At 56.5% G+C, this 70,541-nt stretch overlaps 2 protein-coding genes across 2 annotated transcripts; one reads left to right on the top strand and one right to left on the bottom strand.

Annotated features, from left to right (window-relative positions):
* Positions 1-4,367: 4,367 nt before the first annotated feature.
* Positions 4,368-10,253, top strand: ATP4B (ATPase H+/K+ transporting subunit beta). The gene is made up of 7 exons (XM_047720502.1): positions 4,368-4,479; positions 5,198-5,326; positions 7,123-7,236; positions 7,386-7,585; positions 8,512-8,568; positions 9,135-9,233; positions 9,710-10,253. The coding sequence occupies exons 1-7, from the start codon at positions 4,368-4,370 to the stop codon at positions 9,869-9,871; spliced, it is 873 nt and encodes a 290-aa protein (XP_047576458.1). The 3' UTR covers positions 9,872-10,253.
* A 942-nt stretch (positions 10,254-11,195) lies between these two features.
* Positions 11,196-55,447, bottom strand: TFDP1 (transcription factor Dp-1). Its single transcript, XM_047720500.1, is given in 13 exon segments — positions 11,196-12,436; positions 15,675-15,753; positions 16,447-16,613; positions 17,088-17,239; positions 18,874-18,942; positions 19,410-19,553; positions 19,830-19,919; positions 19,921-20,001; positions 21,001-21,036; positions 23,977-24,083; positions 37,115-37,181; positions 54,593-54,666; positions 55,334-55,447. Coding segments are annotated over 12 exon segments (1,152 nt in total). The 5' UTR covers positions 54,605-54,666; positions 55,334-55,447; the 3' UTR covers positions 11,196-12,288.
* Positions 55,448-70,541: the final 15,094 nt, after the last annotated feature.

The following is a 70,541-nucleotide window of genomic DNA, read 5'->3' as shown; positions in this document are numbered from 1 at the left end:
GCTTCCGGTGAAGTTAGGGCTGAAGCAGGAGACGCTCAGCTACACTCAGGGCTGAGGCCTCGAATGAGAGGAACAGGAGGGAGAGCGGAGTGAAGAGGCCAGGGACACACCTGGGGGGACACAGCTGGGGGGACACACATGGGGCACACACATGGGAGACACATATGTGGGACAGGGCCCCTGGGGGACACACCTGGGGAATATCTGTGAGAACAGGCCTGGGGGGACACACCTGGGGGGACACATTTGGGGGACAAACCTAGGGGACTTCCTGGGGACACACATGGGGAGATACAGGGGGACATACCTGGGGGGGACACTCCTGGGCCACACACATGGGGGGACACACCTGGGGGTTATCTGGGGATGCCAGGACCAACAGAAATGTCACCTTCACACGGACATGGTCTTGTATGTCTAGTACACAGCAGCTGCTCAGTAACTGCGGGGAAGAAAAGGAAGTGACGGAGGTCAGTTATGGTTTCGGGAGCGGAGGAAGGGAGAGCTTACAGAAGCAAGAATGCTGCCGGCCCACCTCATGTTCCTCCTGGCAGAAGAGGGTGTCTGGGAGGCAGGGAGGTTCTGCAAGTGGGTGTGGGCAGAGGCAGGGGAGGCCAAGGGAGAACTTGCTGAGCAGCCACAGTCCCATCCTTGAGCCCTTCCTGCCCTCCCATCAGGGTTCACAGGGTAGTGGTTGGGGTTTCCTGCAGTGAATTCTCTAGTGAAACCATCAGGGCCTGGAGGGTTTTTGTTGGAAGATTTAATTTTTTTTTTTAAGATTTTACTTATTTATTTGACAGAGAGATCACAAGCAGGTAGAGAGGCAGGCAGAGAGAGAGGGGGAACCAGGCCCCCCGCTGAGCAGAGAGCCCCACATGGGGCTCGATCCCAGGACCCTGAGATCATGACCTGAGCCGAAGGCAGAGGCTTAACCCACTGAGCCACCCAGGCGCCCCTGTTGGAAGATTTTAAATTACAAATTCAATTTCCTGCAGTTATAGGTCTGGTCAGAGTATGTATTTCAAATTGGACAAGGTGTGTTTTTCGAGGTGGCCGATTTCATGGAAGTTGTTGAGCTTATGTATATAGAACCGTGTGTGGCACTTCCTTGTGTAGGAAGGGTCTGTAGTGATGCTTCGTTTCTGATGGGATCACCTGTTTTACCTCTTGCCATAGATTCGTCAGTTTTATGGACTTTTCGAAGAACCAGCTCTTTCACCGACTTTCCCTTTTCTTTTGTTCTTATTTCACTGATTTCTGTTGTAATTTCTTGTTTCTTCCTTCTACTTGCTACCCTGCTCTTTTCCTAAGTTTTCCAAGTGGGAACTTAGATCACGAACTTGAGAGTCTCTTAGAGCACTTAGAGCAGGCACTGTCCTGTTGCTATGCCGCGGCCGCGGCCCATGAATTCTGACGTCACCCGTTTGTCATCAGTCCTACGCATTTCTTTTAATTTCCCCCAAGACTTCCTTTTGAATCACGAATTATTTTGAGGGTAGTGTTCATTTCTCACATGTTTGGAGATCTTCCTGTTGTTTTTGTTATTGATTTCGATTTTGACTGTATCGTGGTTGGAGAACACATGGCCTGATCTCGACGCTCAGATTTGTTGGGCTTTATTCTCCGGTCCAGGACACAGTCTACCCTGGTATATGGTCCAAGGTCACTTACAAAGAAACTGTATTCTGTTACGGGGTGAGTGTTCGAGAAACGTCAACGGCATCCTGTTGGTCGACAATACTGTTGAGTTCTTCTCTGGCCACGCTGGCTCTCTGTGGAGCTGCTCCGCAGCTGCTGGGAGAGACGCTGAAGCCCGTGACTGAAGTCGCGGATCCACTTCTACGCACAGATCTGTCCGTCTGCCGCCCCATCTTGCCGCCCTGTCGTTCACTGCACACGCATGTAGGGTTGCGGTGTCTTCTTGGTATACTGACCCTTCATCATTACACATTAACACATAACACCTGTGTTAACCTGTGTGGTTATGTTAACGTGGAGACTTCGCAGCAGAGAAAATCACGGGAGACGAACATTGTAGAATGATGACTGCCGGCGTGACACGTCTTCGCCGTTCTTCCCCGCTCAGCCTCTCTCTCTCCATCTGAGTCTCTTGTGGCATCCAGTGAGCTCCTGTTTTCAAATCTCCTATCAGGTTTCAGTGTATTTATAGCATTTATATTTAATGTTACTGTTGCTCAGGTCTGCCACTTTTGTTTTTCACTTGTTTCTCTTTCCATTTTTCCTTTGGGTTACTTGAACATTTCTTAGAATCCAATTTTGATTCATCTATGATATTTAGTGTCTATTATTTTTCATTCCGTGTCACGGTTCTTTCTCTGTCCCCTTCCTTATACAGTTAAATCCATTTGCTGATTTCTTGCTTTCACTCTTTTTTTGAATCTACAGTTTCCATTGGTTCTTCTCTGTATCTTCTATTTCTTTCCTTAAACTTTTTTTAAAGCATGTTTAGTTTTTTCCAAGCGTGTTTATATTTTTCAAGCATGTTTATCATTGCTCACTCTAGCACTTTTATCATAACTGCCTTAAAATCTCTGATCCCAATACCCTGTCCCTGTGGTAGCAGCATATGCTGACTGTCGTAGCTCACTCTGCAATCTTGCTGGACCTTGGTCTGCTGCACGACCACCAGCTGGACCCTGGACACTCTGCTACTCCATCAACCTTCATTTTAGCGGGCCTTCACGGGCCCTATCCGGCAGCAGAAGGGGGGCCCCCTTGTTACTGCCACGTGGGGGAGGTCTGGGCACCCCACACTTCCTGCAGCCCGCTCTCACCCCACGGCCTATCCAGGCCATGCTCTCAGCACGCACGGTGCAGACGGCTGCCCTCACCCCTCTCCTCCCCGCCGGCACGCACCCTGAGGTCGTTGTGCTAACCTGTGTGCAGCTGAGCGTTCCACGTAATGTGGAAGGTTTCACTCAGTGACTTCTAGAAAGAATTCCTGCCTCACTCACTTCAAAGCAGCGTTTATTCTGGGGGCAACACAGACGGCACGGTGCCTTCGGGCCCTGGCAATTGGGGTTCGGGGCCCAGACTGCAGCCCAACGCCCCCGAGTCTCACTGACCTAAAATACCAAAGTTGTGAAGGAGAACAGTGCCATGGAAAATACACAGAATTGGTTCATCAAAAAGTTACGAGTCTGAGCTAAAATGGCCCTATTCCCTCTGAATCTTCGGTTACTTGTTTTGCTAAAAAACTCTAAATCATTCTAAAGAAAATAAGGCAGGACAACTGCAAGAGCATTTTCCATTCTTCTTCTTCTTCCCAAAGAAACCTCAAATTTGGCTACACTTTCCCTCCTTCAGAGGGAAAACCCAGATGGGACAACCCGTGAATTCTAGGTCTCTGTGTACAAAACCCACTATTTTCATCAGGCTGTGACTTCGCTGTTTGGGAGAAGACTTCTGTGGCATGTCACCATCACCTAACTGCAGAGAGGGGGCCCTGGGGAGCAGGTGTCACGGGCCGCTGCACAGACTGCCAAGGCCTCCTGGTCTGGCCCATGCGTCAGGCTGGCCGGGAGGGCTTGCCGCTGCCTGGGCGCTCAGGCCCCCTGGCGAGTCAGCCCTCAGAAGCTGGTGGTGGCACAGGTGACCCAGCAGGCACGGGTGTGCTGCCAGGCCAAGTGTCCCCCACCCGGACACTGCCGTGGTCCTAAAGCCAGCAGCACAGTTGGTCAGAAGCCCCTGGGCCCAGTGGTGAGCAGGGCTGGCATGCTTTCCCTTCCAGAAAGTACCTCTAGACTATATGCCTGTCAGTTCCTCATAGACACAAAGTAGTCCTGAAGGGCCCCAGCCTGACCCCAACAACAGATCTCGGACAGCAGCCTCCTCACCTCCACAAAACATCGGGGACCCTCGGAACCCTCACGTCTAGAACAGAGCTCCTGGCCCCTTTCGCACGGGGCATCTTCAGGGTAGATGTGCTCCCCAGCAAGTGATAACCCGTAGGAGCGATGGTGGTGGGAGCCCCCGGGTCGCCGCCCCCATCGGCTCAGACCAGGACCATCTCGGGCACAGAGCCGGGGTCGGACCGCCCTGCACTCCTCACATCTCTGCCCCCGGAGAAAGTGAAAGGAGCAGAGAACTGCTTCTCCTGCAGGGAAGCCCTTGACCTTGGTCGGTATCAGGACGGACAAGGACACGGCCAAGGGTATGCGAGACAAGGGGCGGCGAGATGTCTGATAGCCGCTGTGTTTGGACAGCAAGGTGTGACCAGCAACGCCTGCTGCGTTCCCTGGAGCCTGTCTCCACAGCACCTTGACCTCTAGGGGAGGAGACTATAAAACCCAGACGCGGCCCCTCTCCTCCCGGGCTGGGTGAGGGCAGCACCCCCGTTCTACAGGATGGCAGCTCTGCAGGAGAAAAAGTCATGCAGCCAGCGGATGGAAGAGTTCCAGCGCTACTGCTGGAACCCAGACACAGGGCAGATGCTGGGCCGGACACTGTCCCGGTGGGGTACGTGCCGGCCGAGGGGTGCGGGATGGTGGGGGACACCGCAAGACAGTGGGGATGGCAGAGACGGGAGGGGGGTGGCAGGGATGGCAGGGAACAGTGGGGATGGTGGGGGATGGCGGGGGGTGGCAGGGTACAGAGGGGGACAGCGGGGACAGTGGGGAGGGCAGGGGCAAGCGGGGACAGCAGGAACGGTGGGATGATGGGGGATGGCAGGGTGCAGCGGGGAAACAACGGGGAGGGCATGGGACGGCGGGGGACAGTGGGGATGGCAGGGAGGGTGGGGGACGGTGGGGCGATGCTCTGAGGACATGCATAGGACCGTCCACCAGCAGTCCAGGCACCCAGGACCCAGGCCCTGCCAGGGCTTCTGGCCAGGCTGCACCTCCCTCACCAGATGACCCCAAAAGGCCATTTTAGCTCTAATCCCCACTGACAGCAGACATCTACAAAGTGGGAACATCTGAGGGGCAGCCCCAAAGGTTCAGCCTTAGATTTGAGAAAAGCAATTTTAAAGCTATGTTCCTAAAGCTTATGATTTTTAAGGACCTTTAAGTTAAGGGGTACGGAGCATCTCCTGGGTGAGAACGTTCTGGAACTTGACGGAAGTGACGGCGGACAACACTGTGTGTGAAGGCGCTACAAACACCACTGATTTCTTCACTCCGATGGAGAAGCAGTGTCACCCTGGGTCCCACAGACCTCCTCCCTCTCCCCATAGTGTGGATCAGCCTCTATTACGTGGGTTTCTACGTGGTGATGACTGGAATCTTCGCCCTGTGCATTTACACGCTGATGTGCACGCTTGACCCATACACGCCCGACTACCAAGACCAGCTAAAGTCACCAGGTAACGGGGCCTGTGCGGCGGCTGGGGCACCAGGACCCCACACGTCAGGGCAATGCTGGGTCCCTCCAGAATGAACCCGGGGGGCAGCCTGGAGGGGCCTTTCCTGTTGGTGGCCCCAGGGTTCAGGAGGGGCACACCTGGGTGCAGACAGCCCCTCAGCTTCTTTTGAAGATGGTGACCCCACACTATAGTCTGACTTGGTTTAGTTTTAATTATTAAAACAGATTTGGTACAGAGACGGTCTTTACCTCACTTACTTGCTATGCGGATGACACACACAGGACACGTCTGGGAGGACGGATGAGACAGCAGGGAGGGGGGACGGAGAGTCTGTGGGGAGGAAAGGACACCCCTCAACACGGACGCTTCCGCTCTGGGAGGACAATTCCAGGACCACAGGCTCTTCAGAACACGCATTTCCCGAAGAGCAGCCCGTTCGAGGGCAGAGGCCCGGCACGAAGGCTGAGCAGGCGCTCCCCCGAGTCGGGCCCGAGAGGAGAGGAGGTCACCGGTGACAACAGGACTCCAAGGCCTGGGACAGCGAGGCAGCACTCCAGGTCTGGAGAAGGCGGCTTAGCCCAGCAGTCTGCACAACCAATATGAGAACCGGCAGGCGCGAGCTGGGTGGGGGGCGCCCGCGAAATCTGGGAAGAAACGCGCTATGCAGCACGGTTTCAAGGCGCTCGCCACCCGCACGTCCTGGATGCGTCCTGAGGGAGCGAGAAGCGAAGAGCCCACCGCAGCCCCGCACTTCCCCAGGAGAGGCCAGGAGAACGCACGTCTCTAGAAGGTGGCGGGTGCGGGCCCTGGGGCCGGGGTGGGCGTGTCTCCCTCAGCCGGTCCAGCTCTTCCGCTGAGGTCTCCCGTGAACCCCTTGATCAGCGATCACAAACCCAAGTGCCTCGTTGGCGGTCATTTCTAGAGACAACCAACGGACAGCCATGAGGGTTTCACCTGGCTTCAGAGCAGAACACGCTACGTTACAAACCTCAGGATACAACTGTAACGTGACCTGTCCAGAGCCCAGTGGGTGGGAGGGCCCCGGGAGGCAGAGAGGGCGACAGCCGCCCCAACGCAGTGAGCGAGCCGTGAGCCCACGGGGAGCGGCTGTGGTGCACGCGTGGGGCGGGTGCTCGTGAGCGGTGCCCGCTCTCTCCTTGGTCAGATCCCCTCCAGCCACGCGCAGCTGTCACTCCCACAGCATCCATGGAACAAGAGAGCGCTGGCTGGCTGTCTAGAAAGTCCCGTCAACGGGACTGGCTTCCCGAGCCGCGGAACGTGCACACGGCCAAACACGACGGTCCCTGTGGACAGGAGGAGCTGAGCCTGACGACGAGGGCGCTGGGAAATGGAAGTCAAGTAGGACCCGAGCGCGAGGACCCCGTCTATCGAATCTGGGACGCCGGTTTACACGTCTTCATGTGAACACAAGCGAGGCTGCCCAGCAGCTGTGCAATGGTCCCGATGCCACACGTGCGCTCCTTTTCTCGTACAGTTTACACGGCGTCTGGGGGCTTTCAGACGTGACCGAAACCAGTGAAGCTTCAAATGTGCATTCCAACACAACTTCATCTGGCGACGCGGTTCAGTTCCCGGGCGGGCGGGTCCCTGTTGAGCTCCTGCTGCAGGACACTCGGCCACAGCCTCCTTGCCCAGGGGTCCGAGGACCCAGGACTGGCCAGGACCACAGCAGCCCACGCTTGGCCACCGGGCCAGGCCATTTCTGCAGTAAGTGGCTGGGATGTGACCAGCACTTTGTGGGGAACGGAGTAAGATGTGTCGTGCTCTCCCTCCAGGGGTGACCTTGAGGCCAGATGTCTACGGGGAGAAAGGCCTGGACATTTCCTACAACGTCTCTGACAACAGGACCTGGGTGGACCTCGTGCACATGCTCCACAACTTCCTGGCAGGTGACGTTTAAAACGCTTCCCACCTCTGCTCTTCCCTCTTCTAAGACCATCTCAGGGAGGGTACGGGCTTCCCCACCCTCCCACCAGCCCCACCACACCAGGTGGCTGTGGCCGGAGGTCGGCGCCCACAGGCATGTCTGTCCTGGCAGGCTACTCGCCAGCTTCCCAGGAGCACAGCATCAACTGCACCTCCGAGAAGTACTTCTTCCAGGAAAGCTTCCAGGCCCCAAACCACACCAAGTTCTCCTGCAAGTTCACAGCAGACATGCTGCAAAACTGCTCAGGTCTGACAGACCCCAACTTCGGCTTTGCGGAAGGAAAGCCGTGCTTCATCATTAAGATGAACAGGGTGAGCACAGGGTGGGGCTACAGACCCCAGACCCAGCCGTGGCCTGGAGGGGCCTGGATGCCTGGCCCTCATGTGACCCCATGCACCCCAGCACAGGGTCCAGGCTGGTAAGGCTGGGACACGCGCCGCAGCCCGTCCCACCCTGCTCCTCTGCTATGCATGCTAGGCCCATCGTGCTGGCTTGGGAGCTGACCAAGATCCAACCTGAACAGCTCAGACACTGCCCTGGCTCCAGGCTCTGCACTGGACGCTGAGCTCAGAGTTGGGGCTGCTCAGGGCAGCTGCGTGCACACACAGCTTGCCAGCAGCCGGGCCACGTCAGGTACCACGAGGATGGCTGGGAATCATGTCGAGCAGTAGTTCCCCATCTGGGCCAGGGACCCTCTGCCGGGCACGAGGGAAGCTGAACGGGCTGGTGCCAGCAAGCCACAGGGCGGATGGTCCCTCCAGCCTTGGGGTGCAGGGGAGGGGACATGCCACTGGAAGCCAACAGGACAAGAGGGCCAGGGGGTGTCTGCTCCGTGTTGGCCAACAGGTGTGCAGCACGATTAAACTTCCTTCCTGAGACACCTGGGGAAGCCATGCATCTGAACGGCACACTCCAGGGTCCCTGCGGGGTCACGACGCTGCCTGGTGGAGGGAGCCATGCACACCAGGGCAGAACTGTGGGGAGGGCGCAGGCACACACACGGCTGGGACCCGGGAGGCCAGAGAGTATGCTTGGGCACAGGCAGGCACCCAGGGGACCCCATCACAGGCACCGCAGAGCGCCAGAGAGTGCCAGCCATGGCTCGGGACCCTCCCGTCCAGCCTGCCATGTGCCGGCAGCCAAGACCACCGCGTGGGGCAGGGTTCTGGCCGCTCGGACAGGCCGCTCGCTAGCACGCAGCCGGTGGGAGAGTGACACGGACGCCCTTTCCTTCCAGATCGTGAACTTCCTGCCCAGCAACAGCACAGCGCCCAGGGCGGACTGCGCCCTCCTGGTGAGTGTGTGGTCTCGCCAGAGCCACTCGCCCCCAGCTCCCCGCGGCCCTCAGCTCCCTGCGGCTGCCCCCCCGGGCCCACCCCCCGCCCCCCAGCAGCACTGCAGGGCACTAAAACCAGTAAGGAAAGCGATCTCCGTCACCGCCGGGCCCAGGAAGCATCTGGGACAGTGTTAGCACTCCCACCGTTCTGAGTGTTTGGTGGCAGTTTGGAAAAACCCGCTAAGAGTCAGCAGTAATTTCTTCCAGTTTTTCTCAAAACCGGTTTTAAAGCACAAGCCCCAAAAAACAAACATGTCTCCACGGAGTCTCTTCTGAGGCTGGTCTTCCCCACTGGGGGCTCCACAGCACCTACCCCCCCGCGCCCGCCTCGCTGTGGGGTGAGGCTGTGTCTCCTGGGACCACCCACATGTGCTGACCTGAGCTATGAACAGACACAAGGTGTCCTCCGTCCGTGTTCTGCCGAGCTCCAGCCCGCCGGGCCACTCACACACACGCAGACACACGCAGACACACGCAGACGCCTGGAGCCTGCCTCGCTCAGGCGCCGGCCTCTCCGCCCCCAGGACCCGCACGAGGACGCCCGGCCCCTCCAGGTGGAGTACTACCCGCCCAACGGCACCTTCAGCCTCCACTACTTCCCCTACTACGGCAAGAAGGCGCAGGTAGGCCGCGTCTCGGTTCTCTGACAACCGCCGCACACGTGTCCCAAACCGAGCGGCGAAGGAAAGCCTGCGACATTCCTATTACACCAGTGGAACCAGGGGGACCGTGCGGCCCTCTGGGTGTCCCCCTACCTGAAAACACAGCTCCCATGCGAAACACTAATACCAAACCTAATGGTTTCAGTTTCCCAAATCCTTTCAGACAACCATATATCCACGTTAAAGCACAGCCTTCAAATCCCTCAGTTTTTCCTATCTTCATGGTAATTTTCATCAAATATAATCTACACTTGAACTCGTCCCTGGTATTATCCCCCGAGCCCAGACGAGCTCCCGTCGTCCCTCAGTGGGGACAGTGCGTCTCCGCACGTGCCCCGTGCAGGCAGAGCAGCAGGCGCCACTTCTCTGCCACCCGACCGGCCCCCGTCAAGCCGCTCCTCATGCTGTCCTCCTCCGTCTTCCCGCACGGGGTCCAGCCCCACTACAGCAACCCTCTGGTCGCCGCAAAGCTGCTCAATGTCCCCAGAAACACGGAGGTCCTCGTCGTGTGCAAGATCCTGGCCGACCACGTGACGTTCGACAACCCCCACGACCCCTATGAAGGGAGAGTGGAGTTCAAGCTCAACATTCGGCAGTAGGGGGAGGCCGGCCTGCCCCGCGAGCCCCTGCTGCCCCCCACCAGGCCTCCAGTGCTCCGCGGCCCGCCCAGGGAATGGCCGGCAGGCACCTGTGCCCCAAGCACCTCGGGGAGAGTCAGCGGCCTCTCGCGCCCTCTTTTCTCCCTTCGACCCCGAATCCGGAGCTGTGTTAACAACCTGGGCCAACGTGGTAACTGCGAGGCAGCAGCTGCCCGACCACCAGGCCCTGAGGACGGCTCAGGCAGACGGCACGTTCCTCACCGCGGTCCCGGCACCGCGTCGCGCGGAGACGGCTCACGCTCCCAGAGAACAGGACTTACGAGAATGGGCGTCCTGAAGGTTTGCTCTTACAGAATTCCTAAACTGTAAAAATAAAACATTAAAGTCACTCTTACTCTGCGTAAAACAATCATGTCTTTTCTGATAAGGGCAAAACGTAACAACAAAATCACTTTCTCTTTGGAAACCTTCAAGTTTCCTCCCCGCACCCCCGTCAGGGAAATTCGGACGCGGCCGCAGCAGGGCTGCCCCGGGAGCCTGCGCACCTGCAGGAGGTGAGCAGGGGGCGAAAGGGCGTCGCGCGGGCTGAGCCCCACAGGAAGCCACGGACACGAGCCCACCCTCCACCACCCAGGGACGTGCGGGCGGCTCACTCCAGGCCCTGCACCAAAGCCCGGAACAAAAGCGTCTCATCAAACCGACCTGCTCTCCCGGAGGGCCCCCGCCCCCAGCCACCACGCAACCTGGTGTCCTGACCCCACGCAAGCACCAGGTGCAACGTCGCCTCCCAGAGAGCGACACAGTCCCACACAGCTGAGGGTGGAAGCCTGTCGGACCCCGAGGATAGGCGCCCTCTGCGAGTGGCCCCCGTCCACGCCAGCTCCACGGGTCCCACAGGGAGGCCACCTGGGGCCCGTGGCACCCGGTGAGCACGGAGCCGCCGGGCCACCACCCTCCAGCGCCTGCCGCCCTCGACAGCAAAGGGAGGTCACGACCGGCAAGACCGCGCCGGCTGCCCGTTGCTCCCCAGCACCGCAGACACCCCCGCACAGGCGACAGTCCTCCACCGTCCACACCACTTTGCGGTCCATCCTCACCGTACAACCTCGCGCCTGAATGCCAAACCCCCGACCCTGTCTCAACTGCAAGGACCCGGGAGGGACGCGGGGCCGTGCCCACGGAGCGCCCAGTGGAGGGCAGGCTTCGGTGTGTGCCCCGGGCCCCTGTCCGGCCTGGCCGCCTGCCCTCGCCCAGCGAGAAGCAAGACCGACACGGGAGACAGAGTGACACGTGGAGAAGAATCTGGAAGTAGAGGAGCAGAGAACTTCTTTAAAATGCCCATGCGCGTTTTATTAATAAAAACTAACAGTGCCAAGTTAACCAGTCAAACAATTAAAGTCTCTTTATATTCCATAAAATATTACAGAAAAGTTTATTTGTGTTTCAATAAAAGACTACTGTTTAGAACAGGCAGCTGACGGCAACTGTGCGGTTAATGGGTCTTTGTGAATAAATTTTAAAAGGGACTACTGCCTGTCCTGAAATTCCTTTTTCTTCTTATAAAAAAAGAACTATTAAAAATGATTGACAAATTCTGAGTTAAAAAACTGTTAGAATGTTCTCTCTATTTAATGTCGACTTCATCACAGATTACAGGAGGCGGCCACAAAACAAAGACGTTTGTTTCAGTTCGTGTCCTCAGATGACAGACGTGCTGGCCTGTGAACAACGACCCCAGAGTCACGCCCGCCGGGGAGAAATCAGGCGGCCTCCCCCAGCGGCACGCGCGCCCAAGCCTCCCGCCGCGGTCGCCGCCGCAGCAGCACGGCAGGAGACTCTGACTGAACGAACAAAAACAGAAACAGAACTTCGCAATTTGCTGCAACGTAGAGAAAAGTATAAACTGGACGGAATCACAGTCAATATAATTTAAGGGAAAATAGTCACGATACAGCTGATGGCGCCGAACGAGGAAAAGCAGAGCCGCCGTGCACCAGGCCCCCCGACGCCCCGGGATGGGCCGGTATCAGCAGGGGCCGCACACCCCGGCAGACACGCGCAGCCCCACGGTGCACCGGCACAGCCCGCCCTGGCGTCCCGGCTGGCACACCAGTGCTCCGGTGCGCTCGGCAAGGGCGGGGAGCAAAGGGAAGGCTGGATGAGGACAGACAATGGAGACACAACCCTAGACAGTGAGGAAGGGGCCCGAGCGACCACTGGCGTGGAGACACCCCACCGCTCACCCCGAGACCCCGCAGGACACAGCCCTCGCCTGCTCGCCGGAGCCGCGTGGCCGGTCAGCAGCTCGCCACCGGGTCCCGGGGAGGAGGCAAGAAAGAAACACGCCCACAGCAGAAGCAGCCGCTCCCAAACCAGTGCTCCCGACGCAGACCGCGAGGGTGGGCCGCAGGCAGGCGTCAGTCCTCCTCCTCGTTCTCATTGAAGTCGTCGTCCTCCTCCTCGTCCTCCCCGACGTAGGACACGGGGGTCTCCACCCGGGAGCCACTGTACTGGGAACCGCTGGAGCTTGTGGCCAGCATGCCGTCCGCACCATTGGTCAGGTCACTGCGAGGACGAGGCGAGACAAGGCGGTCAGGCAGAGCGGGGAGCCCCACGTCCGCACCAGCGCACCCGGCACCCCCGAGCCCAGCCTCCGCGGTACAGAACCGAAGCAGCACCGGCTGCCACGGGCTTGGTGATCACGTCACACACAAAACCCCACACGCTGAAGCTGGAGATCACAGCTCCTTCTTCCAGGCTGTGTACTTGTGACACCCTGGATCTTGGGGGAGGGGCACAGCTTAGGAAAAAGGGGCCCCAGGAAAGGACAGGAATCCTCCAAAGCAAGGCTCCCAGCCAGCAGCGTGTGGGAAGCACCCAGCTAGGTGTGTAGACATGTACGCAAGGGCATGTGTGCGTGCGTGTGGTCTGCGTGTGCATGTGCCTGTGCACGGGTGCACATGTATGTGTGTGGTGCACGTGCTGGGTCTACGTGTGTGCACGTGTTGTTTAAGTGTGCCCGTGTGCATGACTGTGCATGTGTTGTGTGCGCGCGTGTGTGCAGGTGTGGGGTCTGTGCGTGTGGCTGTGTGATGCGGGGTGCACACACGTGCCAACGACACCCTCCACTCCCCCGGAGCCAGCGCCAAGCCCAGGAGGCTGAGCTGTGACAGGTGAGTCTCATCCAGACACTCTGCGACAAGCCCACAGCTGTCCGCCAGCCCAGGAAATGGCTCTCGCTGAAAGGCAGCGAGGTTGGCAGGGCAGAGCCCAGGGGTGCGGGGGGCAGGGCTGCAGGGCCGGCGCCTCTGGGAAGCAGGGCTGCTCGGCCCTACACCCTGGTCCTCGGATGGGCGTCTGGAACCGGTCAATATTGCCACTGTGCCCCTGGGAATCTCAACAGGGGACACCTAACCATCTCTGCTATCATGACTGGGGGGGCCTACTGCCATCTAAGCCCCAGGGTGCCACGTGCATGACAGGCACCTGGTCCCAGTGTCAACAGCGCCTCAGGCAAGGCCCTGGCCTACAACAGAGAGATTCTCGGCTGGGATCCTGAGGAAAGACCTCTGGGTTCAGGTACCTCCCAGCACCTGGCAGAGTGGCCCAGACACTGACCGTCAGACAGCATCCTGGGGCCCCGGTGCCGACAGCCCTCACCCCCAAAGTGCACGTGTCACCGTGTGTGACCCGCTCACAGAGTTATCATCAGAAGTCACGGGGATTTCTCAGTATTTGAGCAGCAAAAAAACGTATTCTAAGAAACATCACATGTTAAAGGGATGTGAGTCTAGAACTTAAAGCTCAACAGAGACCCTCCAGACTCCAGGCAGGCACCTCCCACAAGCACATAGGGGCTCGGGGTCACCCAGGAGAAGCCTCAGGCTCTGCTACTCCACTGGAAGGGCCCTGCCGCTGCCTCACCAGGACAGACCCAGAAGGGCAGAACCGCCTGGGAGACGCGGCTACTCTACACGAGAGAGAGAGGGAGTCTGGGGCGTGGGCTACCGGGCACGGCTCTCACCGGGCAACACAGAGGGGAGCCCCAGGTGGACGGCACCCACACCTGCCACAGGCCAGAGCTCGGGCACCAAGAAACACTTTTCCTTAACATGCAACCATATGTATATATCCTAATGCCTTCTAGCATTTAGGAACGTCATACAATAAACACTGTTCAACGTTCCACTCGTGGACAAAGGAACTGCACATCCGTGGGATCCAGCCTAGCGAGAAAGTCACAAAGGGTAAAAAACTCAGCCATAAAGCTGCTTCAAACTGCATCCTTTCTCGTGAGCAGGAAACACCAAACTGCCCAAGAAATTACTGTCTTCACAAAATAACGCCAGTCCCTGCACTGATTTTTCTTCTGAAACGGTGGTGAATTTACTCGCCTGTTACAAAGCTGGAGTGACTCAAAACCTGAGTCAACACCTGAGTTGCGCCTCAGGGAACGCCCAATGGGCAGCACAGCAGACCGACGCCGCACACACAGCTGGCGGGCTACCGGGAAAAACGGAGCTGGTCTCGGGCCAGACACCTCCCAAAGGACTTCAGGGACGACCCCACGGCCAGACCATCCAGCAACACAGGCCCGGAGCCTCGCCCACGTCCCAGAACCCTGGAGCGCGAGCCGGCCACGGCACACCGCGCCACCCGCTGGCATATCCGTCCATTTTGTTGAACCTACAACTGCTCATCCATCTCGTATGTTAAGGAGTTAAACATCTATTAACATCTAGAGTTGATACAAGGTAACATATAATATGACATGACATGAAAGCTAATAAAACCACTGTTTCGTGAATACTTAATACAGAAATTATCTTATACTCGTCTTTAAAAAACCTAAGATAAATACCCAGAAACAATACAATTCTGCTTTGTGGGACAGCCAGGTCGAAGGCTCGCACACACTGACTTAAGTAGTACAACTCCTTTAGTAACACAGAAAACATACATCCGATAAACAGTAAAGAGGAAAAAAAGCAGCTCCTGGTGGCCCAGTCGGCGAGGTGTCTGCCTTTGGCTCAGGTCACAGTCCCAGGGTCCCCAGGTCCCAAGATGGAGTCCTGCTCAAGCTCCCTGCTCGGTGGGGAGTCTGCTTCTCCCTCTGCTGCTCTCCCTCCCCAGCTCATGCTCTCTCTCTCTCGCTCAAATAAATCAAATCTTTAAAAAAAAAAAAAAGCAGAGAACACAGCTGTATGCACAGCGTGACCTCAAGTGTGTTAAGCAGGAACGGGAAACACAGATGAAGAAAACCCCGGCCCTCGGGCTGCCTACAGGGGGCTCGGGCAGTTTGGGCCCCGTCACTGCATGCTACTTTTTTTTTTTTTAAGATTTTATTTATTTATTTGACAGAGAGAGAGAGATCACAAACAGGCAGAGAGAAGGCAGAGAGAGAGAAGGAAGCAGCCTCCCTGCTGAGCAGAGAGTCCAGTGCGGGGCTCGATCCCAGGACCCTGGGATCATGACCTGAGCTGAAGGCAGAGGCTTTAACCCGCTGAGCCACCCAGGTGTCCCTGCATCCTACTTTTTAAAAAGTCAATCATGTGTCACTTGAAGTTTCAGGGGGAAGACACCATGAAAAAGAGGCTCTTGGTCACCCAGGGTACAGGCTACGGTGGGCCTTCGGGGCACACAGCCTGAGAGGAGCCCTGCCGGGAGCGGCCAACACCGACAGCATGGCCAGTGGGGAAGTCCCACCCTCGTGCCAGGAGCCAGCGGGAGCCATGGAGGAGGACGGACTGTCTGCAGGAGAGCAGGGGCTCTGCCCACCCGCTCGGCCCAGAGCTGCAGTCACCTGGCAGAAAGCCGCGTGCCATTCGAGGTCGACACCGATGATGTGACGAACACCCCTCCAATGGATCCCTGAGCCATCTCTGAAGAGAAGAAAACAAAGCAAAGGTCACAAGAGAAGCTCACGCTGCCACAAGGCAGGTCCAGGCCAGACAGCTGACCCGCTGGTGGTTTCTCTATGGGGACACTGGCCATCCTCTCAAGAAGGCACGCAGACCTTCATGTACATGATCACCAATGACCACGCAGCTGTGCCACGGAACGGACACTGTCAGAAAGTGGAAAGTGGGGCTGAGGGCGGGAGGACCCGACGTCCTGGGAGACGGCATGCACCAGGAGCACGGCCAGTGTCCACGGCCTCTGTGGTGCACCGGCTGGGAGCTGGTGCGGTCCGATCCAGCCCAGAGGCTCTGGGGGTGGGGGAACCCACACCACAAAGTGGGGCAGGGCCAGCAGCTTCCTCACCACAAAGTGCCTCCCCTCTGCCCCGACCGCACCGCTCAGCACAGGAGTCCCCCACACGGCTCCCGAGCAAACTCCTCCTCCCCCCGTCAGGAGGAGGCAGAGCACCTCACTCCTCAGAGGCTTGTCTGGGTTCCCTGGCTGCAGGGGCCAACCACCCCCAAAACCCCATGGTCCCCATGGGCGTCCCACCCCCCAATCTAGCTGTCCCCACTCCTGGTGCCAAGTGCGAATTCGGCCTCAGCAAAGGCGGGCTGCACGTCCAGACCTGAGGTCCGGCCCCACAGCCACCAAGAGAACCGGAGGCGACGGACCTGTCACGTAAGGTTCCAGCGCTTTCGGCACCAAGCTTCTCGCCACCTTCAGGTCCTCAGCAGAGCAGCTCCCGGACTCCAGCCCGCAGGCCATCCCCATCCGCTTCAGGACCTCTATGTCGTCATGGATCTCAAACGTGTTGTCAAAGTTGAAGAGATACTCGAACCTGGGGGCAAAGTCACCGTCAGAAAAGGTGTCACTGGCCGTGTTCATCGCGGCACAGGGCCCCAAGCAGAGACACCCCACTCAGCCAATCTCCCTCAGACCCCCCTTTACCCACGTCCTCCAAAACCCATGCACTCAGAAGCGCTAGAGCGTCACAGAGGCGCCACGTGTGGGACGGCCTGCCCGCACCCCCGGCCGGCACGCAACGCCAGCCACTGTCCACACCAGGGTTCGACGGCTATGCCAGTAACAACCCTGACGGGCCCCAGGTCTTCCTTTCACAAGACAAACACGAAACCAGGGGCGTGAGGAAGAAGACTGTAACTTTGTTGCGCCAGATGACGAGGAACGACAAGTCAGATGCTTCTCTGGCAAAACGAACAGGCGTGCCGCGGACCGTGACGGTGGCGCTCTCCACCGACCTGAGGCTCAGCCGGGCCCCGGGGCAGGGGTGGGCACCTGTCACGGGACCTACTTGTCATTGGAAATGCTACAGTCGATGACGGTCTTCTTGCTGGTGTTGACGATGATGAAGGGCAGGTGGATGACGGAGTTGGGCGGGGGCGGCCGGCTGGCCTGCTGCTCCGCCTGCCGGTTCCTCTGCACCAGATTCTTGAAGGCAATTTGCTAAAAGAGATGAGCCACCAGCAGGCCACTCACACCAGCTGCCAGCAACCTAAAGCCTTGTCCGTGGGCGTCCCTGACAACCCTGCCCAACCCCACAGGGCAGCAACAGGGGTCAGGCCCCTCGAGAGCTCAGAGCGATCCGCTGAGGGAGGGAGTGAGTGCACCCGAACACCAAACACCCCGAGGGGAGTGGAGGCGGGAGGCAGGTGCTCACGCCGATAGGACAGAAACCCCTCCCAGGCGGGTCACGGAAAGAGCATCCATGCTGGAGGCTACCGTACTCCTGCCCATTCTGCACCCAAGAAGGTGGACATTCAGCAGAGCCCCCGGTGCCTCCCGGAGCACCTGCTGGCACGGCGCTCTCCCTGGGGAAAGCCCTCACACTTCACACCTGCACGTGAACTCCCCTGCGGTAAAGCCAGAAGGTGCCCCTCCCACCACAGCTGGCCCCCAGGGCACCGTGCCCTGCGGGGAACCATGAGGCTTGGTTTCAAGTAGCTCTATGTGCTGCAGATGCCGCAGAGAACGAGCAAAGAAAGAGGGACCACTGCCTGGTGATGTGTGCCCGCTCCTCTCCTGCGACCCTCGACCCCGAGGCCGCTTCCACCCGCTGGAGCGCTCCCCGCCCCGAAGCCTCCGCTAGGGCACAGGGGCTGGCTGCAGTGCCCCGGGCTGAGCGCACCTAGCGAGGCAAGACACACACCCTCCACCGTGGCCTGGGGGTACTGAGCCAGCACATGTCCCAAGCCCCTCGCTGACCACCCCCTCACCTTCATCTTCTGACACCAGCCACTAGGCCTGTCCTCAGACCCTGCTACACGTCCCTCCAGGGTCCCAGGGCTCCCCCCTGCTCCCCTCCTTGGCCAGCCACTTCCACGGCAGCTGAACCCCACCTGAGGCCCCGGCCAGAAGGCCCCAGCGCTGCACGGCCTCAGGCCAGGAACAGGCCATGCCCTCCAGCTAGCTCCTGGTACAATCTGTGTTTTTGCTTCCAGCCCTGAATGGGCATCTCCAGATCCCCGCAGGGAAGACGCCCATACTGCGGACGTCCTCTGCAGGTACAGGGGACAGAGACACAGGCCTACTGGCCACGCACACTGACCTTTGCCCCACAGCTGCCACCTCACACCCTGGTCTGGGCTCCGGTCCTCAGAGTGCATTCCTGCCCCAGGGAAGCTCCGGGCGCTGCCTTCCGAGCAGAGTCCCTCCCACCGTTTAGACTTTGACGAGCAGCACACACGCGGCCCGTGGGCTTACCGCGCACGCGCGCTCCCTGTAAGCGTCTATAGTGCCCGCGTGTGAAACCGCATTCGAGCTCTCAGTGCAGAGGCCGTCCGCGCAGGACACGCGCCCAGGCCACAGACAGTGCTGAGCCCCACGCCTGGGCTCCAGGACAGCTCGTCGCGAGGGCCCGTAGGAGGTGAACAACGGTAACACCTAACAGCTAGGACAACACGCGGGGAAGGGCCGAGTGGACGCGCCCTCCCGCCCTCCGTCCCCACACGAGGCAGCGTGGAACGTGGCGCCAGCACGCTGCTCGGGACCTTCTGAGGCGTCCGGGCAGCAGACCCAGGGGCACAGGGGACACCGTGGCGGCAGAATGGGGCCAGACCGGCGGGGAGCAGCGCCCGTACCTGCAAGATGAGCTCCTGGAGCTGAGACTGCTTCTGCTTGATCCGTTCAAGCCGCCTCTGCCTCTCCACCTTCAGAACAAGACGGAGGAGTCACGACACAGCCACCAGCACCCCCTAGGGACAAGCTTGCGGAACCCTTTGCCCCAATCTAACGAGGGGAAACAGGCAACCTAGAGCCAACCAGGCACGGGGACGGGACCCACAGGGGTTTCTTCCGTCTCTCGCTGCACCCTCCCTCTCCACCTTCTCTCATCTTCTGGACACGACGCTGTAAAACTCGAACCCCACCAGCCAGGATTCAGAACTTCCTGCGCTGGGGTCCGCTGCCCACGGTGGGCCAGACGCCTCCTCATCGGTGCCCACAGAGCGCAGGCAGGCTGCACAGGCGGCACACCAACGTCCGGTGGGCAAGCGGCGGAGCCCTGGACCGGGCCAGGCACACACGCACCAGACCCTGAGCAGGCACCCTCGGGACACACACCGGCTCTGGGACAAACGTACAGGGGCACGATGGGAAACGAGCTGAGCCGCGTCACCTCTAGATTCCGGCACTCCTGAGCCGAGTTGGTGGGCAGGCCGATCCACTTGATCTCTTTCTTCTCCTTCGAGATGATGTTCATGGCCATCAGCACGTTCAAGGCATCGTAGACGCGCCGTCGTATGTTCTTCTGGTCGTAAGCCTGCTGGGCACGGAGCATGAGCTTTCCACACTGTCCGGGACGCTCCCAGCACATCCCCATTGAGCCCGGGGAAGAGGGAGCTGCGCCGGGGAGCCAGCCCGCTGGGAGCCAGGCCCCACGCACGACCACATCCGGGAGGATAAGCTGTCGTGCCGCAAACAGGTCTGCAGAAGTCTTTCAGATTGTTCTCTGAACTCTGTCTCCAGTGGCTTCAGAGAAACCCAGGGCGGGCCGTACGGCACCGGGGTGTGTACCCGCCGCACGGCACATACTCACGGACTCGTTTGGTAGGATGTGGTTGTCGGCGGTACTGAACTCTGCGACCAGCAGCTCGTCGCCACCTCATTTGTAGGACGTGGTCCCCTTTCCTCTGCACCTTCTCACACACCTCATGGAGAAGTGCCGCAGGGCCCTTTCCGTTCTTCTCCCCTTGTCCTGTGGCCGCTTCCTTTAGAAAACACAAAAGGAACAGCAGTGCCTCAGCACCCCCGCGCCGGCCCCGGGGACACACGTTCACCCACAAGGCTAGCAAGCTGGGCACAGGCCGAGACCCCACACACAGCCCCGGGGACCCAGCTCATCTGTAGAGCCGCATGGGCACAGCCCGGGGCCAAGACACACAACGTTTAAGTGGCCAGGCCTCCTATCTGCATCCGCTCCCAGAAAACACGGGGCCTCGCCCGGAAGGGCAGGGGCCGCCGGTGCGTATCTACTGCGTCCTGACACGCCAACGCTACTTCTTAAAAAGATGTCCACAGACATAGGAACTATGGAAATTTTACCGCAAATTTAAGAACTTTACGGAAAATTTGGCTGCGAGCCAAAGGCGTGTGTGAGACCATGACGGCCACGTGGCTGCTGGCACCCGACCCTGAAGACGCAGTGAGCCTCAGAGCACGGGAAACCCAATGGCTCAACTTTTTAAGGCACCACGTCAAGGAAAGGGTGGCTCTGAGTTTCTCACGATGAACTCGGGAAATTACAATTTTTGCTTTGTTTAGAACAATAAGATGTAAATCAAAAAACTTTGTTTTTGTTTTAAAGGAAAGTCACAGAGCTGACTTCCGAGTAAAATCATTTTCTCACGAGGTTGCTTTACAGGGAAGACAGGGTCCAGGTTCACCATGTGGTGAAACCCTCCCCGTGGTGTCGCCAAGGAACGGCAGCCCGAGCTGCCCACGTGCACGCTGTCCCCTAGACCGCTACTTTCCAGTGCAGACAACGGAAAAAGCGCCCATTCACCGCAGTGCTGAGAAGCCAGCTTCCTCCTTTCCTCCACCACAAGCTGCCCCCCTCACAGTGCCGCCACCCCCGGACCGCGGGGAGCGGCTCCCTGCAGCAGACTTCTCCTCCGCGAGAAGTGCGCCCTGACACCGTCTACCACGGGCGTGACGGCCGGCCGCGTGGCCCGGAGAGCCGGGGTTACGATTCTAGGCGATGTGCTCACCCGGCAGACCAAGGTGAGGGGTCTGAAAGGCTGGTTCTGTGAGACAAAGTGAGTGTTAGGGGTGTGTGGGCTTCCTACCACCAGAGTGTTGGGCGCTGCAGGTCTCTGAGCGTACCAATTACCTACAGTCAAAAGAGACCAATTCAAACACAATGAGACATCTCCCGCGTGCGCCCCTGCCGTTTTACCGCTTCCCATCCTCCACGGGCACTGCCGAGCTCCACCAGCCACGGGGACCGCAAGAACACGGTCGCGCGAGCACCACGGCCCACACCGAGAGCCAGACGCCGGCAAACAGCACTTCTGTGTGGCACGAGCCGTTTCCCTCGCCGACTCCCGGGGTCTTCCCGGGTCCAACAAAAGCACCAGGAACCGTCCCCATCCCGACAAGCCCGCAGGACAGCGACCCCTGGGGACGGTGTGGTTCGAGGAGGGGCCCGCAAAGCCAGCCTCAGGGCACGTTCCCACTGTTCCCTGGCCCAAGTTTACTTTCCCTTCCATTCAGTGATGCAGGACGAGGATGAAAATCCTCTCTCCCAGGGGTGCTAAACGCCAAAACACATTCAGGAAAAAGTCCCCACACTCGTGGCGCCCATCGGCCCACCTGCATGTGCGGCCCTCGTCCCAATGGAGGCTTCGTGGGGACCCAGCACCTCGAACAGGGCAGCATGGGGGCGCGGGGGCGATGAGCACTGGAGCAACAGACCCACACGCCAGGGCAAGGCAGCTCTGGGGACGGCAGCATGACCCGCACCGCAGGGGACCGAGTCTGAGCACTCCGCACCATCTCTTCACCCAAGGAAGGGAGCCTCGTTTGTTTTCAACAAGGACTCAAAATTTGGTGCCATCAATATGCAAATTTTCCCGCAAGGGACACACAGACGCTGCTGTGTACCGTCAAGTCACACCTCAGCGTCCTCAGGTCTCGTACGTGACTCCACCCCACCAAAGAGCTGATCCAGGAATCAGTACAGAAACAGGACTTCCCAGGTTCTGCACAGCCAAGTGCCCCAGCAAGCACCACCGGGTACCAGGTGCTGGGACAGCCCTTCACAGGGACGGGACACAGCTTCAGGGACTGGCCTGCCCAGGGCCCTCCTCAGCAGGATGAATGTGCTGCCTCCTGTGGCCAGGGGACAGCTGACCAGGCACTTGGTCCTAGATAAGGCCACCGGTCAGGGCCAGTGACCACAAACCACAGAAAGAAAACTCTCAATTTCATTCTTTCAGTTCACATTTCCAACGATTCAAGTTTCATCACAGTGTTTTCCAAACTGTGCGTCACCCTCATTCATTCAAAAGTCATGAAGTTCAGACAGTAAGCTTTCCGGAAAAAGGACAGAAAAGCGAACAGGTCTCCAGGCAGGAGACGCACTGCCTGAACCTTCCGTTTCTGCTCAACAGGGACGTGCGTTCCGGGGCCTGGGCTCACCGTGGAAAAGGCGCGTTAGCTGAGGCTCAGGGCCGAGGGTTCGGGACACGCGGAAACCGGTCAGTCTGGCACTTACTGAACACGTTTCACAGGGACTGGGTTGGTGACGCTCCCGGGAGAGTGGATTTAGGACACCAGCACCCACACAGACAAGGAGGAGAGTCACCAGAGGGCTGCCTGACGTGAGGCCTGGGCCCCCACAGCCAGCACCCACGCTCTCGTCCTCTCCCCAAGCTGGACCCGTCTGCGCAACTGGCCCACAAGAAGCAGCAAGGCCAGGGCCAGGCACACAGCAGGCGCTCCGGAACTGCTCCCTGGGTGACAGGGAGCTGTTCTCTCTCCGCTCCTCCCCCGTCCTAACCGCGCTCCTGGGCACCGTGCTCGTGGGCACCGACTCCCTGGACAGGGGCTGAAGCCCCTCGCGAGCGCGAGCCGAGCTCACCCACCCCTCAAGGTCACAACGCGTCAGTCCTTCCATCCTCAACCCTCTGGCGGGCGACGCGTGAGACACAGCGACGTGTGAGCCGCACTCACAGTGCTGGGGCCTGTGCGGGAGGCACTGCCGGCACCAGCTGCCCCAAAACAGGCGGACTCAGCCCAGGGACGTGACTTTCAGGCTGACAGAGTTTAAGGCGCCAACAGACAAACCTGCGTGTTGACTGTCCTCCCTACACTTAAAACCACCCGACAGAACGGCTCCTGCGACTGGGGAGGTGCACCCAAGCTAAAGCTGCTAGGACACGCAGCAGCTAAAAATAACACGAGTTGCAGAATAAAACATGGAACGAAATATTTAACTTTATCAAAAAGATGTTTACTAAAAAGCTGTGATGAGCCAAATATGGTGTAACTGACACAGCGCTGCTCTGAAAAACATCACGGCAACTCTGCTGGGAAAAGCAGTCACACCCCGCGACGGGGGCGAAGTGGCAGGCACACGCACAGTTGCCCCGGGTGCTCCCCCAGAAGTGGGAGCTCAGGGCTGGACAAGCACAGCTGGGCAGCCAACATCCTCCTCGCAGGGCCACCCGAGGCCCAGCAGGAGGAGAGGCTTCAATCTGACCAGAGTTCTGCCAGGAAGAGCCAAGGAGCCCCACAGGTGATCAGGGAGTGGGGCACCTAGCACGGTCCAGGAGCACAGACCCACCTCGGCCCCCTCCTAGAGGGTGGGCCACAGCAGGGGCATTCCGGTCCCAGCGCCCTGACGGCCTACAGAGCCCTACGCCCACCATGTGCCCTGCAAGGACACCACCCTTGTTTCCCAGGCAGTAATGCCCACGCTGAGGAGGGTCAAGGCCAGGCACTGCCACCCTCACACCACTCTACGCTCTGGGGCAGACTTGGGGTCAGCGGGACACACGTAGCAGGAGGGACGGTGCCTGGCCTGTGTCTGCAGCAGGCCTGAGCCAGGGGAGTGCACACGCATCCCAGCAGTGCAAACATCGAGAGGGCACTGCGGAGGGCAGACCACGCACCCCAACCTCTGCACCAGAGCTATGGGCCACCGTCCAGAACCGGCAAGCCCGCCTGCCCGGGCCCCTTACCACTTGCTGTGCAATGTTGACATTGGACTGTCCGAATGTTTTTGGCAACAGCTGCTTCCCCAGCGTGCTCACTGTGGAGGGGTGGACAGCTACCAAGGACACCACGCCTGCAACGCAAGGAGGCAACAGGTTAGTTCCCTTCTGCAGTAAGGCTAAATGGGTAGTTGTAGGACGATGATGCCTCTAACTGGACGTTCATCGTTCACCCACCTTAGGGCTGTGGGTCAGCTGCAAACACGTCTAAGCCGGAAGGTGTCCGCATGGCCACTATCGCCGACTCATCCACCCACCAGCCCCTCCGGCTGTGTCCGTGTCCAGGGGGCAGGGGTGCAGGGGCCCAGGTGTATCACCAACCTGCCCCGAGCCCCTGGGGGCTGCCTGCCTGCCTACGGAATGTTCTGGTGGGACTGCAGAGTCTGGGGAGAGCAGTTCCTGAAATACCACAGTACTGTGGCAATTAGAGTCTCCTAAGTGCTCCGGCATTTCTGTATTGCAAAACGAGTTCAGAAATCCAACACTCCCCGGGGCTCAGTCTGCTGAGCATGTGACTCCTGGTTTCGACTCAGGCCTCTGTGTCGTGGGACTGAGCCCCAGTGCGGAGTCGCCTTGAGATTCTCTCTCCCCCTCTGCCCCTCCCCAAACCCACCCCTGTGCACACCCACACTGTCTCCAGAAAAAAGAAATCTAAAGCAATATAACACTCCTCTTCCTTGAGGAGGAGAACCGCATCTCCGTTTCTAGGAAGAGAAATGCCTGGGGAGGACACTGCCCCCTCTCTGAACTCACAGGTGACCTTATCACAAAGCAAAGAGGAAGGACACCCAGGGAACAGAAATACTCATTCCTGCAAGTGTCTGCTAAGAGTTCTACGTGCCTGCTCTGTCCTTGGTGCTGAGCATACAACAGTGAACAAAAATGGTAAAATTAGTTTATTTTACATATTAAATAATAAAATCGAATGAAGTAGGAATGATAAAAATTCAAAATACAGAAAGAAAGGCCTTGCCTTGATGGCCTCAAAAGGCAGTGAGAAAAAAGGGAGTGTGCACGGGCCATGGTGCCCGGAGCCCGGGGAGGGCAAGCCGCGTGCACCCCGCCCGTGCCTTTCCAAGAAGGGCCTGAGCACCCCGGGGAGAAGCAGACCCACTCCCAGGCTCGCGGTCACTGCCGCACTGCCGGCGTGGAGAAAGCCTGCCCGAGTCACCACGCCTCGCGCTCCCGGCTCCTGGAGCGGACCCGCCTCCTGGGGCCGGGCATGGGACCCTGCGGGGGGGGGGGGGGGGTCAAGCTCCACAGACACCAGTGGCATTTCCTCCACTTCACAGGCTCTGCCTCGTGATAGCCTCCAAATGCGCAAACACCGCCCTCGTCCGCCCGGCCTGGAGGTTCGTTTCTGAGCCCTTCAGAGTCCACACGTTCCAAAGAGCACGCCGCAGGCCTCAGGCCACACCGAGTCTCACCGCTGCGCAGGCACATGGCAGGACTCCACAGCACGAGCCCACCAAGCCGGCCGGCCAACAGCATTAGCATCTTTACCAACGACACCAAAAGATATTTATTTCCGTAAATATTGCTTTGAGGGTTTTTACTTTCCTCTAAACACAGAGACCTATACCTGGAGCAAAAGCAAATTTTCACAACTGCTTAGATATGTAAAAGATGTTTCAGAGGACTTCTGCTCTATTTGCACAGAGACTTAAAACATATCACTTTTCAGATTCATTGACAGATTAGTAATTAGGTTTCTAGGAATACTGAACTGATACACTAAAAAACATTATTTTTTTAAATTTGCAAACGACGCCGTGTCAACACCAGCAACAGGAGGTTCTTATGACACTGTGTCTTAAAGCTCATTTTTTAAGAGATTTTATTTATTATTTGACAGAGATCACAAGTAGACAGAGGCAGGCGGGGGCAGGGGGAAGCAGGCTCCCCGCCGAGCAGAGAGCCCGATGCGGGGCTCGATCCCAGGACCCTGAGATCATGACCTGAGCCGAAGGCAGAGGCTGAGCCCCCTGAGCTCATTTTGCACATCAAGTAAATGACGTCAGAGCACAGGGGCTGACAAGACGAGGCACTCGGGACAGGGCACTCGGGACGGGGCTAACCTGCAGGCCCACCACAAGGCCTCCCCACACAAAACACCCGGAAGCCCAGCAACGTCCTTCTGTAAGATGTGCTTAGAGCCCCCCAGCTGGGGGAATGAGGAGGAGGACAGTTTGGGCAATGGCACGGCTGGGACGTAGAGGCAGACTGGGGCGGAGCCCCTTTCCTGGACACCCCTCCCAGCAGGGGCTCTTCCTTGTTCGCTGCGTGAGGAACTCTTCAATCTGAGGGATCCGTTGGCAGACAAACCTGCTCTGGGACGACCTCAGACGACTACCACCGTTTTCGGCTTGAGGAGCGGAGCTCACTGGCTATCGCTAGACCCACCCCATCCCGCCCGCGGCCACCAGGGCTTGCAGGTCGCGCTCCAACCGGTTGCGTACCTCTCCACACACACTCCTGAATCGGAGAGGGACAAGCACCGCTCGTGCGGGCCTTGCAGTTTAGACCGTGACAGCCCGCAGCTGTGCTCGCGCTGTGCGGGGACGCATGCACAGGAAGGCCTGGTGGCCCCTCTACCGCCGAGCCGCTCCTCCTGGACAGCCGGCTGCTGAGCAAACACAGAGGCTCCTGCTCAGACCCTCCTCTGCAGTCAGGAGAGCCTCCTCCTCCTGAGGGCCCTGGAGTCCACACGTCCAGTCCGTCCCCGAGTCCAGGGGGCCACCTGCATTATGGGCTCCAGCCCAGCACATTCCGAGGGCCATGCTGCAGATGCATGCACACGTGTGGGCACACACCTGCACGCACGCACATGCCCTGGCAGACACACATGCACATGCACAAACACCAGCAGATGCACACACGCCCATCACACACGCACACAGTTACACCCCAGCACATACACAGGCACACACACATACACACACTTCCCAGCAGACACACCACGCAGGCACATGCCCCAGCAGCCAGTGTCCCTCTCCCACATTCCTGCCACCTGCTAACTCAGGAAGGCGTACCACTTTTGGTCAATCTCAAGGGTGGGATTTCACATCTGGTTTAATCTGGCCACAGATGTTTACACCCTCCTCTGACAAAGACTGCCACACACAGCCCACTTCCAGGACTCAGGAGATAACACTGCGGTTATGAGACAGGCGAGACTGTCACAGCCTAGAGAGCTACTAGAGAGCTATTCACTATAGGAATGGGATCATTTGGGGGCGCTTGGGTGGCTCAGTGGGTTAAGCCTCTGCCTTCGGCTCAGGTCATGATCTCAGGGTCCTGGGATCGAGCCCGGCGTCGGGCTCTCTGCTCAGCGGGGAGCCTGCTTCCTCCTCTCTCTCTGCCTGTGTCTCTGCCTACTTGTGATCTTGCTCTCTCTGTGTCAAATAAATAAATAAAATTAAAAAAAAAAAAAGGAATGGGACCATTTGAACCGTAAGATGTATTTAAAGCCTCTTGTTGAGGGAACTGTAACACGGTATTTTCCAATACATCATGAAACGGAGAATTCCTCTCCTGGCAACAAAATGCGTTAGGGACATATGTGGTCTGAATTGCTGTAACCACTAACAGAAAAGGGACCCTAAGAACATTATGTAAGCAAACTCTAATTAGTAATCACAACCCATTAACAGCTATAGGTTTTACGATATTTTAAATTACAAAATCAAAAGGTTTAATATTTTCTTAACAATTTCAACCACTTTTAAGTTCTGAGAACCTAAAATCTCTTTTTTTTTAATTATTTTTATTAACATATAATGTATTATTTGCCCTGGGGTACAGGTCTGTGAATCATCAGGCTTAGACATTTCACAGCACTCACCATAGCACACACCCTGCCCAATGTCCACCACCCACCACCCTCTCCCTACCTCCCGACCCCCAGCAGCCCTCAGTTTGTTTTGTGAGATTGTTTTGTAAGAGTCTCTTGTGGTTTGTCTCCCTCCTAATCCCATCTTGCTTCATTTTTTCCTTCCCTACCCCCCCAAACTCCCCACCCTGCCTCTCAAATTCCTCATATCAGAGAGATCATATGATACTTGTCTTTCTCTGATGGACTTATTTCGCTCAGCATAATACCCTCTAGTTCCATCCACATCACTGCAAATGGCAAGATTTCATTCCTTTTGATGGCTGCATAGTATTCCATTGTATATATGAACCACATCATCTTTATCCACTCATCTGTTGATGGACATCTAGGTTCTCTCCATAGTTTGGCTGTTGTGGACATTGCTGCTATAAACATTCGGGTGCACGTGCCCCTTTGGATCACTATGTTTGTATCTTTAGGGTAAATACCAGTAGTGCGATTGCTGGGCCATAGGGTAGCTCTATTTTCAACTTTTTGAGGAACCTCCAGAGTGGCTGTACCAGCTTGCATTCCCCAACAGTGTAGGAGGGTTCCTCTTTCTCTGCATTCTCCCCAGCATCTGTTGTCTCCTGACTTGTAATTTTAGCCATTCGGACTGGTGTGAGGTGGGATCTCATGTGGTTTTGATTTGTATTTCCCTGATGCCGAGTGATGTGGAGCACTTTCTCATGGGTCTGTTGGCCATCTGGATGTCTTCTCTGCAGAAATGTCGTTCATGTCCTCTGCCTATTTCTTGACTGGGTTATTTGATCTTTGGGTGTTGAGTTTGATAAGTTCTTTATAGATGTTGGATACTAGCCCTTTATCTGATATGTCGTTTGCAAATATCCTCCCATTCTGTCGTTGTCTTTTAGTCTTGTTAACTGTTTCCTTTGCTGTGCAGAAGCTTTTGATCTTGATGAAGTCCCAACAGTTCATTTTTGCCCTTGCTTCCCTTGCCTTTGGCGATGTTCCTAGGAAGAAGTGGCTCCTGCTGAGGTCGAAGAGGTCGCTGCCTGTGTTCTCCTCAAGGATGATTCCTGTCTCACGTTGAGGTCCTTCATCCATTTTCAGTCTATCTTTGTGTGTGGTGTAAGGAAATGGTCCAGTTTCATTCCTCTGCAGTGGCTGTCCAATTTTCCCAACACCATTTATTGAAGAGGCTGTCTTTTTTCCATTGGACATTCTTTCCTGCTTTGTCGAAGATGAGTTGACCATAGAGTTGAGGGTCCATTTCTGGGCTCCTGTTCTGTTCCATTGATCTATGTGTCTGTTTTTGTGCCAGTACCGTACTGTCTTGAGGATGACACTTTGTAATAGAGCTTGAAGTCTGGAATTGTGATGCTGCCAACTCTGGCTTTCTTTTTCAACATTCCTTTGGCTATTCAGGGTCTTTTCTGGTTCCATATAAATTTTAGGATTATTTGTTCCATTTCTTTGAAAAAAATTGATAGTATTTTGATAGGGATTGCATGAAATGTACAGATTGCTTTAGACAGCACAGACATTTTCACAATATCTGCCCTTCCAATCCATGAGCATGGAATGTTTTTCCATTTCTTTGTGTCTTCCTCAATTTCGTCCATGAGTACTTTATAGTTTTCGAGTACAGATTCTCTGCCTCTTGGTTTAGGTTTATTCCTAGGTATCTTATGGTTTGGGGTGCAATTATACATGGGATGGACTCCTTAATTTCTCTTTCTTCTGTCTTGCTGTTGGTGTCAAAAATGCAAATGTTGGTGTAGGAAATGCAACTGATTTCTGTGCATGGATTTTATATCCTGACACTTTACTGAATTCCTGTACAAGTTCTAGCAGTTTTGCAGTGGAGTCTTTTGGGTTTTCCACACAAAGTATCGTATCATCTGCGAAGAGTGAGAGTTTGACTTTTCTTTGCTGATTCAGATGCCTTTTATTTCTTTTTGTTGTCTGATTGCTGAAGTTAAGACTTCTAGTACTATGTTGAATAGTAGTGGTGATAGTGGGCACCCCTGCCATGTTCCTGACCTTAGGGAAAAGTTCTGTTTTTCCCCATTGAGAATGATATTTGCAGTGGGTTTTTCATAGATGGCTTTGATGATATTGAGGTATGTGCCCTCTATCCCTACACTATGAAGAGTTTTGATCAAGAAAGGATGCTGTACTTTGTCAAATGCTTTTTCAGCGTCCATTGAGAGTATCATGTGGTTCTTGTTCTTTCTTTTATTAATGTGTTGTATCACATGGATTGATTTGTGGATGTTGAACCAACCTTGGAGCCCAGGAATAAATCCCACTTGGTCATGGTGAATAATCCCTTTAATGTACTGTTGGATCCTACTGGCTACTATTTTGGTGAGAATTTTCACATCTGTGTTCATCAAGGATATTGGTCTGTAATTCTCCTTTTTGGTGGGGTATTTGTCTCATTTGGGGATCAAGGTAATGCGGGCCTCATCAAGTGAGTTAGGAAGTTTTCCTTCCATTTCTATTTTTTGGAACAGTTTCAGGAGAATAGTTATTAATTCTTCTTTAAATGTTTGGTAGAATTCCCCTGGGAAGCCGTCTAACCCTGGGCTCTTCTTTGTTGGGGAGATTTTTGATGACGCTTCAGTCTCCTTACTGGTTATGGGCCTGTTCATGTTTTTATTTCTTCCTGGTTCGGTTGTGGTAGTTTATAGGTCTCTAGGAATGCATCCATTTCTTCCAGATTGTCAAATTTGCTGGCATATAGTTGCTCATAATATGTTCTTATAAATGTCTATATTTCTTCGGTGTTGGTTGTGATCTCTCCTCTTTCATTCATGATTTTATTAATTTAAGTCCTTTCTCTTTTCGTTTTGGTAAGTCTGGCCAGGGGTTTATCAGTCTTATTCTTTCAGAGAACCAGCTCCCAGTTTCGTTGATCTGTTCTACTGTTCTTTTGGTTTCTATTTCACTGATTTCTGCTCTGATCTTTATTATTTCTCTTCTCCTGCTGGGTTTAGGCTTTTTTGCTGTTCTTTCTCCAGTTCCTTTAGGTGTAGGGTTAGGGTGCGTATTTGAGACCTTTCTTGTTTCTTGAGAAAGTCTTGTTATCGCTATATACTTTCCTTTCAGGACTGCCTTTGCTGTGTCCCACAGATTTTGAACAGTTGTGTTTTCGTTTTCATTTGTTTCCATGAATTTTTTCAATTCTTTTTTAATTTCCTGGTTGACCCATTCATTTTTTTTTTTTAAGATTTTATTTATTTATTTGACAGGTAGAGATCACAAGTAGGCAGAGAGGCAGGCAGAGAGAGAGAGAGAGGAGGAAGCAGGCTCCCTGCTGAGCAGAGAGCCCCATGCAGGGCTTGATCCTAGGACCCTGAGACCATGACCTGAGCTGAAGGCAGAGGCTTTAACCCACTGAGCCACCCAGGCGCCCCAGACCCATTCATTCTTTAGAAGGATGCTCGTTAGCCTCCATGTATTTGGGTTCTTTCCAACTTTCCTCTTGTGATTGAGTTCTAGCTTCAGAGCATTGTGGTCGGAAAATATGCGGGGAATGATCCCATCTTTTGGTACCAGTTGAGACCTGATTTGTGACCCAGGATGTGATCTATTCTGGAGAATGTTCCATGTGCACTAGAGAAGAATGTGTATTCTGTTCCTCTGGGATGGAATGTTCTGAATAGATCTGTGATGTCCATCGGGTCCAATGTGTCATTTAAAGCCTTCATTCTTTGTTGGTCTTTTGCTTGGATGATCTGTCCATTTCAGTGAGGAGGGTGTTAAAGTCCCCCACTATTATTGTCCATGTGTTATTAATTGGTTTATATAATTGACTGTTCCTATGTTAGGGGCATAGATATTTGAAATTGTTAGATCTTCTTGTTGGACAGACCCTTTAAGTATGATATAGTGTCCTTCCTCATCTCTTATTATAGCCTTTGGCTTAAAATCTAAATTATCTGAAATAAGGATTGCCACCCCAGCTTTCTTTTGATGTCCATTAGTATGGCAAATTGTTTCCCACCCCCTCACTTTAAATCTGGAGGTGTCTTTGGGTCTAAAATGAGTTTCTTGCAGTCGGCATATCGATGGGTCTTGTTTTTTTTTTAATCCATTCTGACACCCTGTGTCTTTTGATTGGGGCATTTAGCCCATTAACATTCAGGGTAACTATTGAGAGATATGAACTTAGTGCCATTGCATTGCCTGTCAGGCGACTGTTACTGTGTATTGTCTCTGTCCCCTTCTGGTCTATTAATTTTAGGCTCTCCCTTTGCTTAGAGGACCTCTTTTAATATTTCCTATAGGGCTGATTTGGTGTTTGCAAATTTTTTTAATTTTTGTTTGTCCTGGAAGCTTTTTATCTCTTCTTCTATTTTCACTGACAGTCTAGCAGGATATAGTATTTTGGGCTGCGTATTTTTCTTGTTCAGTGCTCTGAATATATCATGCCAGTTCCTTCTGGCCTGCCAGGTGAGAACCTAACATCTTAAGAGTTATGATTCTGACCACCACGCTACAGATACTCTGTGTGCTCACAGAGCCAAAAGGGCCCCCGGATCATGCCCAGGGTGTGCACGGCTTGGCCCCAGACAACAGCAGGAGCTGCCCTGCCCCGCAGGCCCTGGAGCAGCAGCAAGGGCCTCCCTCCCCGCTCTCCCGCTCCCAGCGCTTGTGCCTTGCATGCCCGCTGCTCACCAGCTGAGCACCCTGGAAGGGCCCCCCCGTCCAAGCTAAGGTGCACCGCATCTCAGGATGCCCGTTGGGACTGAGATGGGTAGACGCCGCCCTCACCATTCGCCTGCACGGCACACACTCTGGTGGGCACCATGGCCAGTCATCACTGCACACCCAGCAGCAGGGCTCAGCGGCTGGGACAGCACTCCACGGTCCAGTCGTCCTCTGGGTTCAAGCAGGAGGAGGGAGAACAAGCTGATGCCTCCGCTCCACGTTCCCTGGGAGGGCGTCCTCCGGGGCTCAGCGAGTGCTGCCGCTTCTTCCTGCGGCGGGCCCCTCTCCCCACCGCCGCAGGAACACCAGCCTGGACTGACCCACTGTGTGCGCAAGTGCATGCAGTCTGGGGGACCGCAATCACCACGATTCAAGAATTACACAACAATGTCAAGTCCCCGGCCACACGGCATCCCCAAAACTTCATCTCTCCTGCCTCCGAGCCCTTCTAAGTCAGGCAACCCTGAAGCAGAAGAAAAGACGCCCTCTCCCTAGGCCGACGCGGCCACAGACGCAGGGAGCAGCGCTCCACAGAGATGGGCCTGCCCCTCAGCCGGAGCACACGCAGGCACGGAGCTCCTCAGGTAGTAGAGAGTAGACCTCAGGGTCTTTGTCAACAGTCAACAGGTGTCACAGCTCGGCACCAAAAAGTTGCCAGGTGACAAAAGGTGGCACTGGAAACTCCAGGAATGGCCCAGCAACAGCCACGTGTTAAGTCACATGACGGTAGGGACTGGATGAGCACGCAAGCGTGACACGCCCCAACACTGCGGGTCAGGAAAGTGTTTATGGAATGGGGAGTGCACACTTTGCCTGTACGCTGAGGAACACGCAGGGCTTCCTCAGGGAGCATGTGTCGTTTGTGTCATGAAGAGAATCTTTTTGGGAGAGCGCAAGCGAGAAGTGGTGACCGAGACCCGCATGCGAGCTGCAGCCCCAGGCCAGCCGCAGTTGCCGCTGCCAGCCGTGCGCAGGAGACGAGCAGGCAGCAGGCACATCGCAAGGGGGAGGATGCACGTGTGGCTGTGGACGGCAGCCAGAGCCCCAAGGTGCAGCCGGATGGCTGGCAGAGGAGAACCCAGTAGGAAGGCCGGAGGGGAACTGGGCCAGCGAAGCACCTGGACAGACCCTCACCAGCAGGGCAGGCCTAGGAGCAAAGGGGCTCGGACCCACCAAGGCCACCAGAACCCAAAACTCAGCAAGGGGAGGCGCTGCTGGGGGTGTGCACGGCTGGGTGCACCCATGTGTGGCAGAGATGCAAAACAGTGTGGCCACGCCCACATGCCACATGGTCCCTCATCGTGAGCGTCAGACCTGCGTCCAGGGACAAATGTACTGCCAAGGCTCACAGCATCACAGCCGTCGGCAAAGCCCCAGAGGAGCCCCAGTGCATCACAAGTAGGCCTGCTCTTGTAAAAACTTCCCGTCTCTGACTGGGGGGCTCTGGTCTTCAGGGCTGGTGGGTACAGAGCTGGGGCCACTGACTCATACGCCTCCTTGCAGGTGCCTGTCCCCTGCTATCCGATCCCAGGCCCACTGGAGGTGCTCCGGACCAGGAAGCCGACCTCAGGCGAAGGAGATACCCTCCGGAACCGCCCAACCAGTGCAAGGCTTTCAGAGCACAGCCAGGTCTGCTCTGGGAGGAAGGAGCGCTGCTGCGTCCAGGCTGCCGGCCAGCCCTGCACAGTTCATCTGCCCCCTTGTCATGAGGGCCGGTTCCACGACATGAGCCTCTCTCACACTCGCCACGGCCTCCCACAGGCTCTGCCTCTGGAGAAGTCTGTAGACGCGGGGATCTGGAAACCAGCCAGACCCGCAGCAAGAAGAGGCAGGCAAAGCAGAGGCACGGGTGGCACCAAAGGCCAGGAGGGCGAGCAGAGCCGCGGCCAGGACCCAACCAACAGGGCAAAAGCAGCAAGACCCTCCTGGGAGCGCACGGGACCCCCATGGGATGGGGCACCACGGCCAGAGCTCAGGCAGGAGCAGGCAAGCAGACCTCATCTCAGGAGAGGCTCACACCACCAGCTGAGGGCAGCAGGGTCCCTGTGAGTGCCCAGGCCCAGCACAGCTCAGGTGCTGGCCCCTTTCCAAATTCTCGGTGGGTAGACCTAGGAGCAGTGGCAAGCTGGCCCTGCAGGTGTAACACATAGGGCGCGGGGGCGCGGGGTGTGGGGCGCAGGGGTGCGGGGGCACGGGGCGTGGGGGCGCGGGGGCGCGGGGGCGTGGGGGGTGCAGGGGCGCGGGGGCGTGGGGGGTGCAGGGGCGCGGGGGCACGGGGGCACAAGGTCCAGGCAAAATGTGAGAGCGGGCCCCGCCCCTCAACGCCCAGCCTGCACTGGGCCCGGGGCCGCAGCCCTCCTTGTGACCGCCCCCCCGACCCCGCTGCTGAACCCCCCAAAGTGAGAGCCAGCTACTGCCCCTCGCGGTCACTCCAGAGGGACGGCTCTCGGCACATGCTGCCGGCCACAGCCCTGGGCTCCTAGACAAGTCTGTGCCAGAGGACGTGGGCATCGCTCAGCACGACCCTGGCGAGCCTTTGCCGAACCCCGTCAGGAACCGCCAACAGCGACTGTGAATCAGACGACGCTGCGCGACCCGCACGGACTCCTCAACCTCATCAAACACCAGGGAGCAGCCCAAAGCGAGGAGCTCAAGTCAGCAGCCCGTGGCCTAAAATCATCCTTCAAACTCCTGAGCCGGAAGCAAAGGGGACTGCAGGTGGGAACGCTCTTGACCGGCGGGCGGGATGGGACGGAGCTGGTGCGGTCCAACAGCCCGGTCCCGCTCCGGCCGCCGCCAGCACAGCACCGGGCGTCCCACCCGACAGACAAACGGCTGGGCTAGAACAACTCCTTGGGACGCGCACAGATCCTCGGGCGGCTCACAGGCGGGGCCGGAGCTGGGGCACGGCCATGTGGTCACGGGCTCGCCCCCCGAGCGGCAGGGGCAGCACCCCGGAAGAAGGCAAGGAGCACAGGCAGCTGGGAGCCTACACTGATTCCAGCAGAGGTGCAGAAGCAGAGGCAGAGGCCTGGAGAGCCTCGAGGGGCAGCTCTCCTCGTCCAAGCACGAGCGGAGCACGGAGCCTGCCCGGAGCGCCCTGGACAAGGTAAGGCGGCCTCAAGAGGGACACGAAATACCTAAACCGTGCGGCAGCTAACACCAGTGTTCTAGTGAACTGAGGAAGCTACTCTCTGGACCCCCCAACCCAAGCCCCCACCCCACCCTCAGACTCGGCAGGACGCAAACTGTCCGCAGCTAAGAAGGAAACGGAGACGAACAGCAGGTGAGACCCCCCAGTCCCCAAACAGTAAAGACACTCAAGAGAAACACCAGGACAAAAGGTGCCCATCGTTCCCAAGAGAGCAAGGTTTGCGGACTTTTTCACGATTACTTCTGCTTCATCAGTTTATCAAAACACGTCATGCCCACACATCCTGAAACCCTAAGGGTCCCTGGTTACACTCCAGCGTCTCACCCAAGCCTCTGTGAACGGTGAAAGCCACCGAGGTAAACCGTCTACACCCCTCAGCAGGCTCTCCGTCCTTGTACCGGAAGCAGAAGGGCACGGCATCCACAGAAAAGCAGGACGCTGCCCACGGCCTTCCGAAAACACAGAAACCAGGAGAGCACGGGCGGGCCCAAAGCCCATCTTGGGGGAGAGTGGCCAGCGGGACGAGACCAGCTGAGCCTGACAAGGCACAGGCCGGGGGCCCTGCAGGGTCTGAAGGCCTCTGTGGGTGTCTAAAGGTGACATCCCAAAGCCACAGAAGGGACAGGGCATGAGCCCGCCGCCCCAAACCACACCGGCCTGCTGAGCCGCACGTGGAAGGGTCCCGCAGGGCAGGAGACAGCTGGGCTCCTATCCCACTCGCCAGCAACGGATGGAAGAGAAGGGGCTGGGCCACAGTCCCCGTTTCACGAGCCAAGAGACCCCGTGTTTGGGCCTCCATCTAGCAGACGCGGACAGAGCAGAGGTGTCAATAGTGCTACGGGCAGCCGGCGGTCGCCCATCATCTCCTCTGACCCGGCGCTTCCACGGCTAGTCTCCCCGAGGAAACCAGCAGCAGCTCCCTCTATGGGGGGAGCCGTGGAGCTCTGGGGGTGAAGGGGGTGGACTAATCCACCTCCACGCCCGCCCATGAACATACACACGGGGCCTCCTGATGGCAAGGACGCTGACCGCACACAGCGTGTGCACCACAAGCCTGGATTCAAGGCTGTCCTGGCCGGTGCCGAGCACAGAGCAGACACCTGGAGGGCTCACGGCGGCCCCAAGGTGGAGGGAGCACGTGCCCTGGGCTCCCCGCACTTCTTCACATTCTCGAATGTCCACACGCCGCACGTGACTTACAGACCAAGGTGGCGCCCGCAGGTGGCGCGTCCGGCTGAGCTCCAAACATCGCCGCCCCTTCCGCCGGGGCTGGCCAGAGCCCGCCTGCAGCAGGGTCGCCCCGCTGACCAGGGCTCTCACAGCAGAGAAACGCGCAGATCCAGCACACGGAACACTCTTATCAACACAAGGGTATTCAGAAGGAGACGCCTTACCTTTTCCAGGACTAAGGTTCTGGTCTATGAAGACCTTGAGTTCCCCGTTGGCTTCAATTAGACCGGCCTGCGGAAGCAACAAGGACAGTAAATAGCGCGTCTGAGACAGTGACAAGCCAGCCCGCCAGAGAGGCTGCAAGTCACAGCATCAAAGAGACCCAACGGTCACCCTGACGCAAACAAGGACGGGACACCATGCAGGGAGCACAGGGCCGCCCACCGCCGAGCTCTCCAGCCGGACCCTCGGCAGAGAAGAGACGTTCGGAGATGTCCGCCCTCACAGCTCAGCCCCGCGCGCACGGAAACCGCTTCCGCGGAGGATGTCAGCGCGCGTTAAAGGGCCGGCCTGAGCCCGGCGAGGGCGTAGCGCAGGTGGACGTGAAAATTCATCTGCCCGTCCTGAGAGCAGCCTCGTAACGGGACCTGGGAAGAGGGCCCCCCAGCGCCCCGGGCGCGGCAGGAGCGTGGGCACAGTGGCACTGTGAGGCGCGCCTGGCATGCGGGGCTCCCCGCCTTGTGAGCAGGACACCAGCACGAGGCACTGGGGGCACCGGGGGGAACGTCACAACGCACAGTGCGCAAAGGCACAGAAAAGGCCTAGCGTCCTCTAGGACGCTACCAGATGTCGTGTCCAGGTCGAGGAATGACTGCTGCCTTGCCTCCTCTAGGCTTCCCATGGAAGGAGGCAGCCGTGGGTACGCTCCCCTGTTGGCGGCCCAGGTCCAGAGCTCGCCCCCTTCACCAGGCACCAGCAGAGGGCCTCTGCACACCACCCTGAGCCGGCACAGGGCCTGGCGGGTCCTGGAAAACCAAGCCTCCTGCAGGCACCTGCTTCCACACTCTCATTCATGCACTCACACCCGCAGGCACACACACGTCCACACAGACGCAGGTACTACACCCACACGTGCACACGTGGGTGCATAAACACACACACACGAACCACAACAAAGGTCAGCCGAGCCTGGCAGACAAGCTCCCTCCTGCCCAGGCCTCTGACCGCTCCTGGCCCAGCAGGAGAACCCCCCAAGAACGCCCAGGCATCCGGGGCCTGAGGCCCGTGTCCACCGTCACCTCAAACACACCCAGAGCGCATCCCGCGTCTGTGCGGGCACAGGCCAGCCTGTGGGGGGATGTGAGCACAGCTCCCAGCGCCGTCCTGCTTCTCCAGGAAGCCCCACGGCCCCCGCCCTGAGCAAACGCAGTCCCCAGGGGGACAGTCCAGGCCAGGCCCTCCAGAGGGCCAACTCCCAAGCGTACCTGCGGCAGCGACAAGCCCGCCTGGGCCTGGCACAGGGGACCACCCATCTTGGGCCTGCGGCTGCCCGGGCACAAGCTGACCATCTCCACTGGGCGTACGGTGAGCAAACCAAACGCACCCAAAATGCACAATCCACACACGGAATCAGAGCATACGTCCCACCCCGAGTTCACCGGAGACCGAAGTTGGGCCGCACAGGGAGGGGACCGCTGCACGGTCTCAGAACCTGGCAACACCACACAGGCTACGTTTCCCGGACTCTCCAAAACCCCAGCTTCCCACAGAAACGGAGGGAGCCAAGTGCGGGCCCGCGAGGATGATCTCTACCGAGGCCCGGCTGGACTGGATGGTCACCGGCCGGGAGGCAGGTGAAGAGGACCTTTCTTCTTGCTGGGGGAGCAGCACCAGGCTGGTCCTAGCAAACAGGCTCCAAGGACCCCAGAGCCAAGGACACCAAAGGTCACAGAGAGAGGAGCCAGCTGAGGCAGGGGAGGGCCTCTGTCCCCAACGCTGACGACGGCGCCTGTCAGACGGCCCCAGGCTCCTTGCAGACCCCTGGCGCTGCTGGCTCCTTCCGCCCACGGCCCCAAGGGCACTCCATCCCAGACAGTGGCCCTGACCTCCTCGTCCACTACCCGTCCACACCAGAGCAAATGGAGACAAGAACCACAAAGGCCCAAGGAGAACAGGACCCATCGCTGCCCACATGGCTCTGCCTCAGTGGGACCGGCAGGACCCGGCGTGTGCCCCGACCTGCTGCCACTGGATGTCCTGCTTCCGCATGGCAGTCATGGGCACGGCGGTCCTGGCCGCTCATAGGAAGGCCAAGAACGCAGCCATCCCCCTCCCCGAGAGATGGCAATCACGGCTGGCAAAGCAGCAGCACAACCCTGGCAACCAATGCCTCACAACCCAAATCAGGAACCAAGTTGGGGAGCCCCAGCTCCCCCAGGGGACACCCAGTCCACTCACACTATCAGTCAACGCAGCCCATCCTCCCTGGAGCAGAGGGCTCCCTCTTCCCGCCAAGCAGTGCCTGCAGAAGGCATCCAATGGGCAGCCCGGGCCAGGAACAGACCAGCACAGCCCTTTCTGGCGAAGTCTGGGAACTGATGAAGAGGCCAGTCCCTCCCGCCCATCTCCGTGTCAGAGCTGAGGAGTCACTGGAGAACACAGGGACCAGGACAGAAAGGAAGATGCTGGCAGAGCCAAGAGGATGAAGGGAGCCACCCGAGCCCTGGACGAGAGACGGGTCCACCCAGCAAGCATCGTGTCTGCTCGCCGTCGCCAGGAAAACCCTAGCGTGATCGCCGCTTACACGTGCTCGGTAAGACCCATTCTGTCTCTCGCACCCGCCGGCACTCCTGCAAGAGGGGAGCCACATTCGCAGAGCCCCCACCACGCATGCAGCACACAGGGCCCAGCGAGAGCCCCGGGATGCACGGTGGCCCTGCCCAGAGCGGGCTGTCCCAGCAGCGCAAACAGACACAGGGCCGGGCGGCTCCGTCTGACGGGGCTGCCGTTCCTTGCCGGGCCAGCAGCCCATGGGCCACAACCGCCAGACACTGGCAGCTACCCCGCCTGGGCGCTACAGACCCAGGGACCCAGGGCCGCTTCTGGAACTACGCCGCCTCCACGGGATCAACTTCCCGGAGAGCTGCCGGTTCGGTAAACACGCACCTGCCTCGTGCCCAAGCCAAGACCTACAGCACAGTCAGTAAGTCCCAGTGGGAAGTCCAGGCGCTGGCCACTGGCTCCTGTGGACGCCTGCATGGCCCGCACTTGGGACAGTGGCCAGTTGACCCGACAGCAAGTCTCCCAGGCACAGAAACGTCCGTGACACGACATGTCAGAACCACAGGAGGTACCAGACTGTTTCTCGCTAGCGAACGCAGGAAACAGAAAGACTATTTATTGCCAATGCTCTTGCTCAGGGTGCGATGGAGAACGCGGTGCAGAAAACCTACAAGGCCCCGGCAGGATGGCCACCTTGTCACAGGCAGACGCAGGAGCCCCGGGCCCCAGGTGCTCCAGCTGGGGCGGGAGGCCAGGCTCTAGGACCAGGAAGGTTCCACGCCACCCAGCAGCCCTCTCCTCGCCCGGGGGCTGCAGTGGGAGCAGAGAGGGCAGGACGGTGGGAGGTGAGGAGAGGTGACAAGGCACGAGGCCGGGGGGCGGGGGAGGGCTACCATGGAGGCCGGCACTCCGGACACACGCCTTCTGGCTGCCACTGATCGGGGCAGTGCCTCCCTGCGACCCGGCCACCCCAGCCGGGCCACAGACACCGTGCGGGAGAAGAAATGCTGTTATTTTAACCTGAGCACTGAGGCATCTGTTTCACGACAACAGAGCACAGTGGTCCACGATTTTTCTCTAGATCATAAGAGAAAGTACTACTTTTCACCAATTGGGAAGCCACTGAACGCACGTTTGAAGCAAACGCAGATTTGACCCGTTTCCTGGTGTCCCGTGACTAACTGCCAATTACCAGAGATGACCAGTCGTGACCAAAACGACGACTCCAGGCCTCCCAGCCTCAGACGAAGACCGTCCGGGAGGAGCGAGTGGGCCCCATGGCGCCTGGCAGGGCTGGATCGCGCCGACGGCCCAGCCAGCAAAGGCCTGGCAGCCGGCGACACCAGAGCCGGACAGCCTCTGGAGGTCCACCAGCCTCCACGGTGCCGGCACTGGCTCACCCGGCCCGAACGCCCCCACACTCACAGCACACCCCAGTTCCCGGATGAAGCCCGACCCGGCCCCACCCGGCTGGTGAAGACGACAGAAATCCCATCTGGGCTTGACGACCAACTTGGGGACACACCTGCCTGCTGCGAGCTGTGTGTCTACCTCGTCTGCAGGTGCACGGCCCCCCAGGGCCAGTTCCTCCCGGGCAGCAACCAACAGTGGACACGGGGGCGGGGGGCATCGCTCAGCAGCAGCGTGAAGACAGCGGGAAGCGCAGGAGAGAAGCGGGTCCGTCTGAACCACACAGACTAACTCAGCCAGCATCACCCAGAACCCCCACTCACCCCCGGGTCCCGGTCTCAGCCCTCCCCCGACGGTGCTTTTCTAAAACACCACCCCCTTCACAGGACACTGAACATCTGAGAGACCTCGGGGCTCACCGTGGTAAGGGGTGGCAAGGCCCGACCGAGGCCAGCAGGAAATCACCATCGCCTTTCCTGGGAAGAGCTCCCGGCGGTGGATCTGTCTGTGCCTGAGCTATGAGACCCCTGCTTAGGTGCTGACCCCCCACTGCCGTCCCCTGTGGGGCAGCCGGCTGCCTCGTGCCGCACTCTGCTCCCTCCCCAGACGCCCACCCCGGGCTCTCCTGCGGGGGTGGGGGGAGGACCCGGGCTAGTCCCCACGTGCAGGACGACGAGAGCAGTGCAAGCCCACCTCCCTCACCACGGCACAGGGCCACCGGGGCTCCACACGGAAGGCCAGCGCAAGGTGGTCGCTGCGAGGGGTCGTCAGAGCAGCCTGAAGAGCGGCCCACCAGCGGCGACGGGGACCATGAGGGGTGCACGTGGCGGAACTCCCTTCCCGAGGACGCGTGGATTGGGAGCTCCAATCACACTTGACAAAGTCAGGAACCACTGCCGTCTGTGCGGAGCATGCAGTGGGGCGTGCAAAGGGGGCCGCTCACGGAGTCCCTTCACCACTCTGGGGTCTCAGGCCTGCCTCCTGTCTCTGTGGGAGGAGGAACACGCCGCCTTCCTGCCGCAGGGCCCGCGGGACCCGGCCAGAGGGGGCCCAGGTGTGCCATGCCCAGGTGCGCAGCCACGGCGCACGCCCTGCCACGCCCTCCCACGCCCTCAGCCCCCCAGGACCTCCCTGTGTTGCTCCAACACGAACCCGTTGTCACAGGGTTAGTCAGTCAATACGGCGGAGCCTCAGTTACACAGCCATGGAGAAGGGGCCTGGGAAGGGGCCGCGGCCACACCGCCCACTGCCCTCCCATCTTCCGCCCAGCCCAAGACCCGCAAGCCCCCGAGAAACACAGAAATGCAGGATGTGTTCTGTTTTTTAAAAGCTATTCCTGAAACTGCGGCCAATCTTAAGATAAGTGCACGAGCCGTGTTTTTCCCCAAGAGCTTTAACTTAAGGCGCAAACTCTTCTTACTCTCCAGTAAGAAAACACTAAAACGCTAACTTTGATCTCGCGTGTAAACCAGAGACAGAAGCACTCGTTGGCCTCAGCTCGCCTCAGCAACCCCACAGACACGGTCTGTCCCGTCGTGTCTGGACCACATGGGGACACGACGGGCCGCTCTGCTCTCGCGGTGGCCCCAGGACCCCGCTCACGGCACCAAAGCACCAGGCTGCACGGGGGGAAACGGCACTGGAGAGCTTTAGCTGGTTCAGCAGAGCCAAGGTCCAGGCTTCATCCGCAGGCCGCCCACCCTGGACCCCTGCTCCCCTCCACCCTCTCTCTGCAACAGTCCCGCCAACACAGACTTCCTCTGGCGCCCGCGGGGTCAAGGGCGGGCCCTTCAGCAGAGACAGCCCCACGCTTCCAGCACCTCCCTGCACACTTTGACTCCCGCACCGGCTACTTCCTGCTGCCCCGTCCCCACTGGAACAGAAGCCCTGGGAGGCAGGGTGCCGGCCGGGGCGGGGGCGGGCTGGGAAGTGCTGAGTGGCACCCGCGCAGCCACGGCAGGTCTCAAACACACGGCGAGACTCCTCCAACAGCAGTTCGCTCCCCAGAAGAGGCAGCGGGCCAGGCAGTTTGCCAAATGAAATGCGGACGTAATTCCAAGACAGAAGCACAGAGACACCAAGACGGGGCCAACGAGAGGACGCAGAGTCGAGGTTTCAAACGGCGTCAGGGCACGCGGAGACCTGGGAAAGCCGGCACAGAGAGAAAGACGTACCCAGCCCCTGTTTACAAACACTCAACACAGGGCATCGGCAAGTACCGCTGTCCAGACGCCCAGAAAGAACCCAGGAGGGCCTGACAGGGTCCCCCTCCTCTGCAGACCTGGCCCTCGGCTCCACTCCCGACTCTCCTCCCTCCAGAAGCCCCCGGGACCGGCACGTGCAGTGCTCAGCGGCGGCCAGCACTGCAGCTCCAGACGCACGCACGGCCCGAGGGAGCACGGAGCGCACGGGGCTGCCGGTGGCCGACAGGATGACAGGGAGAACGAGAAAACGTGCCCACGGCACTCCTCGTACCAGCAGTGACCTGGTGTAAGAGAGGGCAGGGGAGGCCTCTCACAGAGCAAGAGAGACACCGAGCACCCAGGCGCGATCCCACGACAGAAGCACGCTGCGCCCCCGCAGAGGCCCCCCAACCTCCCCGAGGGGTGCACGGCGCCGTCACTGAGCGGAAACGTCCACACCACAAATCACACTGCAGACTGCGGGGCGTCCTCAACACCACCAGCCCCAGCACTGACCCGCGGAGGGGCGGAGCTGAGGTACGGCGAAGGACCCGCTGCGGGGCCGCCCCCACTCTCCCCGGGGTCCCACATAGACCCGCCCTCGGCTGCAGAGCAAACAGGGCCAGAGCTTCTGGCACGACCAGCCTCGAAGACAGTCCAGGTCCCACAGACAGCCCATGGGCATCCTTCTTGCGTCCAGTGTGGGACGGAGCCTCCAGTCTCCGGAGCTTCGTGGCCCTGCCCAATGCCCCCTCTTGAGTGGGGCCACGCCTAGTGACGAGATCTGCAAAGGCCAGGTTCGGTTTCAGGAGCCGAGTCCTGCAGGCAAGTCTCTTGCCCCGTGTGTGTGTGTGTGTGTGTGTGTGTGTGTGTGTGTGCACTTTGCTCCATCAGCTCCCCACCCTCTCCCGGCTGCTCCCTCCCCCCAGGAACATCAGCCACCCCAGAGAGGGCACACAAGCCAGGAACTGAGGGCAGTCTCCCGCCAACAGCCCAGAAGTGAACGGATCCCGCCCTGGACCAGGTGAGGGAGCTCAAACGCGGTCCTGCCCACAGGAACCATCTGGCCACCCTGGGTCCCAGAGGGGAAGCCAGCCCAGGGGTGGCCGAGGGGTAACGACACCTTAGTAACAACAATCCCGGCAGCAGGGCGAGCTGTGCCAAGAACGACGGAGCATGCGGACGTGCGGGGGCCCATAGCCTCAACTCAACTCTGTGCACCGGCACTTCCCTGCCTTACCCGCCTGAGCAGGCTCCGTCCTTGCACAGAAAGGGCACCACAGGGACTTCCCAAAGCAATCAGACGTGGCACATTATGCAAAAAGGTCGACTGCAAAGCTAAGGCCCATGACATAAAGAGCAAGTCCCAAGTGGACAAAGCGTCCAGTGGAAACGAGTGGGAGCGCCATGCCCAGCAGTGGGCTCTCGTGGAGCCCGACCCGAAACGCACACCACGAGCCACTGCCCCTGCCTCCACCCCCAGCCCGCGGAGGCAGGCGCGGCCCCAAGGAAGCTCTGCAAACAGCCCAGAGGCCCATCAGCAGGACCAAATGCGTGAGGACACATCCCAACAGGACACCCGCTGTCCGACAATACTAACAACCATCGTCTGTTATCCTGGGAGACGTGCACGAGAACACTGCATGGGAGGACACGGCGTTTGCAACCAGCTCAGATCCCCTGCGGGCGGAGAGGCGCGGACCAGCCACCGTGAGCAGCGCTACCTGGGACGCGGGCGGGTGCAGGGGTCAGCACCATGTTCTCTCCGTACCTGCACGCGTCTCTAATGTCCCACGAGAGTGGATTTTCAGTTAACGACGTCTAAAGATACGGTGAACCCAGGAGAAGTCGCGGCGTCCAACAGCAGGGAACCAGCACGTGGGAGTCCGTTTACGGAAAGCCGCTGGAGGGACGTGCATGTTCAAACACACACACTGGGGCATGAGCCCCAGACCACGTCCTGCACATCAACAGGAGAGTCACCCTGGACTGTGACTGTCAGCAACGTTAGGTTTCTGACATCTCCTGAATTCTCACTGAAACGCTGTTTTGCAACGGGGTAAGGCATAAGGCTGGATAAACGAAGGATACGGGGTCCCAAGGATGACGAAATTAGGGACGATGCGGGACGGGTCAGGGTGCAGGCTAGAGCTCGCAGGTCGGGGGTCGGGACTGGAGGGGCGGCCACAGAAAAGAAACCAAGATGGCGGCAAGAGTCAACAGAGCAGAGGCCCACATCTGCAGACTGGAGAGAGCAGGACGCAAGGTCACGGAGAGCTGGCCCTGAGCCACAGGCAGGGCAGTGGTGGCTGGAGAGCCGAAGGGCTGGTCTGGGGAAGACACACACAGGCTCGTGCCGAGAGCACATTCGAGAGAGCAGCCGTGAGAAACCAACGTCCTCAGGAGAGAGTCTCAAGCCCATCCCTAAGGAGCAGCCTGGGAACAGGAGTAAATCTGCAAACCCCAGCAAGTCAGGGGAAAAGGGAGCAGTGAGCGTGGCATGGCACGGAGTGGGGGCGAGTACTGCCACCAGCGTTCCTGAGATTCAGGTGAGACCTGGGTTCTCTGCCAGGGCACACGCCACCAGCCGCTGACAAACAAGGCACGGGTGCTCCTGCCGTCCGCGCCCGCCTAGCCAGCAAAACCAGCCACAGCCTGGGCCAGGCTCTCCAGCATCCTCCTTCACGGCAGTGGCAGTCCACGATGCGCGGTGTCTCCCGATGCAGACATGCCCGCACCGCTGGGCTCCTGGTAGCGCCACCGGAGACTCAGTGTAAACGAGCGTCTCCATCTTCCCTCCGCCCCACTCCACCCACAAAGCTGGGCCCAACCGTCACCCCAAAGCTGCCTCATGACACCGCTACCCCCAGCCCGCTGCGGAAAGCACAGGCAGCACGGCCTCCAAATGCCACCAGAACCCGAGGTCTGTGCGTCTCCTTGGGTGCGCCTCTCGCTCCCCAAGCTACAGCCCTTCCCAGGCAGACGCAGCCGGAACCACAGCACGGTCTGTCCCCCACCTGACTGCACTCTGCACTTCACCCTTTGCCTTTTTTGCCAGAAAAATGTCCAATTCATGGACACCTGGGTGGCTCAGTGGGTTAAGGCCTCTGCCTTCGGCTCCGGTCATGATCCCGGGGTCCTGGGATCGAGCCCCGCATCGGGCTCTCTGCTCAGTGGGGAGCCTGCTTCCTCCTCTCCCTCTGCTGCCTCTCTGCCTACTTGTGATTTCTGACTGTCCAATAAATAAATAAAATCTTAAAGAAAAAATGTCCAATTCATTCTAGAGCACGCAGAAACGCAAACCTGCCCGGAAGAAAATAAAGCGCGAGTCCACAACAACGTGCGAGTATCTGCCTACACCGGGCTTTCTGGTGTTTCCACGGCCGATCAGCTCGGAGGCAGCACACCTGGGGAGAGGTGGAGGGTGACTGCTCACGGGGACGACGGCGACTCCTAAGGGGGGACACGCAGCAGCAGCTGGGATGTGACCGGTAAGTCATTCCCCAGAAGAGCAGGAGCCGCTTTCTTTATAACGACAAAGGCTGAACCCACGAGACGGCCACACTGAGCGCTTTTCTGCTTAACCAAAGTCCACGCTCCCCAACTGCCCCACAGCTACCCTCCTGACAGCCATGCCCCAGCCTCAACCCCTAAAGGGGGCGCCCCAGGGGTCCGAGGCTCCATCCACCCAGGAAGGGTTCCCGCTGCTCACCTCCCACACGATTTGTCCGAACTGTAGTCAGGGCAGAGCCGTCTGCTGAGAGACGCGGGCGAGCTAACAACAGGGCTACAACGCGCCTGGGGACCCTGGGCACCCTAGGACCCCGACGGCAAAGCAGCATCCCCCCTCCATCCCGTCTCCAAGAGCCTGACGCCCCCTGCAACCCAACCCGGTTCCCAAGCTCCGGCCCTAACCAGGACCAAGCCGCTCACTAGGACGGGGGTCTTCCCCCAGAGCTCTGCTGAGACCAGGCGCCCACAGCCACGAAGCACGTGGACCAGGCCCGGGCCTGCGATGAGCTCCCGAGCCCTTCAGCGCCACACACAGGTCTTGCTCCCAGTGATGCCAGGCTGGGCACGACATGTGCTGGGCCGGGGCCTTTGACCTTCGCTGCCCCGAGAGGAAGGGACAGGACACTTGTCACCTTCACTCTACCGACAAGTCACCAAGCCGAGAGAGGACTGAGCAACAGGGACAGCTGGACTCAGAGCCCGCAGGGAGGGTCCGCTCGGAACCCTGCCTCGTCCCGACACAGACCTCATTTCCAGGACACGCCCACGGGCCCGTGGCTTCGAGGGCAGGGCGGTGGGGTCCAGGCCCATAGGCTTCCCTGGGAGTAAGAGCCAGAGGTGGAGACATTTCTGCACGTCACCAGCAAACTTAAGAACACGCTACTCTGACCTCTCTCCCGGGAAAGTCACTGCAGGGCACCTTCTCCCTGTCAGAAAGACCCCCAACGTCCCTTCCAACAAAGTGCAAGTCTCCGAGGCTGGGAGATGGGGGAGGACCAGTCCTTTACAACCTCCCAGGCGGGGCCTTTCCCTCCCACGGGAAGGAGCGCTCCACGGCACAGCACGAGCGCAGCTTCTAGCCACGACGTCGCTGCAACCACCCAGGACGCGCGAGGTCAGGGCCTCAGGCCTCAGACACACTGACCTGCACCCTAACTACCTCCTTACCCCTCCTGCCCCCAAAGTGACACGTAGCCATGCAGCTCCATACGGGGCAACTGTCCCATCTGCCAGGGAAGGAAGAGGTGCGTGCAGGGGAGGAAGGTGCCCCCAGGAGTCCCCACTTCCGGCTGGGAAGCACTCCAGCACCTGCGTCTACAAGCCCGGTTTCAAAGCTCCCTGCAGTTGCAAGACCCCATGAGATTGTTTAATTTTGTGACTTCCCTCCTGCCTCAGCTGGTGCTTGTGCTGGGGGAGGGCACATCGGGGCACCCTAAAAGAAGGACGGGACACCTCGTAACCCACAGCCAGCCTACTGAGAGCCTACTTATTTACACAGCATTAAGGCAAACGCTCATCTTCTATGTCGTATCTCATCTCTCGATTTTCAAAAAGAAAGGGGTTGGGCGCCCGGGGGCCTCAGTTAGTTAAGCCTCTGCCTTCAGCTCAGGTCACGATCCCAGGGTTCTGGGATCGAGTCCCGCACCGGGCTCCCTGCTCAGTGGGGAGCCTGCTTCTCCCTCTGCCTCTCTCTGCCTGCCTCTGCCTGCTTGTGATCTCTGCCTGTCAAATAAATAAATAAAATCTTTAAAAAGAAAGAGAGAGAGAGAGAAAGAAAGAAAGCAAGAAAGAAAGGGGTTCAGAAGTGCAGGAGAGCTGACGACCCCCGGAGCGAGCGCCTTCCGCACGGTCTGGGCTAACCGTGAGGTGCGCAGCACAGCAGCCGCGCGGGACTTCACCACCGACCCCCGCTCAGCCCCGGGACAGACTGGCAGGTTGGACTCCTACATAAACAGCTCACTCCTCACCCTCCCTCCCTCTGAACTAAGACTTAGTTCTCTTGATACAGGAAGTATACGACATGGTCACTCAAATCCTCATTTTTTGGAAAAGCAAATAAAATAAGAGGAACATAAGACCCGTTCGAGGCGGAATCCACGCCGTGAGTCCTTCCGAACAGGAAGATGCCACGCAGGGCTGCGCGGGCCCAACGGGCCACCCTCACGCCGCACTGTCAGGCTCAGAAGTTACGGAAACACGGGCCGCCGCCCTGCACGCCACCCTCAGAGGGTCCAAACGTCGTCCTGAGAGAAGATAAGCTACGTAAACAAACCCACCAAACACAGCACAGACGTTTAAACCACCTGAACTACCTGTACGGACCCTTACAATTCAGGGTATGAATCCAAGGTACATTTCCCATAGGCCCACAACGAAATCATCTTAGAGCTCTGCTCCAGCCAGAATGATGAAGGAAAACCTAATGGTCACGTTCCACTGTGCAACGATGAACAAAGGTTTAACAGCCCAATTCATAACGAGTGGACGCGACTCGACAGGACACAGACACTGGGAAAGCGAGCACAGAACACGCAGAGAAACACGCAGGAGAAAATACCAAACTTCTCTGTTGAGAAATGCAAACTAAAACAAAATAACTTAAAACTTTACCTACCAAAGGGAGCAAGTTTTCTGGGCTTTTAAACTGAGTTTCAAGCCAAATGCGTTACGACGTGCTCTCTGCTACGACCTGTCGAAAGTAAGCACGACCCACAGTCGTTCTGAAAAGTCACCGGACAGCGTCTCAGAGACGGCACACGTGCACACACGTGTCCGCCGTGTCGCGCGCAGGTGCACGTCCGGGATTTCGCCCCGGGTGTCATCACAGGTCGGTGCAAGGTTGAGAGCTGGCCAGAAAGCACGGGAACGGGGGACCTTGGGCACATCGGCACAGCATCCGGGCGGGCAGCGCGTGCGGCTCCCTGGCGTGGCACGACACTGAGCCAGAAGGTGCCTGGGGGGGTCCCACCTCTAACTCAGCCCGCGCTGACACCCCATGGCACAGACGACCGGCCCCCAGCAAGCACCTGCTGTCCCGCCCGCGATTCCCCGGGCACCGTCCCTCCTCACAGACGCCTCAAAGCTGAGTGCAGGAGAAGCCAGGCACGGATTCTGAACGAGAGCTTCCTGACTGCTCCACTGAAGAGTGGTAGAGCGTTTTAAACGCTTAAAGAGAAGAGCTTTTCAGAAAGGTGGCTCTGTGGTCTGTGACGAAGGTGTCCCCGAAGTCGCACCGCCAGCCAGGCCGGGCACAGACACTGCGGGCCCATTCCCCAACCCTCGGAGACACACCGAGAGCACAGAGCTGACTCTGTGAGGGCCCTTTTACCCAGGAATTCGTTCGGCCAACACTGCTCGATGGCGAGATGTTCCACGCTGACCTCTCAATCGAGCCGAGCTTCCTGCCTGGGACCCCATCCCAGCGTTTCCCCAGTGCACCCCGAATTCTGAACCATGAGAAGCCCGGGCAAGAGCGAGCCCGCCACCACAGCCCCCTCACTTGGTAACCTGCGTGCGCACACTGACGGCCTCTCCACGTCCGACGAGACGCCACCACTGCACAAGTCGGCGCCGCATCCCGCAGCGCCCTCCAGCCGAGACCCAAGGAAACCGCGCTACTGCTTCAGCCGGTTTCAGCCTCGAGGTCCGGGTCTGGAAAACGATACTCAGTGCGTGTATTTTTAGATAAGCTCATTAGTCTCACAGGGGTGTCAAAGCAGGCCTCACGCGCCATCCCTCCAAAGCTTAGACGGGACGCCTTCCTCCTCAGCCTCCAGCTCTCGACACCATTCAGAGAATTTTCCATAAACTCACAGGAAACAAAGTGGAGTCACAGACCAGCTTTCGAAACGGAGGCCACGCATCTGCAGAGGGACCCAGACGCCCTCCTCCAGCAGCTGCCACCGCACTGCCCTCGGCCCAACCGGGCTCCCCGCAGGCAGGGGGCCCTCGGGCTCGCACACCGGCAGCCCACAGGGGCAGGGCCGACCCCAGGAAGCGCAGCCGCTGCCCACATCCCCCCGCAGCAGCATCTCCGTGATCTTACAGACAACAGGCTACCTCCCTGCTCTTTACAAACCTTCGCAGCCCCGGACGAGGACAAGAACACGGACGTTCTAGCGGCTCACGAGGAGTTTAGGCTCTGCCTGTGACCTTGAGAAAATCCGCAGCCCCCTCTGGGGGCCGCACCACCCACACAGCACACGGGCGCACACCCGGCGCGCGTCCAGGTACACTATCGTGTCAGCGGCCTTCCCCTTCCTACTTCTCCCAAGGGCAATTTCTAACACACGAGCATGTCTAAGCAACTGCAATTTCTGTATTTTCTCTGAAGGCAACATTCACCTCTGGAGCCCTTGTCCGTGCTGAAAACTTGACTGTCATCTCGGCCCGGCGAGCCTTCCCGACTGTGATCTGTGCCCAGGGGAGCCTTGGCTGGCACAAAACGGGATTCCGATACCTAGCTTCATCGATCAGTACATAATCCACATTTTTCACCTCTCGGGGTGATGAGACCCCCTGGTGGAGGGACGGGTCCAAGGCTGTGGGAGCAGAGACCCACGCAGTCCAAGGGTGGCAACTGAAATGGCGCCGTCGTGTGCCTTACCCAGCCGACTCTCTCCGTGGAACTGCAGAGACACTGCCCACAGCGTTCATCGGTGGAGGGCTGAGCCAGGGGGTCCCACGTGGGCGCTGGTGGGAGGCGAGGCAGTGCCCTGCTGGCTGCACGGAGCCCCAGGTGTCGGCCTCCACAGGCCGCAGGAGGGAACGCCGTCCCTGCGTGGCCATCTCTACAGCCACGGAACTCCTGCCCCGGATCCCTCTCCTGTTGCGTTCTGGAAGTGAGCCCCAAACCGCTGCTCACGGCCACCTCTGGGAGTGACTGTGCTGGGGTCTCACGTTCCCACACTGTTCTGCGCCAGCGGAGCTCCCTCCTCTCCACACCAGCTACGAATACAGAATTTGGATTTTTACCGTCTGAATTTTTCGTTGCCCACTTACACCAACACAATCCCTGCAAACGAAGGTCAAAGGCCTACAGCCCACTCAGCCCTCGGGCCCGGCCAGTTTCCTGGAGACGGCGGCAGCGGGCCTCCATGCCGACGCACCGCCCAGTGGCCCTCTGTGTGTCAGGCCAGAGTCAAGCCAGGGAAGCAGGGGGGCAGGCGGGGTCCTGCCCCCAGGACCCCGAACGGGAGCCCACTCGCTCCTGTCATGCACACGTCCAGGTGGGGACGCGCTTGCAGGATGCAACACTCACGACTAATCACCACGGAACCAGCCTGAGGAACCAGCCTTGTTCTCAGGCGTTGCTAGAAAATGCAAGGCTTTTTTTAAGCAAAGGAATGACAGTGTTTTGTGTAGATACCCCTCTTAAACACAAAGAAATATTTGTTTGTGTGCTAGCAACAGAAAGCACAAGGTGCGGTCCGCGTCAGAGCTGCGGGGCCCCGGGCCGGACTCCTGCAGGCCCCACACACCCACGTGCACACTCCTCCTGTGCCCCTGTTCAGGAGAAAGAGCGCAGCTTCCTTGGGGGCCTCCTCCCTCGGCCTCCCCTGCCCCGCCTCCCCATGCCTCCAGGTACCCCCCTTGTTCTCCTGCCCCTGGGGCAAACCCCATTCCCCCCCACCCCCGACCCCCGGCCCTTCCACACCCCAGCCTCCCCATTACCCCTGCCCCCTCCAGCCCCATGCCACCAGGCCCCCTCATGCCCCTGTAGCCCCCTCATGCCCATGGCTCCCCTCCTGCCCCAACACCCCCGCCCGGGGCCTCCTCTGTGCCCCCAGCATCCCCCCACCCACACCGCTCCAGGCCCCCTGGCCCCTGCAAGCTTCATGAGAGCAGCCAAGCGGTACACCTCACGCTCTCCACCGGGCACGGGCCCTCGTCAAACCGCAAAGGACAGACAGGATGGACGCGTGAACAAAACAAGCATTTCCCCCTCGTCCCCACATGCTGACAAATGAGGCAAACACGAGGCACAGAGGAGCCGTGGGCCCGGCTCGTGTCAATTCTAAACCGAGACCCACCACAACAGGAGTGAAAAACGCAGCTCTTCCCACCTTCCCAGACGACATCGGGCCCCTCCACCGGGACACGGCTCGGGGTTAGCCTACAGCAGCGGTCTGTGCGCCTAGATGCCTGCCCAGGGCCATGGCATGGCCCACAGCTCCCCACTCAGGTCAGGAAGGCCATCGCTGCCCCCGGCCTGCTGACCCTCCCTAGGCCCTCTACAACTGGCTGCCCCTCTCCCTCACGGGCGGCTTCTGCCCTTTCAGCCTGCCCACGCCCACCACCCCACCACCCTCAGTGAACAGGCTCAAGCCATCCAGCGCCCCAAATCCGCTGGTGTCCCTGGGCCTCCGATGGAGGGAGGGAGCTACCACGCCATTTCCCCGGATTCTCCTCACCAAAACCTGCCTGGCTGACCTGTCCCTGTCCCCTAAATTTGTCCTCCTTCACTGTGACCCCCAGAACCTACCTCCAGCCCCCTCCAGACTTCCACAGAGACCCCAGAGCGCTGTAAAGCTGGGGTCCCAGCCCACCCCCTTCAACCCAAGGCTCAGCTCCAGCCCATCCTGGCGGGCTTGGTCTTACACTTAGCTCAGACCGGAGGGCCTCCACCCAAATTACCTACGGCTGCTTCCCGCCCAACAGCGGCCACCAGAGTCACCTTCCCAAATTCAGATGTCACCCCCCTGGTGTGACAAAACTAGCCAGCTAGAGAGAAAGCCTATCGCCCTTCCTTGGACCACACCCCCCATTCCAGCCCCGGCCTGGTGGCCGGGTGAGACCCGGTTCCAGCCACACGCGATGTCGCCAGCTCTCAGGACCGGGAGGCCCTTCTCTGCTCTGTTTCTCCGCCTCAGTTACCCCACTGTCCCCTCCAGTGTCACCCCCCATCAGCTCCAGGGACACCAGCCAGAGGGCCGCCAAAGGCTGCCCTGCAGTCTGCAGAGGCTGCTCCCGTGGACGTGCCGGCTGCAGGAGACGGCGGAGGTCCCCCCGGCTCCAAGAGGGCCTCCGGATCACAGTTAACCAAGTCCGCAAGCGGGGCTCCCAAAGCGCGCGCACCCAGACTCCTTTACTGAGCACACACCCCGTGTCGGGCGTCCCCGGGGGTACACACCCGGGCCGGGACCGGCCATCCGCAGATGCGGCCCGCGCTCATGCCGCCAGCTCCCATGGGACACAGACCCGCGCCCCGAGGCGGGGTGCCAGCGCGTGCTCTCGCCCGCCCGCCGCGCCCGACGGCAGGACCGCTGCAGGCCTGGGTGCCTGGCGGGGCCCTGAGCGCGGCCCTCTGCAGAGCGGTGGTCCGGCTCGCGGCCGCTGCAGGGCAGCACGGGCAGGGGCACCCGGGGTGCGGGCGGATGCGCATCCAGCTCTGGGCAACACGTACTAAGCCGCCCTGCGGAGATGTCCAGGGGGCCCACGGCGCAGCCAGAACCGCGGGGCGCAGCCCACAGACCGCTCTGGGACCTGGAAGCCTGCTTCTGGGAACGAACTTAAAACTGACAAATACGGAAAAAGCCAAAGCAGGACTTTTCACATTTCATTAGTCACCAAATTTCGTTTTTCTGAGGCAGAAACAAAAAACGGAAAAGGAAAACGTGGCCACAGCGAGTGCGGAGCGCCGACCTGCCCCCTTCGCCTCCGCGCCAGCAGGTGCGCGTGTCCCTAAGCGCACGGCCGGCGCGAACACGCGGGGTGAGCGGCGCCCGCAGCGAGCCCCCGGCCCCGGCCCCCGCCGTCCACGCGGGCGCACCCGGGCGCAGGGCCACAACGGCCGGCGCGCGGCCCCGCACTTACATCTTTGGCCATGTTACCAGATCCGCGACGTCGACGCTGTCCGGGCTCGCCCTCCGCAGAGAAAACGGATTTTTCTGGTAAGAAGGACGGAAACAAGAAATGAGTAAGAATGAAAACCCCGATGGCCCAGGCACCCCCCGGGGGCCCCGGCCCTCCCTCCCGCGCAGACCCCGGCGCCCGCCCGCTTCCCCCGCCGGCGAGGACAGCCCACCGGCCCACACAAAGAGCCGGCCGCCCCCGGCCGCCGTGACAGGTGGGCTTCCGGCCCCGCGGGCCTGTCACCCCAACGCCGCGCGCGCGCCTCCCGCGCCGGAACCGGCAGTCAGGTCAGCGCCGCCCCCACCCCGCGCCGCGCCCGCGGGGCCCCTGCACCCGGCGCTCGACCCGACCCCGGCGCCCCAGCCCCCGGCCCCCGCCCGCGCTCCGCCCGCAGGCCCCCACCCCCCGCGCTCCCCGGGCCCCGGCCCGCCCGCGACCCCGCCGCGCCCGGCCACCCGGGGCGCCCCCGACGGCGGCGCGGACTGGGAGGCCCGGGGCCCGGGGCGCGGGAGCCGCGGAGCCGGCGCGCACACGCGGCGGGACGGCGGCGGGACCGGGGCGGGCGCCCGCACGTCCGCGCCCCCCGCGGGACCCCGGCCCGCCGCACCTGGCTAGCTCCGGCGCGCGGGCACGGGCGGGGTCCCGGCGGCGCGCTCGGCCCCGGGGTCCCTGCCCTGCGAGGCGCCGGCGCGCGGGGCTCACCCTGCGAGCGGGCGTCGGGCGGCGTGACGTGCGCGGCGCGGCGACGTGACGTGGGCGGCGGGCCGGCTCCCGCAGCGCGCCTGCGCGCCTTTTCGCGCCTTTGCCTCCCTCCTCCTCCTCCTCCCGCCGGTGTGGCCCGCGCGCCCCGAGGGGGATGGGCTGCGCGCGCGCGCGGGTGCGGGTGCGCGTGCGCGCCGGGCGGGGACGGAGGCGGAAGGTCTGGCGCTGGGAGGCGGGGGTGCGCGTGCACTTGGAGAGGGGCCGGAGGTGCGCGCACACCTGGAAAGGGGCCACAGGTGTGCAACGTGCCGGTGTGCGCGCACACTTGGACAAGGGCGGGCGGTGTGTACGCGACGGTGTGCGTGCACACTCCGAGGGACCAGACGTGTGCGCGCACCTGGGGAAGGGCCGGGAGTGTGCTGGTGCCGGTGTGCGTGCACACTCCGAGAGGGAGCAGAGGTGTGCAGCCGTGGGGGGAGGGGGCAAGTGCTTGGGCGCGGGTATACGCAAGGGAGAGGGGCCAGGTGTGTGCATGTGCTCATACGTGAGTGTGTGGGTGTGTGTTCAGGCAGGCGGAAGGAGGGTAGATCTTGTGCGCACAGGCGTTTACGCGGAGAGGGGGTTGGAGGTATGCACGTGCAGGCGTGCGTGTCCTTGGAGGAGAGGGCAGAAGTGTGTGCACACTTGGATGGAGGCCAGCTGCGTGCGTGTGTGGCTATACACACATGGAGGAAGAAAGGCAGGTGTGCACACGTGTGCAAGTGTACTTGTGGAAGAGAAAGGCAGGCTGGGCTTGTGCAGCGAGTGTGTTTGCCCATGCGCAAGAGTAGGTGAGCAGAGAAGATGGGGCGTGCACACAGGCCCCGTGCACCTGGGGGACCAGCGGGCTCGGTGTCTACACCCTGCCTGCCGGTGGGCGCTCAGGAGGGAAATCAGGCAGCCAGTTGGCTCCCGGGCACTGGGTGGGCCTGGCGGACCCTGAGCCGGGAGTCGCCTCTTCCCTGGAGCCCACCCCGCAGGCTAGATCCCAGCAGAGGGCGGGCTGGAGTCCAGAGTTCAGGGCTGCAAGGCCGTGTGCAAGCGGAGCAGAGCGAAGGCCTCTCCGCTGTGAGGGCGGCTGTTCTCTTACACCCCAGCACGGCTCACGTCCACTCCTGCTTCTCTGCCAACCGGCCGCTTCTGCGAACACCGGACTCCACGCTGGTTTCGTGGAGACGGCAGAAACATGCACCTTCTTTGGGCAGATTAGCACAGAATGAGCCTCAAGGAAAGGTGGATGGTGAGGGTCATGAGGGAGAAGCAAAATCCTGCACATTCCTGCCTGCAGAATGGTCTTATTTCTCTGCGGGTGAAGTTCTTGGCCCCTTAGCAGGCCCCTGGGGAGTCAGAACCTGCGCCCTTCATGTTGTCCCTCCAGGGGTCACCTGTCCTAGCTCCACTCTCCTCGGACGGTATCGCTTTACTCTGTACCGTGTTGGCATCCTCGCCCCCAAGCAGCAGCGGAAAACCCGACTCCCAGCCCGTGGACCCAAGCACGCAGGGCGGCAAGCCTCTCCAGAAGGAGCAGATCACAGCACAGAGCCCCAACCCTCCCCGTGACCTCAGCATTCCAGGAACTCCGGGGCGCCTGAGGGGCTCAGGCCACAGTTCTGGGGTCCTAGGATCGAGTCCCGCATCAGGCTTCTTGCTCAGTGGGGAGCCTGCTTCTCCCTCTGCCTCCTTTTGACCTCCCTGTCAAATAAATAAATAAAATAAAACTAATCTAAAAAATAAAATGGTTTCAGTAATTCAACAACATTGGCACCGGTAAGTACCCGAAGGTTTTAAGCAACATCGCACAAACCTCACTGAGGTGAAACCCGCACAAGGCGCGAGGGCTACGGCCACGGGCGGTGGCTCCAGGAGCTCTGGCTCACGTGGGAAAAGGGCAGAGTTGGCTGGGATTTTTATTTTTTGACTCTCTATAATCAAACACACCACAGAACCCTCATTTCTGTGTTAAAAGGTAGCAGAATTTCTAAAATTTTTGGTTGAAGATCAAATCCCTCCGACTGCTGCCCTGCCTTGAAGTCGCTAGACTGGACATTAGAAATGCGGCCCCGGTGAGCAGCGAGCCTGCGCGCCCCTCGCCAGGCTGAGCCTCAAGCGCCCACTCCGCACGCACAGCATGGGTTCAGGGTGTTGGCCCGTCCCCATCTCAGTGGCTGGCATTCAGCCCTGTGTGGTCACCCACCGTACTCTTCTGTTTATTCGAACAAAGTGATTAGATCTTCCTGGGAAAGGTCCACATCTCCCCAAAACTCCCTCTTTCCTTGTGGCCCTGCCCTGTTGAGTCTCACGGGGTGATACAAATCCTTATCCCCACACCCCCACCCTGTTAAACTGTCCTTTAAAGAGAGAATATGTTCTAATCCCTTGAAAACTGGAATTCTAAGTGTTTATTTAAAGTATCCGATTTGCCCTTGGTTCCCTCCTTGAAGACACTGGTCCTGTCTCCAGCCTTCCTGTTTTCCACCTTCTTGGGTCACAATATGGTGACATCAAGACGTGGGAAAACAGGGATGGGGACAGGGGCTCAAAGTTATTACAGGAGAATGTTCCTGATGTGTACAGGGGACATTTTCTTTGCTGAAATTCACAAGCATTTTTAGAAAACTTGGTTCCGTTTATTTGTGGGTTCATAAAATATCAGTAAGTCCGTGGGCTTGCTCAGCCTCAGGATGAACCCCCGGCCCTCTCCAGAGAGGTCACCTCTCCTAAGCCCCACTGGCAGAGGAAGGCTGCAGCCCTCACCCCGCCTCCTAGACCCATGGAGACGTCCTTACTCTTCCTTACATCAGGATTCATTTTGGAAAATTTCTGGTCCAGTTTCTTGGAAAGAGAGCCTGTCCTGGACCCTCTTATGTGTTGGGCTCCCAGCACTTGCCTCTTAAGAGACCTGCATGACGCACGATCGTTTGCAGGCTGAAGCCACAGCCCTTTGCAAAGCACTTCTCTGAGCTGACAAATTCTAGACCGAAGCTGATCTCACCAGCCTGTTTACTGTGTTTACTGTTCAGACCCTTTTCTTTACTTACCCTTTGCCCGCACTGCCCACTGGCCTCTGCAATGCATAAACCCCCCTCGGTCTTTGCCATTTCACAGCACAGCCCTTCTGAAAGCCTGCTCCTGGGGGACCACGCCGCCCTGGCTAAGACGGCAACAAAACTATTTTCTACAAAATCCTACAATGTGACGTGGAAATACCCATGTTGTCCTTACAGTGTGTCCTTCCCCCATAGGGTCCGGTTACCCTCACGGGGAGGGAACGCCCTGGGCCCTACACCCTGGGTTCTGGGAAATTTGACTTTATGTACAACTGAATGCCTCTGCTCCCTTCTCTGCTACCTGTCTGCTGATGTTATAGGTTCCAAGAGGGACCTCACGGCCCACCTGCTACAATGAAGTGGACACAGAGAGAAGTCAAATGCCCTTGGATAAGTAATCTCAGCCTCTCTGATGCCCCCGTTCAGCGGAGAAACAGAGTTCTTTGATTAGAAGGCAAACCCCAGTCTTGCAAGTTTTACCTTTCCTGCATTCCTCCCAAACTCTGAGCGCTGACACGCACCGAGGGCTGAGAGAGGGGACCGAGACACAAGACGAGCAGATCTGCAGACAATCTGGGCTCAGAAGCAGCACGCAGGGGCCAGGGAAGGTGGGCAGCAGCCCCACCATGCCAACTGCCTCGGGGACCGGACAGTTAAACCGGAATTGCTGTTCTAGAGTCAGAATGGTGTACAGAAGCCTGGGGTGGGTGGGCTTCCTGCAGTGCCCTAGCTTCCGCCCCTGCCAGTACCGCCCCTGCCAGTCATTAACGAGAACGATTCCCCGTAACGTAACGTAAGGAGTTACTTCTGACAGCAGCTTCCCAAATGCAAGTGTCTGCGGCAGGCGGCTGTTCTAGAAGCGGCTGAGGGTCCACAGGAGTAGGGAAGAGCAGGGTCACACCCCAGTGCCCAAATCCAGGGTGTGGGGCCAGGGCAAGGGAGAGGCAGGTGCTGGCAGCTGGGGCAGGAGGACTGGACACAGGACAGTTTGGGGGAAGCGTCTCTGGCAGTGGCGCTCCTGGCCGGGCAGCAGGAGGCGAGCCGCCACTAGGCCAGTGAGTGTGCACTCTTCGCCGCTGCTCCCGAAAACCTCCCGCACCACACGTACCTGATCTTTCTCCAATCTAGGTTTGCCGTCCTATAGCTAGACCACAGATTCCTTTGGGGAAAACCATTTAAGTTCTTGGCTTCAGGGTGTCTGGGGGGTTCAGTCGGTGAAGCGCTGGCCTTCAGCTCAGGTCATGATCTCCGTGTCCTGGGGTCGAGCCCCACATCAGGCTCCCTGCTCAGCGGGGAGCCTGCTTCTCCCTCTCCCTCTCCCTGCTGCTCCCCCTGCTCATGCTCTCCTCTCTTGCTCTGTCTCAAATAAATAAATATAACCTTTAAAAAAGTTAAAATAAATTCTTGGCTTCACAGACACCCTCCTAAGCCACTGGCGGGAGGTTGGAGCAGCCCAACTTCTTAGTAGGGCAACTGGGTGCCAGGACTACTCTTTACAATGTCATTTGAGACAACAATCATGAACTCATGACTCTGCCCCCAAACCCGCTCCTCCGTCCAGCATCCCCCATGCAGGAAACAACTATGTCCTCCCAGTTGTTCATACTAGAAAGAAGTCAAATACCTAACACTAGATAGAAGTCAAACACCTCACGTGCTCTCAGTAACAAACACCAGTCACCAATGTGGCGCATCTTGAATTCGTCTCCTCTTCCCCATCTCCTCGGCCACTCCCTGGCCTCACGACTGTCATCTTCGTGGAGGACTTCGAAATAACTCTTGTTCCTTCCTCCAATCTTGTCCCACTCGGATCTCTTATCTCGTCAGCAGCCAGAGTGATATGTTAGAAGTGGATGATCATGCTACTTCTTCCTTAAAATTTTTCAGTTTACAAACTGCCTTTGGGTTGGTAAAAACCTCGGGCCCTGGAGATTTACAGACTCCAAGCGAGGCTGTTCAGTGCACTGCTGGCCCACCCAGGGCAGGCAGAGTCCCCGGGACCTAACGCTGGGGAGGCTGGCGTGAGCGCTGGCGACAAAGGTGTGTGCTGCCGGGGCTAGGCTGTCGGTCCAGCCTGTTCCGTGGTGCGGTGCAGGCCCTCCGAGTCCTCGTTGGCCTTCAGTCTCAGTGTTCTGCTCGTCGCTGGAGGCGAGGCATCGAGGTCCCCATGTTGTTGTACAACTGCCCACTTCCCCTGTGAGCTGTCGGTGCTTGCTTCCTTTATCTAGAAGCACTGAAGTTTAGTGTGTAATTATTTTAGCCGGCTGCCCCTAGTGTATGTATTTGTAATTATAATCATTATATCTTCTTGTGAGCTCACCCTTTATCACAGTCACATGATATTATTATTATCATTACAGAATGTCCTTCGTCTCATGTAACAATTTTTTTTGAAGATTTATTTATTCGAGAGAGGGAGAGAGTGCACGTGTGCGTGTGCAAGCTGGGGGAGGGACAGAGGGAAAGGGAGAGGATCTCAAGCAGACTGCCCACTGAGCACAGAGCCCAGCACAGAGCTCCATCCCACGGCCCTGAGACTGTGGCCTGAGCCGAAATCAAGGGCCAGACGCTAAACCAACGGAGCCACCCAGGTGCCCCTCTTGTAACAGTTTGTTTACTTACAATCTATCTTGTCTGATATTAGCACACCCACTTCACTCTCTTCTGGTCACTAACTGTGTGTAAAATCTTTTCCATCCTCTCACTTTCAACCTGTGCATCCTTAGATCAAGATCACGTTTCCTAGACAGCATACACCTGGATCCTGCTTGCTATCCATTCTGCCAATCAGTGTTTATACAAGTGTACCTTATTTGTTCAATATATAGACTTATAAATATTTAATACATTTGTCTATTAAGTCAGATAGGAAATTAAAAGTGGAGCTACAAACCAAGAATACAATAATTTGCCCATGTACTCACCCTTACCAGAGGTCCTCACTCCTTCTTGTGGTCTCTGGCTATGTCTAGTGTCCTTCTGTCCCAACCTGAAGGATTCTCTGTAGCATCTCCTGTAGGACAGCTGTAGTGGAAATAAACTCGTTGTGCTTCTATCTGGAAATGTCTTACTTTCTCCCATTTTTTTGAAGAACAGTTTTCCAGATACAGAATCCTCCTTTGGTAGGCTGTTTGGGATTTCTCCCCCGACATTTTAAATATGTCATCCTACTGTCTTCTAGCATCCATGGCTCCTGATAAGAAATTGGCTGTTAGTTTTATTAAGTGATGAGTCACATCTCATTGCTTTAAAAACTCTTCATCCTTGTCTTTGAGTTTGATTATAATGTGTTTCAGTGTGGGTCTCTTTGAGTTTATCATACTTTGAGTTCATTGAGCTTCTTAGATTTATAGTCACAGCTTTCATCAAATTATACACCATGGGATGGGGCGCCTGGGTGGCTCAGTTGGTTGAGCAGCTGCCTTTGGCTCAGGTCATGATTCCAGGCTCCTAGGATCGAGCCCCGCATCGGGCTCCCTGCTTTGCGGAGAGCCTGCTTCTCTCTCTCCCTCTGCCTGCCGCTCTGCTTACTTGTGCTCTCTATCTCTCTGTCAAATAAATAAATAAAATCTTTAAAAAAAAAAAAGAAAAAAAATTATACACCATGGGCAAGTGGGATGTATTCCAAGGGTGCAAATATTTTTCAAAATAAGAGAATCAATCAACGTAACACATCACAATAGAATTACACACACACACACAAAGTATATCTGTTAGATACTTTGACAATGTTCACTGCAACATTATTCATAGCAGTCAAAAGGAGGAAACAATCTAAGGGCCCATGGGGGGGTGAGTGGATAAACAAAGTGTGTTATAAATATATGAAATGGAATATTATTCAGCCATATAACAGAATGAAATGCTGACACATGCTACAACAGAGATGAACCTTGAAAATATTATAGTAAGTGAAATAACACAGGAGGCAAAGTGTGTAATTCTTCTTATGTGAAATATCTAGAATGGGCAATTTAATAGAGACATAAAGTAGATTAGTGGTTACCAGTGACTGAAGGTAGTAGAGAATGGGGAGAGGTACTATTTAATAGTCACAGAGTTTCTATTTTGGGTAATGCAAAAGTTTTGGAATAGATAGTGGTAATGGTTGCACAACATTGTGAGCATTGTGAGTTTAATTAATACCATTGAATTGTACACTTAAAAGTAGGCAAAATGGCAAACTTTATGATGCATATTTTATCACAATTTTAGAAATTAATAATATACCTAAAACCATTGAATTGTACATTCTAAATTGGTGAATTGATGGCACATGAATTATAGCTCAATGAAACTATTTTCTTTTAAAAAAGCTATAAAGGACAATTGGGAAAGATTATGTATGTTCCAAAAATTAGATAAGAGAAAACATTGTTATTTTGCTTAGGTATGACAATGGTATTGTGGTGATGTAGGTGATTATCTTTTTTCCTTAGAAGAGGCATGGTGGGGGCGCCTGGGTGGCTCAGTGGGTTAAGCCTCTGCCTTCGGCTCAGGTCATGATCCCAGGATCCTGGGATCGAGCCCCACATCGGGCTCTCAGCTCGGCGGGGAGCCTGCTTCCCTTCCTCTCTCTGCCTGCCTCTCTGCCGACTTGTGATCTCTCTCTGTCAAATAAATAAATAAAATCTTAAAAAAAAAAACAAAAAGAAGAAGAGGCACGGTGATGAACTGAGTTACTAAGCATCATGCTGCCAATACTTTACTCGTGGAAGGTTGAGGGGAAAATGTATGTGCGTCTTTCAGATAGGAGAGGAAGAGGAGAAGAGAGAGAAAGAGAGAGTGGGGGGAACAAAAACAGCAAAATAATAACAGTTATTTACATATGGGTGTGTATTTTACTATTTGCTCAACCACATTGTGTTTTTTAAAAGATTTTATTTATTTCAGAGAGAGAGAGAGAGCATGAGTGGGGGGAAGGGCAGAGGAAGGAAAGGGACAAGCAGACTCCCTGCTGAGTGTAGAGCCCAATGCTGGGCTCAATCCCAGGACCCTGGGATCATGACTTGACCCGAAGTCAGATGCTTAACTGACTGAGCTACCCAGGTGCCCCATCACCCTCACTGTATTTTGAAACATTCAAAATAGTTGGGAGAAAGTCTCATTTTGTTCAATATTAATCAGAAGGTTCTAACCCGTGCACTAAGGCAAGAAAAAGAAATTGAGGCATAAATATTGACTAGAAAGAACTTAAATTGTCTTTATTCCCAGATGATATGATTGCATATGTAAATTTAGCAGATTCTCTAGATAAAACACCTCTGCAATAAAACCAATGTTTCTATATAACAACAAACTTTTGGAAAACAATTTTAGATACTGTTTAAAATAGCATGAAAAAATATCAACTTATTGGGAATTAATTTAGATGTGCAAAGATCTATAGAAAAAATATAAAACTTTGCTTAAAAAAACCTAAAGTAGACCCAGCACTTTGGAGATATAGCATATTCTTGGATTGGGAGACTCAGTATTGTTAAGATGCCCATCTTTCCAAACTAACCTATACACAATGTCATCTCAATCAAAATCTCAGCATTATTTTGAAAGAAATTAGAAACCGGATTCGGGGAGGAACAGACTTCAAATTTATAGTAATTTTAGGTTCATAGCAAAACTGAGCAGAAAGTTCAGAAGGTTCTCATAGACCCTCTGCCTTGCACCTACACACAGCCTCCCCCACTACCCAAACTCCGCACCAGATGGTACGTTTGCTACAGTTAGCGAGCCTACACTGGCTCAGCATAATCACCCGAAGTCCACGGTTTACACTGGGGTCCCCTCTCAGTCTTGTGCATTCTGTAGTTGTGGCAAATGTATAATGACATGTATAGAATCACACTGACCCTGCCCTTAAATCTTCCGTATTCCACTTCTTCATACTCTCTCCCCGCGAACTCTTGACAACGACTGACTTTTCACCATCGCATCCTTGTCACATACTTGGAACCACACAGTATGCAGACTTCCAGGCTGGTTTCTTTCACGTAAGAATAAGTAAGATCCCTCCAGGCCCTTTCATGGCTTGACAGACTACTCTTCGCACTAAGTAGTCCTCAGCTGTCTGCTTGTGCCACAACCCGCTTACCCGCTCGCCGACTGAAGGACGTCTTCGCTGCTTCCAGGCTTGGCAATAGTGAGCAAAGCTGCTGTACACGCGTGCGTGCAGGCTCTTGCACAGACATGTTTTCAGCTCATTCGGGTGAATATGGAAGAGCACAATTGCTGGTCTTATGGTAAGAGTGTGTTTAGTTTTGTCAGTGACAGACCAACTCTCCTCCAAAGTGGCCGTCTCTCGCATCCCCAGCAGCAACGAACAAGAGTTTCTGCTGTTCTGTACCCTTATCCGCACTGGTGTTGTCAGTGTCAGATTCTGGCCACTCTAACAGGGATGTAGTGGAATCTCACTGTCGTGTCAATTTGCCGTTTCCTAATGACATATGATATGCGGCATCTCTTCATTATGCTTATTTGCCGTATATGTATTTCAGGGGGTCTGTTTCTGGGCTCTCTATCTGTCCCGTTGATCTATTTGTCTGTTCCTCTGCTAGACCACACAGTCTTGATTACTGTAGCTTTACAGGAGGTCTTGAAGTTGGATAGTGTCAGTCCTTGATCGTTGGTTCTCCTTCAACATCGTTTTGGCTATTCTGAGTCTTTTGCCTCCAAGTATGAATGTTAGAATCAGTTTTGCCAATATCTACACAAAAATTTGCTGGGGGATTTTTTTTTTAAGATTTTATTTATTTATTTGACAGACAGAGATCACAAGTAGGCAGAGAGGCAGGCAGAGAGAGACAGGAGGAGGAGTCCCTGCTGAGCAGAGAGCCCGATGCGGGACTCGATCCCAGAACCCTGAGATCATGACCTGAGCCAAAGGCAGAGGCAGAGGCTTAACCCACTGAGCCACCCAGGTGCCCCTGCTGGGGGATTTTGATTGGGATCGCATTGAATCTATAAATAAAGTTGGGAAGAACTTTGAGGTTTCTGATTCATGAACATGGAATATCTCTCCATTTATTTTTATAGTTCTTTGATATCTTTTATCAGAGTTTTATAGTTTTTCTCATGTAGAATTCATACATGTTTTGTTACATTTATACCTAAGTATTTCATTTTGGGGGTACAAATGTAAGTGGTATTATTATTTTTTTATTTCAAACTCAACTTGTTCATTGTTGGCATATAAGTGATTGACTTTGTATACTACCCACATCTGTAACTTTGTTATAATTGCTTAGTAATTCCGGAGTTTACCAGCAACTCTTGAATTTGCTACACAATCATGTCATCTGCACACAAAGATGGTTTTCTTCCTTTCTTACCAATCTTTGTACGCTTTCTTTTCTTCTCCTTCTCCTCCCCTTCCCTCTCCTCCTTCCTCCTCCGCTACTTCTTCCTCTTCTCCTTATCCTTCTTCTTCTTGTCTTTTTGCATTAGCTAAAGAATAAAGAATAAAGAATTAGCTAGGACTACCAGTATAATGTTGAAAAGGAGGGCTGAGAGGGAACCCCTTGCCTGTTCCTTTTTTTTAAGATTTTATTTATTTATAAGAGAAAGAGAGAGAGAGCGTGCAAGCATGAGCAGTGGGAGGGGCAGAGGGAGAGGGAGAAGCAGACTCCCCACGGGGCAGGGAGCCCAGAACAAGGCTCAATCCCAGGACCCCTGGATCACGACCTGAGCCGAAGGCAGACACTCAACTGACTGAGCCAGCCAGGCACCCCTCTTGCTTTGTTCTTGATCTTAGTGGGAAAGCTTTGAGTTTCTCACCATTAACTATGGTGCTAACTGTAGGTTTTTTGGAGGTGTTCATTATCAATTTGAGGCAATTCTCTTCCATTGCTAGTTTGCTGAGAGAGTATGAATGAGTACTGTAGTTCATCAAATGCTTTTTCTGTGTCTATTGATAGGATAATGTAATGATCTTCTTTAGTCTGTTGTAGATTTTAGTAATTTCTTAAATGTTTGGTAGAATTCACTGTGAGCCTACAAGAGGTTATTACTTATCGATTCAATTTCTTTAACAGTTACAGGCCCATGTCGATGGTCTTTTCTTCTTGTGTGAGTTTTGGTGCACCATGTTTGTTGTGCGAGTCCCAGCTTATCAGTAGTGATGCTCTTTGCTAGAATGCCTGGGGCACTCCCCTGGCCTCACGTTACTCCTGTGACCCCACAGACGTCCCCCACCAGGGCCAGTATGGGGACTGACCCTTGTATTCTTATGGTCACGGGATGCACTTCCACAAAAGGATCAGGTACCTTGAGGAACAAGATTTATTACTCAGTTCCTGGAGGTTACACAGACCCAATGAGATCACAGGTAAAGACAGAACACACGAACCTAGGGCTCTGCCTTTGTTAGGGTCCAAGAACAGGGTGTCTAGGGCTTTTCTGGTTCTATATTGGATGACTTAATGCATAAGAGTGGGAATTAGGGAACAGAAGGGAGATATGGGGTCATTCAGTTATCTAGATTACCCAGAGCTTTCTGAAAGAGGGACCTTCATGTTTGGAGGTGACATAGTTCCTTATCTGGTTTTCTTGGGGGCTGGTAACTGTGTCATACAGGTAAAGATACTTTTATTGAAGACAGATGTTTTTTGAAATGGATGCCTCAGCAATCAAAAGCTTAATGTCAGATGAACGAATAAAGAAGATGTCATATATATGGGGCACCTGGGTGGCTCAGTGGGTTAAAGCCTCTGCCTTCGGCTCGGGTCGTGATCCCGGGGTCCTGGGATCGAGCCCCGCATCGGACTTTCTGCTCGGCGGGGAGACTGCTTCCTCCTCTCTCTCTGCCTGCCTCTCTGCCTACTTGTGATTTCTGTCTGTCAAATAAATAAATAAAATTAAAAAAAAAAAAAGAAGATGTCATATATATATATATACAATGGACTATTACTCAGCCATCTTAAAAAATGAAATCTTGGGGCACCTGGGTGGCTCAGTTGTTAAGCATCTGTCTTCAGCTCAGGTCCTGATCCCAGGGTCCTGGGATCGAGACCCACATTGGGCTCCCTGCTTGGCGGGGACTCTGCTTCTCCTTCTGCCTGCCACTCCCCCTGCTCGTGCTCTCTCTCTCTCTCTCTCTGACAAATAAACAATTTTAAAAAAAAAATCTTTAAAAAGGAATGAAATTTTGCCATTTGCAAGAATGTTGATGAAACTAGAGCATATTAGGTTAAGTGAAATACGTCAGTCAGAGAAAGACAAATACCTTATGATTTCATTCATATGTGGAATTTAAGGGGAAAAAAACAGATAAACAAAGGGACAAGGAAGGAAAAATAAAATAAGATGAAATCAGAGAGGGAGACAAACCATAAGAGACTCTTAATCACAGGACACAAACTGAGGGTTGCTGGAGGGGAGGGGTTGTGGGATGGAGTAACTGGGGGATGGACATTAAGGACAGCACATGATTCAGTAAGCACTGGGTGTTGTATGTGACTGATGAATCACTGACCTCTACCTCTGAAACTAATAATATACTATACATTAATTAAATTGATTTTAAAAAATTTTAAAAAAGAGAGAAAAACGATTAATGTCAGTCACTTAACACTACAGTGTCTTATAAGGAATTAGTTCATTTCATTGGAGTTATCATATCTGTGGGTCTGTGGGCAAGGAGTTGTTCATAACATTCATTTTTCTTTTTTTTTTTAAAGATTTTATTTATTTATTTGACAGAGAGACCACAAGCAGAGGGGAGCAGCAGAGGGAGAGGGAGAAGCAGACTCTGCACTGAGCAGGGAGCACAATGTGGGGCTCCATCCTAGGACACTGGGATCATGACTAGAAGGCAGACACTCAAGTGACTGAGCCAACCAGGTACCCCTGTAACATTCCTCTCTTATCCTCCTAATGTTCATGGGATCTGTAGTGATGTTCCGTCTTTCATTTCTGATATTAGTAATTTGTGTCTTCTCTCTTTTCTTCCTTAACTCAGCTAGAATTTCATGATTTTATTGATATTTTCAAAGAAACAGCTTTTGATTTCATTGATTTTTCTCTACTGATGTCCTCCTGTTTTCAATTGCATTGACATCTGGTCTAATTTTTGTTAATTTACTTTCTTCTGCTTAGTTTGAATGTAATTTGCTCTTTTTCCAGTTTTCCGAGGTGAGAACTTAGGTGACTGGTTTAAAATCTTTCTGCTTCTTGGTTATGTGCACTCACTACTGTCCGTTCCCCACAAGCACTGCTTTCACTGCACGCCACAAATGAGGTAGGTTTTGTTTTTATTTTCATGTAGTTCAAAATACTTTCAAATTTCTCTTGAGATTTCTTCCTTCATCCATGTGTTATTTAGAAATGAGTTGTTTATCTCCATGTATTTTCAGATTTTCCAGTGACAATCTGATTTCAAAATTTATACTTAATACCAATACCTTGTAATATTGAGACAATCTTGAAGAACAATACTGTCGAAGGGCTGGCATTACTAGATTTTGGTCCCACATTAAGACAATGTGGTGTAGCACAGGAAAAACAGATCAAGGAGACAGACTAGAAAATCCCAACAAACCCACGTGTTTACAGTTACTTGATTTTCAGAAAAGGCATCGACGTAATTCAACAGGGAAAGGAAAGTCTTTCCGATAAACGGTGCTGAATTTCCAGGATTTCTATATGGGAAAAAATAAACTTTGATTTGTACTCATACAAAACTCAAAAAATAATTTCTGAAAGCTCAATTCAAATTTCCCAGAAGAAAACAAGACCTTGACAGGCAAGGGTTTTTAAAATAGGACAAACACGGCACTAACCACAAAAGAAAAAAATATGTAAATGAGACTTTATCGAAAGCTAAAACTCTTGCTCACGGAAAGCAAGTTCAGAAGACGCCATGATGGGTGAGTCTGATGAAAGACTCGTATCTGAATACGCAGAAAACACTACAAACCAATAAATAAAACATAGAGAACTCTGTTAAAATTGCCACGAGCTGTAAGCTCACGGTATTAAAGAAGAAATCTGAAGGGTTAAGAAGCATGTGAAAATGTTCCCAACTTCCTTAGCCATCAGGAAAATGCAAATTAAAACCATGGTAGGACACCATTTCACACCCAAACCAAGGGGCCGGTAATAAAACCTGTTGATAAAACTGTGGTAAAACTGGGACTGTCAGACCTTGCTGCTAGGAGTAACACGCTAAAATCTCTTTGGAAAACTGCCCGGCATTTTCTCATGAAGTCGAGCTTACGTGCGCTGTGGGACCGGCAACTGCGTTCCAAGGGCGCATCTGTGACACACAAGCGCGTGGGTCCCCGGAGACATCGAGAGCACGCCCAGGAGCCCTGTGTGTGACGGCCCCAGCGACGCAGGCCCAACGTCCCTGAACAGAAGGAAAAGCTGTGATATAGGCACACTTGGGAGGAGCGTCCATGACCACAGGCGACACTTGGGTCGACTTCCTCACACTGCTTTGAGGAAAAGCCCCATTTTGTGGGAGTCCATTATGACAAAGCACCCAGTAAGCAAGCGTGAGCGAGGTGACCTGTGGCTACTCGTGGGGGCAGAAATGAACGGAAGAGGAGCGCCTGGGAGGCTCAGTCAGTGAAGCGTCTGCCTTGGGCTTGGGTCGTGATCCCAGTATTCTGGGATCGAGGCCGGAGTCAGGTCCCTGCTCAGCGGGGAGCCCGTTTCTCCCTCTCCCTCTGCCGCTCCCCACCCCTCATGTGCTCTCTCTCTGCTCTCTCTCAAATAAATAAATAAAGTCTTAAAAAGGCAGGAAGAAAGGGGGAAAAAAGCACTGCATGGAAGGGAAGACAGCTCCCTGCACGGTCTCTGGGGGCTGGCCTGGTACTTCCTGAGCTGCTGGAGGTGAAACAGGTGTGTTCAGTGAAAATTCATTAAGCCGTAAACTCGTGATAGTTGCACCTTTAAGGAGGTGTGTTATACGACAATGGGAAGCTTTTTAAGGTGCCATTGAGGAATAGATCAAAAAGGTAAGATACCCAGGAACAAAGCTACTGGAACACACAGGAGCGCCGCACAGAAGGCGCCGCAGCGGCAGAAGAGCCCCGTGGGAGGACCCGCTGCTCAGAGACCGGCTGTCAGTCCGGAGACCGCCGCCAGACACGCATCTGAACGGAGGCTTAGTCATTAACGAT

Source organism: Lutra lutra, chromosome 3 (assembly GCF_902655055.1).
Source record: "Lutra lutra chromosome 3, mLutLut1.2, whole genome shotgun sequence".
Lineage (NCBI taxonomy): Eukaryota > Metazoa > Chordata > Mammalia > Carnivora > Mustelidae > Lutra > Lutra lutra.
This window is presented reverse-complemented; position numbering and strand designations above follow the sequence as displayed.

Bases quoted from the DNA above. Each gene is read 5' to 3' on its own strand.
- ATP4B (XM_047720502.1), top strand. From the start codon at position 4,368: ATGGCAGCTCTGCAGGAGAAAAAGTCATGCAGCCAGCGGATGGAAGAG. The intron at 5,327-7,122 runs GTAACGGGGCCT...CTCTCCCTCCAG, and splicing joins AGACCAGCTAAAGTCACCAG to GGGTGACCTTGAGGCCAGAT. The intron at 9,234-9,709 runs GTAGGCCGCGTC...CACGGGGTCCAG, and splicing joins ACTACGGCAAGAAGGCGCAG to CCCCACTACAGCAACCCTCT.